Raw genomic sequence first — 72,089 nt, forward strand, 5'->3', positions numbered from 1 at the left:
GTTTAGTGGCTTCTAACAAAGAAAGGAATATATTTTTCTTTTATAATCTCAAATCATACTTTGCAATGAGTTGGAGCTTCTCCAATGTCATGCAAGAGTCTGCACCATCAAAGCACAAGGCAAACAACTTTTCCAACCAAGCCTCTCCAAGACCAGGATCTATACAATTCAACACCTATCCAAAGATGACATGTCAGTCACTTAACTTTAAACTAAGTGCAACAAAGTATAGAAAATTCAATTCACACCTTTCCCATCCTATCAGCAATTCTCTTTTGAATAATGGTATGTTGCTTTCCTTCTGCCTCTCCCCTTTGATCTAAAGGTAGCTTTGTAGATATTTTGTCCATTGCCTTTTTAAGCTTTGTATTGTACTCCACCTACATCCATAAGTTCCAACTAGAGAAAGAAAAGGAGTGATAAAGAAATAAGCGTCAATACAAGTGTGACATTCTACCTGGAAGACAAGCCTTGCTAGATAACCTCTTGTCAATGGAAACCATGGCTTCTTCCCTTTACTCTCTTGAGCCCTCCGATTCTCTATTGATTTGATCTCACTCGAAGACAATGTTCTCATAAACACCAAAGGGTCACACTCACAAATGTTGTGTGCATTTATGAGTATGTCCCTAAGACTGGGTTTGATAATGGCATGTTCATTCATGCTACAAAACAAAGAGCAAAGTACAACCCAATCAATAAATACAAAGTAGTACAAAACACAAATGTCGAGAAGCTTCAAAGAGCACATGTACTTACGAATTCATTCATTGCACCCCTACCAAGAGAGGAATCTCACTAATTTTCCTTGGGTCAATTATTGTGCATACTAATCGGATATGTCTTTTCTTGTTTATAGGAAAGATGTCCTTGATAACACTCATCCATGTAGTGGTCCTATGATTGCCCTCTCAAACAAATAGCATCTTTCGTGACATAAAATGAAAGTCAATGTTAGACATCACATCTTTCTCAAACCCTTTATCCACCTCTCTCCAAGTGGGAGACCAACTCTCCCTCATATCATCTGTCACAACTATCTCCTCTCCATCACTCTAGCAAACAAATATAATGAAAGACCCTTTCTCTGGGAGATGGCCCTCCAGTTGGAATGTACTTTTGATTGAAGATACATCATCACGAAGTCCTCTCACTCTTGCATAGGGTATCAACCTACACAACGGTATGCGAGAACACTGATCTGAATCAAGCATCCTACATTTGCCAATCACATCACCTCCTCCTTCCACCTGAACTTCACTGTCATCCAACTCATCCTCCACTCTTGGACCTTTATCTCTTTGAGTTGATGATGTTTCAACCTCTAGACCCACCATGCTTTCTAGTTCTTCCATTCCACCTACTGATGATTCAACATTGTGATCTTCTTTTGTTCCTCTTGTTGCCTTTGTAGCATGTGCCACTTGAACTTTTCTTCCTTTTTTTCCTGTCATCCTGAAAAGATAAAAAAATGGATGACCTTTGTTCTCAAAATCTTTTCAACAAAAACCAAAACAAAATACGAGAAACAACATTTAACAACAAATAGAATATAATGGATGTTAGATTCAAAGGTCTTCTCAAATCTATCCATAAGCTCTAAAAAACATGAGAGTTTATTCACATATATATATGCTAAAGGTTTTGTTTATGAAAACATATGCAATGTTTTAAAAATGCCCATATCTTTAAAAATATCCATACATATCATGAGGGCAAAGCCTCAAACAAATCATGAAGTGTGTACAAATCATGAAAGAAAAGCCTCAAACAAATATCTCAAATTGTTGACATATATGAATGCAAAGGTGTGTAAACTCACACTTATGAATAAATATCATTTTACATATCTAGAGACAAACACATAAGTAGACAAAAAAACAAATTCATATATCTACCAATGCAATTGATTTCTAGTTTAGGGAACATATATCCACTTATGTGCTAAAAGAAAAGGGTTCATCTCTCATGCACACACATTGAATTGATTGAAATAGAATTAACAGAATAAGGAATCCAATTGTTGATGCCAAGACATTAAGATTGCAATTCAAGTTTCTTGAAGATATTACATGTCCTTGATATAAATTGTTACAAATACACAAATACTTATAGACAAGTGCATTGATAGAAATACATATTATAAAAAAGAATTTCATAAGAAGGATATACCTGAAATTATATTTGCAAGTACATGATTACATGCATTGTCAAGACTGAAGAAACAAGGGGTTAAGATTGAAGACTCAAGACAAAGCAATGCACAGTGTATCAACTTGCAGTCCTATCTGTCCTATCTATACACTTGTATATATGGAATTGCAGTGGTATATATGCATTTCTATGCACTTGTATGCCTACCCCTTACCCTCATGAAAAGACACCCAAAGAGGACAAAAAGGACATCGCGTTAACGCACTGTCCTTTTTTACCCCTCAAGGTGTCTTTTCATGAGGGGTTCAGACTCTAGACACAAAACAAAGCCATGCACTAGTGTACATGCACTTGATCTTAAATGCAACAATTTGTAAGCAAGGAGGGGGCTATTGGACTACCCGAGGGGCTATAGGCAGCACGTTAACGCGCTGTCCTTTTTGACCTCTCAAGGTGTCTTTTCATGAGGGGTTCAGACTCTAGACACAAAACAAAGCCATGCACTAGTGTACATGTACTTGATCTTAAATACAACAATTTGTAAGCAAGGAGGGGGCTATTGGATTGCCCGAGGGGCCAAAATAGACAGCGCGTTAATGCACTGCCTATTTTGGTTCGTGATGCAATCCTAGAGCATAGGCATGAGTGTCTTTGAATTTGACCTTCTTTACCATGGTCGCTACCGGCAGTGGAAGGTAGGTCAGGTGGATATGGAAACAACTATGCAGAATGGAAGGTAGTACTTTCCATGTCTTGCTACCGGCAGTGGAAGGTAGTACTTTGCATGTCATTGTTTCACTACATCTACCCCTATTATCGCTTGCATATCTCGCATGGGGGGGAGGGCACTTGGACTGCTTAGGGCAGCAAAAGAGGCAGGGCGTTAACAAAAGCCATGCAAGGGAGGGACTCTTGGACTGCAACCTCTTTTGCTGCCCGAGGCAGTCCAAGAGTCCCTCCCTTGCATGGCTTTTGTCCAAGAGGCTCTCCCTTGGAGGGGAGAGTGGGGGAGAAGCCGAGGCCTTTGATGAAGAAGGCGTGGGTAAGGTTAGCAGAGGGGGAATTAGCAGCTTCTCGTCGTCTATTTGGTTGAATTCACAGGCACTGCCTCAACAACCAACAATGGGGAGGAAAAACGATGCACAGGAGAAGCGGAAGGACATACTCAAACATTCCTCGGGCGATCAAGTTGACTAGAACGGAGTTGAATGGAAGAGAGTTGAGTGGAAAGGCATGGGCGAAAGGAGTGTCCAAGAGATGTCGTCCGCTTCAAAGACTCGCTTCAAAGATTTCGTTCAAAGATTTCCAAGGATTTTTGTCGTCCACTTCAAAGACTCCCTTGAAAGATTTCTATCGTCCGCTTCAAAGACTCGCTTCAAAGACTCATGGACGCCTGAAGCAAATTTCCACTCATATCTATAATGAATGACACGAAAGCGCATTTCATCTTGAACAAATTCCAGCGGTAAGCTTGGGAACATGGCAGCCGCAGTGCGAGGATTGCGCGCAGAGGCACTAGGCCACACTCTCGTATCTGGATCTGTATCTTTGGGCGATGCCACTCACTCTCCTCACAAGCAAGGGAAAACGCATGCAGGAGACTTGGTCGAGAAAGGTCAAATGAAATGATCTTTACCTTGTTCAATCTGCAGTCTACCTCCAAAGCTGACTCGTTTTGCCTCCGCTCAATCTACAGTCTACCTCCCAAAACCTCCGCTCAATCTACAGCCTCCCCCCAAAAATCTACCGTCTACCTCCACGCTACATAGTCTCCAGCACGCAAAATTCTACTCCGTCTTCTAATAGAGAGGTAGGCACGTTAGAATGTTGGCTCCTCAGCTCCCCGTCTCTGCCATTCACCCTCAAGCTCTTGCTCATCATCATCAGTCTTTGCCTTCCCACCTCTTCTTCTTGTTCTTGTTCTTCTTCTTCTTCTCCCCCTCGCATCTCTGGCTCATCCCTCGCTTACTTCCTCACAACTTACTCCCATGATCCCCTCCTCATCGACATCTTTGAAAAGAATTCTTTCCTCGGTGGTTGCATGGCTCTCGTCGACCTCGCCGTGACACTTCGCTGAGCTTCTCGGGTTGACTCGCCACACCGACGATGACGACAATGACAATTTTGGCATCTGGAATGGGAAGGGGGAAGCCGGGCAATTCTTATGTCTCCCGCAAATTGACGAGTTTTCTCAATTCCCTCACCTTTTTGTGGCGCTACGGAGGGAGTCTCTTCAGAATGAATACTTACGTCACAGTATGCGTTCGATAGCTAAAACCCCAGCTCTTTGGTGGATGCCTTCTGCTTTTTTGAAATGTGTACAGAAGATTTAAGAGAACGTAAGGACGCTGCGTTCTGAATGAGGAAGATTCTAACGTGCCTACCTCTCTATTAGAATTTCATTATCATCACAAGAGGCGAGGACTTCCCCGTTAAAATTCTTCTCATCTCCCCGTCTCTGCCATTCACGCTACCCGTCTCTGCAACTTCCATCTCTGCAAGATGCCATTCACCACCATCTGCCTCATTTCTATACTAAAAACCTTTGGATGCCTTTGGCGGCTTCCCCCATGAGTATCTCTTCGTTCTGGCAGGACGTGACATTGCGTATGCTGAGCCTTCTGAATTGCACTTAGCCGCAAACTAGTTTTCTATAACGGAGGCTTCGGACCATTTGAGCGCTCACATGGGAGGGAGAGTCCCTTGCATGGCTATGGTCATTGAAGTCCAGAAGAGAAAAGACGTGTCCTTACCTCAGAATCTCTTTGCTCCTCAAAGTTTGTTGTAGCTCGTTGCTCGTTCAACCTTCTTCTAGTTGCCCAGCTCTTGGATTATCGGGGTAGGTGGGGGAATAGTAATATTGCTTGTTCATGCAAACGTGAAGTAAACTAACACATTTTAATAGTTTTAAATTTAGATATAGATTTGAGGAGACGCACATTTTGATAGTTTTCAATTTAGGCATAGATTTGAAATACTACTCATTCTGTTGTATTTTTTGTGTTCAACTATTGTTTTGAGTAAAAAATTATCCATTAGTATTAGAAAAAGTGTTATATATTAATATAAAACTGTTATGTATTAGGTCTTGTCTTATAATATGTGTTTCTATTCCACTCTAACTATTGCTAGTAAAATATAATAATTATTAATATTTTATTTTTCAATACCAATATATAAATTTGAAAGTTACTTGTCTCTTTATTCATTTATATTAAATGTACACCCTTACTAAATGAAATGCATGGAGGTGTCGTTCAAGTTACTATCTCCATGCTGGCATCTTGCTCAATGATTACCATTATTCTAAACAAATAAACACATATTATTCAATAAAGACTTACAGTTAAACGACCACCTTGGATGCTAATAGTGGCAGCTCTACCAACTTTTCAGTATAGCAAGCCATTGGCATTTGACACATAGAGAGACAAACTTGTTCTATCTCTTCTCTCCCATAATTCCTTTCAGTGTCTCTTTCAACACTTCTCTTTGCTCCATTCTCTTCTGCTCCATTCTCTTCGGTCTCCAACTCGTCTATTCCATTTCTTCTTTTGCCTCCCTGTCTCTAGAACCTTTGTGTAGCTAGATTTTCTCTTATTCTCTGGTTGGTGTCGCCTAGTGCTACATCTTGGCTTTAGCATTTGAATCATGCCATTTTCAGTTTTCATTCGCTTTGGAGAACATGAATCATTGACCATTCGTTATGACACTCCTTTCCTGGAGGTTTCATTGGTCAAGCTTAAGGAACACTTTCACATTGAGAATGAGGACATTGAGCTGCATCAAGAAATCAGAATAGATGAGCTTGCCATTGTGCTTCCAGTGGTGAAACTTAGAGGATGGTCCGAAAGGGTTCAAGATTAGTGGCAGCCAACAATCAACTTTAAAAGAGTTCATGTTCTTGATAAGAGAGGTACTTATGGTGTCCTGGGGTGAATAGTGTGGTTTCGCTTATAGAGAGGATGCCTTTGAATAGTTCTCTTCATGTTGTGCTCAAATTTGCAATTCGGGTGGAGAAGGTTATTGAGCTTCCTCTAACTTATGATGGATATATTGTCTTCAAACTTCCACCTATGCCTAAGGGTTCACTAATGTCTAGAATGGAACAGAATGCTGATGGCCATGTTTGGACAAAATATTCCACATGTTCGCAAGACTGCTTCAATGGTGTTGTGAGGATGAGTAGATGTTCAAGTTATTTGAGATGTTGTAATTTGGACTGTCCTTTCCTTGAACGAATGAAATTTTTAAATCATACACACTGGAAAGGAAAGCTTAGGAGGCCTCCTCTACCTGGTCCCATTGATCCGTCTTTGGGGTCACTTGTGTGCAAGCATTGTGATGCAATACCAGAGTGTGTTTACCTATGCAGTGCTATTATATATTATTGCTTTCCCCATGAACGAGTGAAGATGACAAGATGTGCAATGCATGTGGGTTTCCATGACCATCCCTCTTCGTCATACATGTGGCAACCCCTTGGATTCATATATTTCAATATTCATCCTTTTTGTAAAAAACATTTGGACCATGAAAAAGATAGTTAGTATTATTCCATTCAAAGAGACGATCATGCAACCACTCATGATGAATCTAAAGCTAGATGATGTGATAGTGAACAAGGGGTTGCCATGGACTCGATGAGACTGGAGTTGCATCATCCACTCTTTGAATTTTGTATACTAATAGTGCTCATGCATCCCCATGTGTAATACGATATTAGTCCTTTATCAAAATACAAAATTCAAAGATCATGCATCCACTCATGACAAATCTAAACGTGGATGATGTAATATCGAACAGGTTTTTGCCATGCACTCAATAAGACTAGAGTTGGTAAGAGTGCTCATGCATCCCCATATGAAATATGATTGTAAGGCCCTTTGTGTGGCCTCAAATCTTTCATTCTGCATTCTACTTTCTATACATAGTTTAACAGTAATGATTTCACAAGCTGCTTCAACCTCTAATCAAGAATAGAGAAGAGATAAGACATGGATTATAGTAACCATTGCATGCATGCATTTATTTGTTGTGTTTGACATGCATGCAATTATTAACAGAGAGCAGATGATGCATGTACTTAATGGAGACCCGCTACAATCCTCACTAATGGCTGCCTCACATCGACTCTTCCTCTCCACTCCACCCCAACTCTCCTTGCCAGCATCACGAATGGCATAGAAGGCTCAATCCATCCCTCCCTCACCATCGCTCCACTCTTTGTTGTTGCCACCTCACCACTCCTCTCCTCCACTCCTTGCCCCTCTCCTCTACTCCACTCCTCATTAAGGGATGCATCTCCATCCCTCCCTTTCCTGCTTACTCCTTTCGGCCGTCTCCACCCTCTTGTTGCCCTTCAAGACTGCCTCTTGCCTCCTCGCCTCCTTGCTTCCTCACCTCCTTGCTTCTTTGCCTTCTCACCTCCTTGCATCTTGCTTGTTGTTTGCTAGCGATTCCAAGACTGTCCCTCCCCTCATTGGCCAGCTCCTCTACTCCTCGCATCGTCCTTCCCCTCATTGGCAGGCTCCTTCAATAGTGCACTCTCCCTCATTGACTAGTTTGAAGGCCATGTACATCTGCAAGGTTCCGATCTTCCCTCATTTTGGTGTCTCTGATGAAAATCTTGGGGGTCTTGTTTTTGGAGGGGGGAAGCATGAAAATGCCAGCATGTTAATGCACTGCCATTTTTTTGCTTTTGCCACCCACAAACAAGACCTGCAAAGCCCTTGCTTAAGCTTGAATGAGCCTCTTGTTTTTGGGGGTGTAATGGTAGAAAATGGTAGCGCGTTAAAATGCGCTACCATTTTCTACCATTACACCCCCAAAAACAAGAGGCTCATTCAAGCTTAAGCAAGGGCATTGCAAGTCCAGTGAATGAAATCAATCAGATTAGGAATTGGCAAACTCGATTTGGGAATGGTTAGAAATACTTTGTCTTTGAATAATGCCTTGGATCATGGGATGGGGTCCCATGAACTTGTTGCCTATGATGATGAATGGTTCTGCCCTCAACTGAAGGTGACATGTGTGTAGCAGTAAAAGGAAAAAAATGTGGATATGATAGCCCTCATGGAATCTCTAAGGGGTCTTGATTTTGGCCATGATTTGCACATTCTAGCACTTGAGGCATATAGTGGCTCTGCCCATGCAACGCTGCCAGCTACAATCCAAGCATCAAGCAATCTCATATTCTGTATCTAGAGACATCATGAGGGGTAGAGCCTCTTTTTTGTAGCCTCACTACTACTAGCAATATGTATTGAAAAAAAAAAAGTATTCAATTATTATATTCTTCCTTGCTATATGAATGCTCTTAATGCATCCAAATTATAGAACTACTTCAATACTATTGCTTAGTTATATTGTATAATAACCTCCATATGTATGCTCGTGAGACAACAAAAAAGAGGCCTGGCAACCCAAATATGGCAGCGCGTTGATGTGCTGCCATTTTTGGGATGCCAGGCTTTCTTTTTGTTGTCTCACAAGCATAAGAACAAGCACTTGTGTTCCTTACCTTTCTCTGCAATGGGGGTCTTGATTTTTGGGGGTGTATGCCAAAAATTGATAAACAACATTATTTGATGCATATAGTTTTATTAAATGGAGAAAATAGGCATGAAAACCATCTAAATTGGCTCTTGCCATTCGATTTGATAGATGATATGACGCTATTCGGATTTGTAAATCTAGAGATACGGGGTCCTACTTTTACGTCTTCAATGCCTGAAATAGGTAGCACATCAACACGCTGACTATTTCATGCATTTAGGCCTCAAAAGTAGGTCCTGCATGGGGTCCTACTTTTGAGGCCTAAATGCATGAAATAGGCAATGCATTGACACGCTGTCTATTTCAGGGATTCATGCCCTAAAAGTAGGATCCCATATCTTTGGACTTATAAATCCAAATGGGGTCATGTCATACATCAAATCGAATGGCAAGAGCCAATTTAGATGGTTTTCATGCCTATTTTCTCCATCTATCAAAATTGTATGCATGAATATATATATACATCAATATAGACATATATGCATCAATATATACATACATACATACCTATATGTATGTATGTATGTATGTATGTACATACATACATACATATATGTATGTATGTATGTATGTACATACATATATACATACATACATACAACAAAAGTAGGACCCCATTGGTTGCCTATTTCATGCATTTTGTTGTCTCATGAGCATAACTTGGGTTCCTTACCTTTCTTTGGAATGGGGTCTTGATTGTGGGGGGGTATGCCAAAAATTGATAAACAACATTATTTCATGAATACAATTTTGGTAGATGGAGAAAATGGACATGAAAACCATCTAAATTGGCTCTTGCCATTACATTTGATAAGCTATGACCCTTTTTTAAGGGAATATTTTCAACTTCATTACTAAATACATACTTACAATGGTGAACTGATTCCCATCTATATGTATATTCAAGTTTTACTATGTGTTAAAAAAAAGCTTTTGCATAAGGTTAAAATTTGAATAGTATTTATATTTGTTTAAGACTACCCATTGAGTTGGCTCCTATCCTTATATTGAACATGATAATGTTCATAAAGATTTTATGAATACAAATAGATAACTTTGGATCCCTTTTTAATGGTTGGGAATGAACCCTAAAAGTATCCTAAAATGACTATGTATTCCCTTATTTGTAGCATGGAAGTGATCATGGTAGAGTGGCATAATCCCTAGTTTCCTTTTTCCACAGGTTCTTTTGCTACTCATGGTTAGCGGATACACCATGACATAGATCCGAATAGATATTTGGTTTTTTGCTTCAACTTCCTTGACTAGGCTTTCCTTGATGATTGTTTGATTGTGCCTGATGAGTGGTCACTAGCTTTATTGATGCATTAAGTGCAATGTTTTCGTTAAAGTCTTTCATACTACTAGATACGAGTTTGCTTATAGGGGTGGAAATAGGAGCTTCTTGATGCCTGGTGTATATTTTCTATTAGATGCAGTAGGATACTAGTTATAGAGTGTCTTTGCCAATTATTTCACTTGAATCATGCTCCTCTTATGCTTGAGTATGTGGTCAAGTATTGAGTTTAACATAATAGTCTATAGGATATTGGATGAGCAATCATCATAGTGGTTTAGATGCATTCATTTCTAGTTCTGATAGAGCTATCATTCAGACATTGGTCATAATAGAAGTATGGAAGGATAAAATCCTTTTTTGGCTCCCTAAGTTTTTCAAAGCATGATATTGTCCAGATTACATAGGTATTTTCACTAAGCAAAATTAATCCTTATGATGAAAATGTGATTTTTTTCTTTTGACATAGTTGGTTTTGCTTCCATGTTTTTGGATCAAATGTATGGATGATCTTCTGCAAGCATGGAAGACATGATATGTATATGTAGCACGTTTACATATTTTCAACCATATATTCTACCTTGTGATCTATCATTATCTTGATGTGTGGATGTTCAATTTGAGTAATGTTTGCTTTTTTTATCGCAAATTTTATGTATTGTTGTGTCTCTACCTCTCCACAATGACCCAAATGTGATAGTATGAGGATGAAAGATAAATTAATTGTGATTTTCAGGCATGCCTTCATTGTTGGAATATGTTTGATTTGCTTATGATCACATCAATTTTTCCAATGATATTGAGAGGAATACGATACTGGATGAGGGGCTCACTTGCTCGAAACCTATTTAATCTTGCTCGCTTATTTGGGGCCGCTCGCTTTTCTCCGCTCACTTTTTGGTAATCCTTGTAAGAAAACAATACGTCTATGCTCAACAGATAACAGGATCTCGTATGCAAGAGAGAAAAGTAGATAGTATGGAGAATCAAAATTTTGATTACTATAAAACTGATACAATAGATGGTGCCACCTCCCAGCCGTGCGCTCCTGTGTGAGAAGCTTCGATGGCATGCTAGAAACAGTAGAGGACGGAGGTGCCAGTGATGAATATGGGCTTCACGGGCTTGCTCTTATATAGCCACCAGTCGTAATCTCGATTAGACCCAATTGGGAGACTGACCCAGTTGGCCCAAAACGGTCAACTAGAGGTAGGTCCCGAAATAGGCCACCAACCACACATTAGAACCGTGGCGCAGAATAGAGCAACTAACCTACAGTTCCCGTTTGGCTCAAAGCCATCCGAGATCTCATCCGAGGCTCCAAACGGGCGCCACAACCCGAGAGTGGGCTGCCCCAAGAAATGCTCCGTCTACCCTCAGTGCAGTCAGTCATGGGATGCCTTCCCACACTTGCATGTAGCCTAGTTGGCAGTGTGCCAACTCTATCTGAAGCCATGCAGCCATCAGGCCACACATGGCCCCCATCTGGTATCCAAACCAGGACCTATCGGATAACTGAGCTACTCAAATGCCTTCTCCTCATATGGGGGGCTTACAAGTAGAGTTAGCTGGTTCCCGCATAGTTACACGAGAGTGGAGCATTGATATCTAATACCCTCCCTCAATGTCCACCCGCCGCAAGTGAACTTACTTTTTCGGCCCAATGCCAAGTCGATGAAGATGTCTCTCCAACAAGTCTCTTCCAAGAGCCTTCGTGAAAATGTCCGCAACATTCTCTGTAGTCGGACAATACACCAAGTCAACCTCTCCATCCATGATGAGCTCATGTACAAAGTGATATTGAATCTCAATGTGTTTTGTGCGAGTGTGGAACATAGGGTTCTTTGCAATTGCCATGCAACTCTGATTGTCACATGATAACTGCATAGGCTTGTTCTGCACTGCACCCATGTCTTCTAAAATCCTCCTTAACCACACTGCCTCACAAGAGGCAAAACATGCTGATTTTTTGTACTCAGCCTCGGTAGAAGAAAGAGCAACTGTGGGATGCTTCTTGCTGACCCATGACACAGCTCCAGATCCAAGTGAGAAACTATAACCTCTCACTGATCTCCTGCTGTCCACATCTCCTGCCCAGCAATCCGAGTCACAAAATCTGGTCAAGGTGTTGCCCTTGGTATAGGTGATGCCATAATCAAGTGTGCCTTTGATGTATTTCAGCACTCGCATCCCTGCCCTCCAATGGTTCTCTCGGGGCTTATTGGAAAACTTGCTTAGTACACCTGTCGCAAAATTGATGTCCAGCCGTGTGTTGCACAAGTAAATCAAACTGCCCACAAGCCTCTGTACTTCGCTTCGTCCACCAGTATTGATGAATCCTCGTTTGAGAGCTTCATGTCAACCTCCATAGGGGTGCCAACTGTCTTACACTCAGCCATGCCAAATGCCTTCAGTATCTCTCCTGCATACTTCAGCTGTGAGATGAAGATCTGTTTTGGCTCTTGCCAAACTTCAATCCCCAAACAGAAATGCATCATTCTGAAGTCTGTCATTTCAAACTCTCTTCCTAGCAACTGCTTTGTCTACGATATCTTTTCTTCATGGTTCCCTGTTTTGACAAGGTCGTCCACATAAAGGACCACAATCACACACCTGCCTCCTTCTCTGTAGATATACAAATTTGCATCAGATGGCTCCTCCTGAACCCGTTTTGCAGAAAATAGGCATCAATCCTCTGGTACCATGCTCGTGGGGCCTGTTTCAGCCCATAAAGTGCCTTCTTTAGTTTACAGACTTTACCTTCTGAATCCGGGATCACAAAACCTGGTGGTTGTTCCACGTATACCTCCTCCTTGAGATCTTTATTCAGAAAGGTGGATTTTACATCCATCTGAAACACAGGCCAAATTTCTTGTGCTGCTAAAGCCAAAACACTGCGAATTGTGGTTAGTCGAGCTGTGGGAGCAAAAGTATCCTGATAATCAAAACCATGTACCTGTGCGAATCCTTTTGCCACGAGCCGCGAGCCTTGTACTTATCCAACGTGCCGTCGGACTTGTACTTGGTCTTGTACACCCACTTGGTGCCGATTACTTTGCATTTTAGTGGTCGATCCACAAGGTCCCAAGTGTTATTCTTCATTATGGAGCCATACTTCGACTACATAGCCTCCATCCACCTATCATCACCATGTGCCTCTTCAAGACACTTGGGTTCTTCAGCACGGATCACCTCTGTCATCAAAGCGTAGTTGACCAAGTGTTCCTGCGCCCTTCTTTGCTTCTCTAATCTCTTGGACCGCCGGTGTTCGGATGGTTCCTCCTCAAATGCTGGAGGTTCTCTACCATCCAAAAGCTACTTTACCCACTTCGGGAATGGCCGTTGCCGTTGTGGTTCTGCAGGCTCTTCTTCCTCTTCTTTATCTTGAATCCTCCCAAGCACCGTTGGGGGAGTTCGGTCTGCTGTTGGTGGTTGTACTGGTTGGATATCCTGGTCTTGGTTGTCTAGGAAGGAAGCATCCTCCTCAAATTGATGCGGCTGTTCTGAGAAGACCACATCACAACTTACTATTACCTTCTTGGTTACAGGATTATAGAGACGGTAACCCTTTGCCTCTTCACTGTAGCCCAAGAAAATACACTTCCGGCTCTTCGGTTCCCATTTGGTCCTGTTAGCATCAGGGACATGCACAAAACAGTCATCCAAAAACTTTGAAATGTGCAACTGAAGGTTTCTTACTAGAAAAGACCTGCAGTGGAGTCATCCCGTTCACAGCCTTCGTGTAGCTACGATTCAGAATGTAAACTGCCGTGTTACATGCTTCAACCCAGAAAGTCTTTGGCAAATCTTTCCCTTTCATCATACTCCTACCCATTTCACAGATGACGCGCATCTTGCGCTCTGCTACTCCATTTTGTTGTGATGTATGTGGCGGGGGTTTTTGCCTCTTGATCCCGTGACTTTTGTAGTAACTTTCGAATTCACTTGATGTGAACTCACCACCTCTGTCTGATCTCAACTTTACCTTCCTCCCTGTTTCTTTCTCGACCATTACATGCCATTCTTTGAACTTACTAAAAGCCTCATCTTTAGTCTTCAGGAATTATATCCATATCCTTCTAATGTAGTCATCGATCGGCGTCATAAAGTAGTAGGAACCACCCAAAGCTTCTGTCTCCATCTTTTCGCAAAGGTTCGTGTGAACGAGCTCTAGAGGAGCCTTTGCCTTGCTGGCCTCTTTAGGAAAGGGCTGCCGATGCTGCTTGCCCATCATGCAAGCTTCACATACATCGTGCAGATCTGTAATTTCTAGTAGGTCTGCAATCATTCCACTTTTATGCATCTCCTTTAAAGAACTAAGGTTTAGATGACCAAACCTCTCATGCCATAGCTTAGTGTTGCTCACATCGGCTCGAGCACTGAAAGCTGAGAGTTCGTAGATGTTGTTGCACCGTGTACCTTTACCAATGACCTTCCCTTGAAGATCCAAAATTTGTGCGCCATTCTTATCGAAGTGAATTTTGAGGTCCCGATCCGTGATCGCAGAAACGGACAACAAGTTCCTCTTGATATCTAGCACGTAAAGAACATCGGACAACTGTTTTACAACTCCATCTGACTTGAGAGCAATCGTACCTTTTCCTTTTGCTGGACATTTTGCATCATTGCCGACTACTACCAGGATGTCATTCCCTACCAGATGTAGAGAGGTATACTAATCCTTCCGACTGTTCATGTGGCGCGATGCACCACTGTCAATAATTTAAGGTTCATTTGCAGGTACATGAACTACCTCCATGCAAATCTCCTCAATTGCTATGAATAGCTCTATTGGTACTGCCTGCACGCTGTTGCTGGACTCTTTCTTTACTCTGTTCTTCTCATCTGCAATCTTCTTCTGGTACTCATTCTACTTGTGCCCTACCTTGTTGCAATAGAAGCACTTGATCTTCTTCTTTCTCTTTTTATCATCAGAAGAAGATGGGTTACGAGAGTCCTTACCCTTTTCTTTGATCTAGCCGAGAAAGCCGAATCTTCTCCAGTCCTCATCTTTTGATGCATCTCCTCCTCCAGAAGCATTACGCTGAAATCCTCAAAGTTGAGGGGTGAACTTCTGTTCTGCATATTCAACGTCGTAACAAGACTGTCGTACTTTGGTGGGAGAATCCGTATGCACCTTTGTGCTAGATTCTCATTGGTGATGGTCATGCCAATCGCAGTCATCTGATCGCACAGATTCTTCACCATGGTGATGAACTTCTCTATCGTTTCAGACTCAGACAGTTTCTTGTTTGCGAGTTGAGTCTCCAAATTCTGAATCCGTGTCTGATTCGTGGTCTCGTACTGATTTTTCAAGACCGTCCATGCCTCCTCCGCTGTGGTGACATGTTGAATTAACGCCATGACAGAATCAGTTATACTACAGACAATAGAACACAGCACATCTGCATTTCTTCTTGTTCACGCGAGAATCTCATTCACAGTTGGTACTATCTATTGTCCTGCATTGGCTGGATTCAGTCTCGTAACTGCCGGCTTCACATCCACCCCAGTAGCAGTATCTCAAAGCTCATATGCGCTTAGGATGATCTTCATCTTGAACTTCCAGAGTGGATAGTTAGTGTCGTCCAACTTTTTGCTTTCGCCGAACGGTGGGATTTGCAGTCTTGCAGACTGGGCCATCTCTCACAATCTGCTCACAAACAGAAACACACTACCAAATCTTCTTGCTAGAGCCCAAGCTCTGATACCATGTAAGAAAACAATACAAGGTCTGTGCTCAATAGATAACAGGATCTCGTATGCAAGAGAGAAAAGCAAATAGTATGGAGAATGAAATTTTGATTACTATAAAACTGATACAATAGATGGCGATGCCTCCCAGCCGTGTGCTCCTGTGTGAGAAGCTTCAATGGCATGCTGGAAACAGTAGAGGACGGAGGTTGGATGCTAAGGAATCAGGGTTGCTGTAGCTAGTGATGAATATGGGCTTCACGGGCTTGCTCTTATATAGCCACCAGTCATAGTCGGTTAGACCCAATTGGGAGACCAACCCAATTGGCCCAAAATGGTCGACTGGAGGTCGGTCCCAAAATAGGCCACCGACCACACGTTAGAATCATGGCGCATCAATCTGGGGCTCCAAACGGGCCCCGCAACTCGAGAGTGGGATGCCCCAAGAAATGCTCCGTCTACCCTCAGTGCGGTCAGTCATGGGATGCCTTCCCGCACTTGCATGTAGCCTAGTTGGCAGTGTGCCAACTCTATCTGAAGCCGTCCAACCATCAGGCCACACATGGCCCCCATCTGGTGTCCAAACCATGATCTATCGGATAACCGAGCTACTCAAATGCCTTCTCCTCATATGGAGGGCTTACAAGTAGAGTAGCTGGTTCCCTCGTAGTTACACGAGAGTGGAGCATTGATATCTAACAATCCTCACAAAGCAACACCTCATGAGCAACGCCAATTTTGAGCCTTTGGATCATCATGTGGATCCAACGATTCCCAAATCGTGTACAATAACACGTGGCATGATGCGGTCCATCACTCAGATTTTTGGTATGCCTCTAGGTAGGCCTTAGTGAAGGTTCCTCTTGGAGATGGGCAAAATTTTGAATTTTTTTAAAGTTTTTATTAGTGAATTTTTTATTGGTCCACTTGCCTGTTTTTGTTTTTTTTTATTGATTGAGGGCAAGTGATCTCCAGCTATTCCTCCCTCTTTCTCTCTCTTTCTATTTTAAGCCAAGGCCCCCCTCCCCCCCTCTCTCTCTCTCTCTCTCTCTCTCTCTCTCTCTCTCTCTCCCTCTTCTCCGTGTTGCACATCCAAGTCATCTCTCTCTCTCTGTCTCTCTCTCTCTCTCTCTCTCTCTCTCTCTCTCTCTCTCTCTCTCTCTTTTCCAAGCTGCGCATTTGAGGCAGGCCTTATGAATGCTTTATGAGCATTCATCTTGTTTCAATCTCGACCATACAATCTTGAATTCATCCAATGGCACATGCTACATCCCAGTTATGCCTAGTCTCATCCATTGGATCAAAGATCAATCCAATGGCCATGAAAGATCGCAATAATGAAATGCCCCAAACCAACGCCACATGCGTCGACACGTGTCCAACATCTGCATCTACACCAACCATCACATGACATGTGTACTTATTCCCCCTCCCCATGCTATTGACGGTTGGGAATCCGGCCCGATCGCCGATCTTAGGAAATTGGCACCAATTTTAGGAAACCAGGGCAACAGGCTTCCGGCCTCCAACCGATTACCAGGTGAGACCCCAGTTTCCTCTCGAGAATTGCCTCCCGGAGCCGATTCCCTACACCTTCACTGCCTCCTTCCTGGCTCTCTGAGAAGCCTGACCAAAGGCAAAACCAAAGCAACAAAGACCAAACTCATGCCTATATTGTTCACTTTCCGAGTCTGCACTACATTAAGCTTCATATAGCACTTTGTTTCCATGGGCACATGCACCTCTATTACCATCGTGCAACAACAGTGCAATGTGCCCACCAATGTAAGGCTCGATTGCCTTCACACTAAGATACGCCATCCCAAAATCTTATTTCTGTGATGAAGGTTGTCAGGTCTCAAGTGAGCACGTTTGTGACTATGAGACTGCACCATGCCACTGTGGTCTTCTATATCTAGCATAACCTTTCAAAACTTGATTGGGTGCCATGTATATCACCTTATCAAACATGTTCATTGGCAACACTATTCTTTCTAATCTCAGAGTTACGGCAGTGAATCTCCTTGGTACTCTCTGGATAAGGGTGTGCCATTTCCCTCATTTGATTATCTATACTAGAGAGGAGTCAAACTATAAGAGCAATATTTGTCACTTATAAGATTCCATCAGCTTCATCAACTAATTTGGGAAAAGTATCGACAAAGAGTTCTTTGGAGAATCTAATGATTCGTGCTATATTGATTGTTGACTTCAAAAGGAAGCTTAAAATCATAGAAAGAAGTAATTGAGAGCTAAGGAATTGAGAAGAGAATTGGGCAAAATTTTGATATAGTGTGTAAGAGTGAAGTATGGAGCTCGCTTTGGCTACTCCTCTTAGGGCCTTTACACACCACCCAAGTCCCCACCCGCCAAGCCTTTGTTACAGAGGTGTGGTGCCACATTGAAAGAGATTATTGGATCCACCAAAAAAGGAGGGTGGACAAAGTTAGGCAGCCAAGACCTCGCCCAAAAGCATGGGTGGGGGTTTTACATAGTTGAAGGCATTTATTGCATCAAGGTTGGTGGGGCTTGAACCTACAATACCTTGCCACATACTTTGTAAGGGCTTGGGCGATGTGTAATGATCCCCACCCGCCAAATGGGAAAAAATGGAGGGTTGGGCGGGCGGGGGCTTGGACTATAAAGACCCTTAACTCCTCCTATTCAGACTGTTAACCTTCATGATTAACTAATAGTGATCCCTTATATCTAGTGAGAAAGTATTGCAAACGTGTCATGTGTTGAGTACTTATTGAGCTAGCTGTGTGCTAGACCCAGTACTTTGTTGTGATGTTCCAGAATCTCTTTCAAGTAGCTTTCTAGCTCTTATCTGGCAGCTCCAACAGATTTTTTAGATCTCTTCTGCCCCATAGCCTTCTCTGATATGTGAGTAGGCTCTACATATCAGGAGTACATGCTGTCCATTTTCTATCTCCCTTGTGGGGCAAATTTTGTAGCTTCTTTCCTCTCTGGGATCCTGGGTCTTCCCCATATACCCCTCTCCACCTCAACCTCTAGTTGCCACACCCGCTCCTGCTGACCCCACAGAGTCTCATTTTCCTCTGCCTCTAAGCTGGACACTCTCGTGTCATCACTTTTTCACCACTAACTTCATACTCACTCATAGATCTGAGCAACTATTACTTCTTCCTCATCATTCTATGGCAAACAAGTTTTTGACCAAGGAAGCTTCATTTACCTTGCCAATTATATTGTTTCGGTTACCAGGATTACAAATTCAAACTCATATTTACACAAGGCAGCCTATAGAAGGTTTTGAATTTCTCGAGCTCCTATGAAGCCACTTGTCAAAATTTGAACCATTGATCTTTATGAAGATCCAATGATGTTTTATTTTATCCTCAAAGCTTGAGTAAAGCATAAAAAGCTAATCTTTTGCTTTTTATTAGGCTATGTAATGAAGCCACTTGGCACCTTCACTTCAAATAAAGCCCAAGGCTCCAAATATGCTTGGAATCTCCAAATTTGGTACCAATATTAAAAATCAAAAAGTGCCTCTTTAAGGCTGCACACCAGCTATGGTGTTTGCCAGAGCTTGCAGTTCTACTGTTGGATTGAAGTGTTGGATTGAAGACGAGTACTAGGTGCAATCATGCATCTCTCCCATCTGGGATATGGCATTGTAACCCAGGCAACTAGATTTGTGGCAGGCAATCTTTCCATCATGGAGCAAGTAACTACTAACTTGAGATTGAAGCTGAATCATACTATTTTTTCAATTGTTTAAGGAAAAAAGAGAATGAGTAAAATAGTGGACATGAGACGTGACACAGGGTCCATTAGGACCCAATCCTCCCTGCAAATGATTATTGATTTTGTGATGTCCATATTTTGGAAGCTAAAGTCCAACAAATACATCAATAAGGCGATACAATAACTGATCTTTATTTGCAGTTTTTACGATATTGTCACATGGACTACAACCATATGAATAAAGGTGTAGTCATCCTTCAATCTTGCATCCATCTTGGATTTCCTTACTCCCTCACATTGATAACATCCATTAAATGAGAGGAATGTTGTAAGAATTCATATTGAAAACAAAAAATTTTGAATGGACTAGTAATTGAAAATATTTATATTATAATATATAATATATTATTATTATAACCACACAGTGTGTGGGTGGGGAGGCAGCATTCTTTCTTCCCCAAAGAGTTATAATCCGAGGCAACGGGCCCCTCCATAGGTGCTAAGATAATGTCGAGAATATAAACGTCGAGAATATTAGTGCCAAGGATAAGTCTCGCAAATGGATAAGAAAGTGGCATATTACCTGAATGTCAATAGTCGTAATCGTAATCGAACAGCGAGAAATAATTTCAAAAAAAATTACCAACGTGACCTTGAGAGGATCTGCGTGTGTCCTTGAGTGGGATGATTCCAACATTCTCCGATCGTTTAGTAAACTCTAGATAGCACAAAAAGAAAACTATCATTAGAGGAAGTCTGAAGTAGAGCACGTAACATTCTCACTCTCCACTTAACCAGCATTATGTGCCTCTCTAACCTCGGGAAAATGGTAGTTTGATCACTATATTAAGTCGAGCTCTTAGGCTTGTGAGAGTAGAGCATAAGGTCATCGCGAGGCTCTCCAAAGCTTCACATGCCAAATAAGCCCAAACTTGCAAATCAAGTAGACCATCTCTTCAAATCGAATAGGTTTGAAATGTTTATATAGTCTTTTTATTGTGAAAAGCACCTATATGCTTTTAGTGCTTTAGTCAAAGGCTTAGCTTTTACATCAAACAAAATCAAGGGAGATCAAGGGCTTAGATTCATGACACCTGGCTCAAGGGGGTGTGAGAAAACCCAAACATCTCCCTAGGCTGCCTGCCGTAAAGAGAGAGACAAAGAGCTGGAATTAAAGCATGCAAGTTCTGCGTTCTAGCTATTATGGTGGTGCTTGCGCCTACCTATTGAAATCTACAACAATTTTGATTGTTTCCCCTTCTATTCCCAACTTGGATTCACTGCACTATACCTATCTAACTTGCTTTGTCTCCTCTTGAGTCCCTGGTTTGGTGCATCCTAATTGCGATGCACTTCAAGTCAGTATCCTTGTCTCGTTTTTTGGGTTTTCGGTAGTGGCGCACTTGAATCCAACACTTGCACATCCACAACTACGCGAACTTCATGCTTCCTTTGTTGAAATTGTGCCAAGGCTCTTGGTTTCCTTCAAACTCATCTAGGCTGGCGAAAATTAATGCTGCTCGCACTTTCAAATCTAAACTTTGCACATCCTACCAAGACTTCGTGTGCCTTTGGTTGTGTTGCTCAAATTGTGTGCAGGCTCTATGCTGGGCTTTGTTAATCTATTTCTGTTGTTGAACACCATCGACGTGTGTGCTTCGTTTCTTCCATTCCCGAGCTCTCCTCCAGAAGATGGTCGAAGCTTGTGCATGATTTCCACCCTCTTAACATCCATGGGCCTAGAAAATCTATCTTTGTGAATCTGCTGCTACCCTGAGCAGCCCACTGTACTCCCGTCCTTTAAGAAGCTCGCTGTCACTTGTAGTTGCTGCATGAGACTCGATATACCACCGCATAGGCAACACTACAAAATTTGAAAGGGGTCAAGAAAGAGCTTTTTGAGAGACTAGAAGGAGCAATTTGGAAGGAGGAACAATCAGGAACTCGTCATGGTGACCCTGGAATTTACGGAGAAATCCAATGGGTATCTCCAGAAGGAATGTGTGATAATGTTGATTCTAAAGGGGAAGGTGAGGAGTTCAATAGAGTGATAGATGGAGTCTCCTTTCCTGATGTTGATAGTGTGTAGGAGATTCAAGGCGATGCAATGGCATTGGATTCTCAAGACTTGGCAGGATCGATACACGAGATGTCCTCCCATGCCACCGAATTGGATCCGCACTCGAGAACATGAAACCAGAGAATAGTTGTGAATCATGATCATGTAATTAGTGGAAATGTTAGCATTGCCTCAGATGTAGAAGGGCATGAAAAGTCAATCTTGACTGATGTGGCCGGTTCTAACACAGGCATATGTGGCACCAGAAGAGATTGCCATCCTTGTCCCAACACACATGCTATGGTCGAACTGGCTGATGCAATTCTTGCCAAACTCAATTTTTTGCGAATATTTCTATTTAATTAGCACTGCAATTTCTAAAATATGAGGCACTACCATGCCTGTCTTTGAGAGCATTGCAAATTTCTCCCATGGGAATAGCAACAACACTCAAGAGCAGTCCATACATATCCATATATTGCCGTACAAATGTTAAGGGAAGATGCATTGCCAAGATAGAAAATGCAATTGTAAGGAAATGCAGAGTTCACCTTCAAAGTACTTGGCATCAATGCGCATGGGTGTCCAATAGCCTAGACGGAGCTCCCATTGAAAGCAACAGAGAAATGGGTGCTCGACTGACAAGAAGAGACAGGTAATTAGATGGGTATATTCCTAGGTATTAGCTATTCTTTATTATCCTACTGAGAGAGGACTTTGTCGAAGCCACATCTTTTGATCTGGGGAGCGAAGCTGTAAATGCCTAGGAAGCTTGCTGGTACCACTAAGAATACATATGTGGAGATCATTGGCCCTGTCTCACAACATTTTGTCATGCACTCTTGCCGCCTGACAAACCTTCGAGAAGGTAATCTTCTTTTATGAACTATTACATTATTCAAAACCACTGGACCAAAACCGATGGACCGATGGATCATTAGCACGAGGGAAGGGCCCATTCCTAGTTTTTATAGCTCTTGGAGAGGAAGGGCATCGCCTCTCCAACCACACACTATGTGGCTATATTGACTTTATTTATATTTATATTTATATTACTTGCAAAATGAAAAGGTATATTTTCTAAATCAATTAAATTTCTATATTGACGGTTCTTCTCTTTTGATGCATGTTCTCAATGCGAGTGAACGCTCGACGTCAGCAAAGAAGATAACCAAGTTGGATGCAAGATCAAAGGATGATGACAACATTATATAGACTGTATAGAAATGATAAATTATGAGCTCTTGTGAGCATATCCTTACTCATGTATTCAATGCCCAAAAGACACACACACAAAATCAATAGTAAAACATCATCCCTGAGTTTTGCACGGAGGAACGGGTCCTAATGGACCCTATGTCATTTCTCATTTCCATAATTTTACTTATTCTTTAAAAATTCATAAAATCGTGGATGAACGAAGAATACAAAAACCTTCAAGCGAACCCGGGGTCATCGAATGATACATAAATGTGCACCTTAATATAGATGAAACATAAACACTACTCAATCATTTTTTGTTGTGGATACAAAAAAAGGGTCTTCTCCTATCACCTAATTTTGCAATTACATAAATGTGAACCTTGATATAGATAATACATAAACAAAATTGCATCATTTTTTTTTTTTGAGAGCATTAAAAAGGTATTGTTTTATCAGAGAATTTTACAATTGCATGAATGTGAACAACTAATTAAAACGGGTCTCAAGTACTAATTAAAACGGACGCGAAGTACCTTGCTCTAGCTCGATGCCACCAACTAGTTTGAACCACGCCTTGTGCGATACTAGTTTTGGACCACCATGTATTCATTTAGTTCCATTTTCATAGATTCGATGAATCTTACACTATGGAATCTAGTTTGAAAGATGCTTTTGAGCCATCAAACCATTTTCAACAATCTAACTGAAGGCTTACCTAGTACCCTTGTTCTTTTAAATAGAAATGGGAAAGTATTTAAGGTACAATGACCGTTGTACAAGAATCTACCAAACTCTTGCTTCTTATATGATCTCTCAAATCACATAGTAAAGAATTGACATTAAATAAAAAACAAGCCAAAACCTTCTCATAAACCATTAGCTCCATCTTATAATTTAGGCAAAAGCTTTAGCAACAATCCATAATAAAAGAAGATTATTAAGTTTTGAGGCTACTCAACCAGCTGGTGCCCAAGACAAAGAAAGGAATGACCAAGAATGGTAAGTATACCTATATTTTATATTTTCATTTTGAGCAAGGATTCTTTCCTTACCCTTAATGTTTGTGGTGTTACGGTCCTTCAAGGGGGTATGAACTATCCTATTGGTTGAGAGCTAAGTCTCTCTCCCCGAATTTCCTTGCTCTCTTAGAAGTAAATGCTATAGACAAGACATTAGCTCAAAGAAAAAGAGTGGGCTTTAACCAACCATGAAGAAGGCAAAGGAGGCACTACCCTAGGTATTATAACCCACTATCAAGGTGGTTGTACTAGGTCTTAGAGTGATGTTGATGAGAGATGGGTGGCCATGTAGTGCTATACTAAGGATACACATTTCACCATAGCCTTAGTTTAGGCTCCTTTAGGATCATAAAGTAGATTACAAACTTGGAAGGCTATCTCAAATCTAGGAGGTAATGTCATTTTTTTGTGTGACTTTGATATGCTGCTAGATAAAGCTAACATATGGGTGGATAAAGGATCAACTACCGAAGGGAAGGATATTCAAGCCTAGGAAAACTTAAAGGAAGCTCATCATGTAGTACATGTTGGCACACCTAGGATTTCTACTTAGTGTAACAAACAATTAGGGGAGTATAGAAGGGGGGGTAGACTTGACGGACTATATTTATCCCAAGAAATTTTCTCCAAAGCAATCAGTATCTCCACTCAAACTTCTCTTCCCTCCCCCTCTCAGATCATAAACCTCTCCTAACCACGTATGATTTCGGGTTGGGAAAAATATCTCCTTCTTGGTTTAACCCTAATCCCAACTTCATTTAGGTGAAGAATATTCAAGAGTAGGTCACTGGGGTGTGGATATCAACCTTTATTGAGTACGGACCTATGACAAAGGGAAAGAAATAGCTGAGAACACTCAAAATTTTCTTAAGAGAGCAAGGCAAAATAGAGCCAAAAATAAGAGAAAAAGGAATGGATTCCATAAGAATTCAAATTGAAGGTTTAGAATCAACAGACAAACAAGGTGATATCCTAGCTTTTGATCAGTTCATAATGCTAAGACAGAGGTGAGGATCCACGAACAATTTAGGATGAATGAGATCAAGTTCTATTTCACATAATGGTGGGTAGGAAAGATTGATAGACTAACGAAAGTGACCTTCAAACTAATAGAAAGAAAAGGGTCAATGAGGACATCCCCTTACTCAAGAGAAGTGATGCAACCCTTGCCTCCTCCTCTAAACAAAATAAACAAACAATTTTGCAACATTTTAAGAATCTTCTATCTACTTTTGTGGAGACCAATGCTGATGTGAGGAGAAGAGCCAAAGGAACATGCTAACAAGCAAAAGCAAGAATTGTTCTAAACGAGTTCTAAACATTGATAACTTTTACATTGAAACCCATTTAAATCTAAAAGAGTTAAAAGAGGTAGTAGGTTTCAATGCTAATGGTGAGATACCTTGGGAGGATGGGCTCCCTATTCAGTTTTATAAGGTATTTTGGGAGCTAGTAGGCACCTACTATTTGACCATTTGGTAGGATAGTCTTTGAGTAATAGTTGCCTTGTCATATAAATGGTGGCATTATTAAGCTAATCCCCAAAGAAGGCAATAAAGAGGAGCTCAAAATTTGCAGACCTCTCACTATGGTCAATTGTAGCTGTAAAATTTTTGCAAGAGCACTAGCTTTAAGGATTCAGAAAAGAATGGATACGTGAATCCTATAGGGACAAAAGGATTTGTTAAAGGCATACATCTTCTAGAAGCCATTATTAGCATTTGGGAACAATTTGAGTATGCAAAAGAAACACATCCTGACACATGTTTCCTCAATGTTGTGTCTACTATGAAAGCTTGTTGCTTTTGTGTGTTGTTAGTTTGGTTGATGAGTGTTGTGTGAGCTTTTCTTGTGTTTTGCAAGAGAGGCCTGTGTATTGTCTTTATCGCATTTATTGCCAAGTGGTTAGTTGTGTCTATTTGTTTCATCGAACTTTGTTAGGTTGTAGCATGGGGCATTTTTTGTGGTGTCTTTCTTGTCAACATTGATTAAGTTGGACCCTCCATCAAGTCTGGGTCGTCATGGGTAGGCTTTGTTACTTCTATTAGAGCATGAGTGTTTTTGTCTATGAGGACTCTGCATGTTAATGCACCTGGTTCCATGCTGTACTCCTGAATTATTTGCTTGCTCTAAGTTTTAGCTAGTTTGCGTTTGTCACACAAATGTGCATGCTTATTAGCATGTTGAGTGTCCTATGTTTTGTACTGTGTGAGATTGTATTGTTTGTTAGATTGTTACTTTGTTGGGTCTTTTGCTGTTACTTTGGTTGTGTTCGCATCATAGGTTGTAGTTTCTTGCTTTGAATCGTCTTTAATCTATTCAACTTTGGTTACAATCATTAAGAACAAAAGCTCTCGTGACAACATATGTTTATGATAATACTGGGGCAAAAGACTTTGATCCATGGTAAGGTCTTTAAAATAAAACTCAAGACAAACTATGAAAGTACGACGTGTAGGTGTTCTTAATGATTGTAACCTGTGTTGGTGTAACAATCCTTGATTAACTAACTTTTCTAGCTGATCAAACAATTGTGAATATCACATGACAACCAAAATAATAATAATTCATCTGACACTAGGTCAAATCCTACTTGTGAGACTTAGTATTTCTCATCGAAAAGTGACACCTTGTTCTAAATTACAAGGCATCCACGACACCAAACAAAGGACCTATTCTCTATGCTTAATAAAATTTGGGAGGACGCACCCCACCTCTCTATCCACACTATGTGCATGCATAGGCATGTGCCCTCGTTTGAATAATTAAAAGTATAAATTCATATAAGATGATAAGAAATAGCCGACCTTTTTTTTTAACACATAGTCTTGACCAAAAGGGAGCATTAGCGACAACCACGAGCCCAAAGGAAGGAAGATGTGCTCTTAAAGGAGAGGAATAAGTTACGGGGAGAACATTCTAAATTAGAGAAGGGGAAGGAGGGAGGAGTGGAGGAAGAGAAGGGCAAATGGCTTGAGCTACTTGATAGTCCTACAAGGAAGGGTTCTCAAGTGGCAGATAAAAGTTAGGCGTTTGTAGATCATATGATTGAGACTCTTGGATTAGAAGAGGCATGGTAAGGAATATTGGTTAGCTTAATAAGTGTTGCTTTCCATACACAACTAATAATGGACAGCATGTAAAATGTTGATTGTTTATAAAAAGAAAAAATGGGGGGATATACGCGTATTAGTTTGCATTTCAAGTTCGAGAATACATGGGTTACCAAAAAAGACTATAAAATCTTGACTAATCAAACATGGATGTCTCATGTGAATCCATCAGATACAAGCTATTTGCATGTATGCTCCCTGTCACATAGGCTTCCTGGTTCCCTTCGTATACCAAAGAAAAAGCGTCCCTTCTCCTCATGAAAAAGCTTGGTGAATCTCCCGCTCGCAGACGATGCCCTCTCAAAATTTTGCATAAAGATTATTTATTCCCACTGCAGTGAAAAGACTAATCTACATTTGAGGCACTTTAGCATTTGCTTTATTCAATGAAGGGTGTGTGCTGGCAGTGGCATTTTTTTCAAAAGACTGTAATCTACATATGAGGCACTTTAGCATTTGCTTTATTGAATGAAGGGTGTGTGCTGGCAGTGGTACTTGTTTCAAATGTAGATTTTTCCAAGGCCTCAAAAAATGAAGCCCAAAAGATGGGCTGATCATGAGATATGCACAATCAAAAGATGTTTTATGTACACATTGCAACAAAGCCCAACTTCCAGTAGGGGCTCTTCAATAATTCAATAATAATGATCAAATAGACCTCCTTATCTTGACCAGATATATTTGAAGTCCACCAATTCTTTTGGTTTATAGTTATAGTACAAACAGGAAAAGATAATCAGCACAGATAGGGAATTCCTCCGATCATGTGTCAGACCCACTCTTACTTTAGGAAACTGCCTTTTGAGTGGGTGCAAAAGAATTTTATGAACATACCCTGCACACAACCAACAAACATTAAACACCTGCATTAAGAGCTGTTTTTATCTGAGTAAAACGCTTTGTTTAGATACACCCATTACCTAAGGTGTTTAAGAGGCATTTCCGATTTCCAACTCCTCGATAATTGTGCTATGAGTGACTGCCACCTTCATTGTGCAGATATCTAATGTCCTCATCCTTATGACCCGATGACTGGTAATACAAATCACCAAATGGAAGATCAAACCCAGAGACTTTGTCTTCAAAGATACTACTCGTGTATGCTTTTCGGGAACGCAGTGAGTCCCAAGGTCTTTCCTGATCGTCTTCGCTATCAAGAGAGGAATCATAACTGCTTCCAGCAAAGTGCCCAGCCCCAAACACAGGAGGTTCTAGAAAGCTTCCATGAGACAAGGAGGATGGCTGCCCTGGCTGCACCCACCACTGACTTCCCTCATCCTGCTTTGAAGGAATGCAGAGAGAGGTCTGCCCTGCAATGTTTCTGTCATCCCTGAACAATTGATCACAAACCGCATGGTCTGATGCTTCAATGTTACTGTCTACACACTCGCGGCTGTTTCCTGCACAAATACTACTCAAGCCAACAGTATGTGATGACCCAGCATGGTAAGAGGGAGTATACTCCATATTTTGACTTCCAAGTGTGTGTTTTTCAAGATCATTGGCATTTCTACTGCCATTTTGAGAAACTCTAGAGGTATAAAACCGATCCACAAGCCAGTATAGCTGATCTTGTACAAGCTTACTTCCCCATGGTGACACTTTGTCCCTGTTTTGAACAGATTGACCTGAAAGGTCCACCTCTTGAACACTAGTAGTGTAGGGTACTGGCCACCGGAAACCAGGTTGCATGAACACCGAGTACAAGCTGTTCTCTAGCCTCGACGCCAATGGTCTGGCATACTGAAACGATCGAGAAATATCTGTCATTTGGGGATCGATGCTATCGAATTGGAAGTCTGCCAAGATGGAGAGAACTTGCTTTCCATTCAAATCTGGTTCCCAATTGGGATAGCTGCTTTGGAAGCTGCCATCAAAAGCAATACCTATAATATTAACAACAATTAAAATACCAATAAACCAATTCCATATTTGTCCATGGTAGACCCCAAGAAACAAAGCCCTTCACACATTACCTTAAAAATGACTTCTCCATTTTTCCCTGGCAACTTCTCCTCTCTTTACTTGTATGAAAAGGTGATCCATACTTGCTATTTCCATGGTGTTCAAAGTCAAATACGCTGAGGCTACATAGGAGAACAGAAAACTATAAGTGATCTTTGTCCACAAGACAAAAATTAGTCCTAAATACTAAGACAAAGTAGGACAAACCACAACAACCTGGCTCTTACCTGAAATGTAATATTGCTCAGTGGGAATCCAATAAAAAAGAAAGCACAATATAGCCAAAACACCTGAAATTATTAAATCTTAGATACCTGCAAACATCACCGACTCCTTCAATGTGTACAGTGAAGTCCCTTACAAACTGCAGCACATCCTTGACATACTGCATGCACCATGGAAGCTCATTTGAGACCCTACAGTCCTTAACATCTTTACCATATCATGAGCATTTCAAAAGACTTATATATTCCATCTTATAAATTGAGGAAATGAAGGTAGGAAAGAGAAAAAGATAAAGAAGGGGAGGGGAGTATGGTTTTTTCCGCACCGATTCCAGGGGGTAAACAATTCTAGGGAAGGCCAAAAAAGCCTATGAGACAGAAGAACACTGGAATCAACATGAGCCCCGTGGGGGGAAGTAGAGGTGTCTATCACACCTTCAAGAAAACTACTAATGAACTCAGATGCTGACCAACATGAACCAAAGAAGAAACTCCATGTCTTGGGAGTATCTCTATCATGTCTCCTGTCATGCATTGGTCGTAGTAGTCTAAGCTTCACATGGGTCATTTGACCAAGACCTCTGGTGTCTCTAGAGTAAGTCCAAAATCTGCTGCTGGTGTCCTTGTCGAGATGCCGCAAGGTGGTTCCATGTATCTAGTCTACTACTGACCTAGCGTGCCGGGCAGTCAAAGTCTCGCCTTGACGTCTTCCAACTGCTGCTTCTTTGTGAAGAAATGTGTAATCTCCTACTGCCTAGAGCCATGTCCCCTCGTGGGTCTCGCGAGTCGAGTCCAGAACTGTTATTTGGAACTCATTTTGAAAGGTGCCTGAACATAAGCAAAAAAGGACTGTATCCAAAAGCAAAATACTAATGCCTGCAATGTATATATATCTAGATGAATCCAGGAACATGCCCAAACTCATCCTCTAAAAACATAACATAGTGCGGTTTCAATCTCAGCAGGGACTAGCTACTATGACATCCCCACTGTTTCTCACACATACAAATCCACACACCCACAAATACTTGAGCATTCATTTATAACTGAGTTTCTGTCAACGCTCCGGAGGTGAAGGGCAGACTCAGCCATGACGAAGGCTAGCGATGTATGCTTAAACGCATGCAGTGAGCTTATGGTCCACCATGGGCCATTGAAGGGCTGCCATGTTGGTAGTGCCCTGTGGGTAGGCAACAGCAGAAGGAGAACCCAGAAAAGTCACATCTCAGCCAAAAATTTGTGGTATGAATAAATGGTGAGAGATTTTTTCTTGCACTCTCAGTTAAATAAATCCGTGCATAGCGGTGGACCTTTGTTGAGGAAGTTACTCAGATAGTAGGCATTTCAAGGGAGCCTACCAAGTCCTCATCAAGACGAACAGCTCCAGAGGAGGAAGCCAGGTTGGGGGCAGGGAGGAAGGGGAAGCGCGTGGGTGGGGGGGGGGGGGGTTGGTTTGTTGAGGTCACTGCAACCAGCACCACAAAAGTGCATACCAGAGGCACTAGTGGAGGCAGATCATTTGCAACAGCAAGGCACTCGATTGCATATGGCTAGTTGTCCTTCCCCTCCAGCCCTCAGAAGTGCAGCAAGGCAATAGAGAAGGTGGAGGCTGCCTCAGCAGCAGTGCAGCAGAGGCACCAGCAGCAGACCCCAGTACTTGTGAAGAGATCAGGTGATGAGCAGAACATAACAGTGCAGAAGGGAAGTTGATGGAGAGCGTAGGGCTCTGCTGCCCCTCCCATAGCCACGGAAGACCTCGCTGAGAGGTGCACAGAAGTAGAGAGAGCATAAGTGTGGGCAACTCTACGTCAGCACTATTTGTGCCTGTTTTGGGTCCAATCCGTTGGACATGTTTTGATATACAGTTATAGGTTGCCATCTCTCTCTGTCTACTCCAGATCTGAGCATGGTTTACATTTACATGCTTGTGTGAGCAGGATCTAGGGTCTAAATTGTATCTCGTGGATAATTCATTTTTTCCACTGCGTATTTACAAGTTAGGACTTGAGCTAGAAGTACATGTTCAGATATGTTCCAACAAAATAGACCAACATAATCAGATCAATGTACAAAAATATAAAGAATAAAGCACATAATTACCTTTGGAAGCAGGACAAAGAGTGTGTATGGAGTCACAATAATAGATGTCAACTCCTCTAGCAATGTCATGCCCGTGTACTGCAGCATACAAGAGAACATGAGGATCACCTCAGAAGCTGAAATCCATCATTGGGTGATTCACTAATACTACATGAAACCGCAATGGATTTAGTTAATTTTAAACCACTCACATCTACATATTTTGTTAGAAAGACCAGGCTTTGCAATCATAACAAGGAAACACGTGTATTAATGACTTGATGAGAGCCAAAGAAGGTTGAACAAAAAACTCATCAAGCATACTGTAGACACAGAAGCACATCAGAACACACGCACACACACTTTTTTTTTTTGGGGTAAAATCCAGTGCATTGTATTTATATTCTCATAACTTTACAAGATGGGAAGTCTCCAAAATGGAGAGTATCCCAAAGATCAGAAGCATGAAAAGAAAAGCTCTATGCAAGAAGCATGTATATCACCCTCATGGCAAGCATCATATAAAGATTGCTGCAATGAGGCTCTGAAAGATTCATATGACTTGTGAATCTGGCGGCCCAAGTATGCCAAATTATGCTCATTCCAGATTGTCCAAAGAGCCCAATATCTCACCCATGAGAGAAATAGTGAGTATTGAGATAAAGACCTCATAAAACCAAAAATGTTTCCCAAAATCTATGACTCGGGAAACGGAGGCGAAGATGATCTGAAATTCTCCCAAGGAGGTTCCGAGAAGACGAGCAGTGCCAAAGCAAATGAGGGACAGTCTCTGAAGGAGCCTGACACCGTAAACATGTGGATGGTGCAATGTGACGTTTGGCAAGTGTGATTCCCACTGACAATGTGCCGGTCATGCATCTCCAAAGAAAAAGTCTTTGTTTCAAAGGCATTTTACACCTCCATAATATTCGGAGATTCTTCCGCCACCATGAGAGGGGCTACCTGATATGCCACAGAGTATTAGCATATTAATGAATCCATGGGGCAGGCTGAAGAAGCTTGTAGGCTTTGATGGAGGTCAAAGCAGGCAGAGGAATAGGATGAGGGCATGTAGCAGAGGGGTGCAATTGCCAATCCATAAGCCTGTCTGTATCAGCCACAGGAGGAATAGGTAGAAAAGGATGTAAGAGATCAGCAATTTTCTTCCATATCAACCTATGATGCATTCCCAATGCATAGGAGGCAGTGGCCTGAGGAAAAGATAAGACATAGCCCTGATCATCTACCACATCATTGATGTATCTAATTCCCAATTTCATGAGATTATATGCCCGAACAGGTTCCTGTAAAGCAAGTGGAATGTCAAAGATGGCACTCCAATGAATACTTTCTTTCCTCATTGAGTTTGTCCACGAGCGATTATCAAGAGCCCATTTGACCTTGGAAAGTACTTGTTTCCAGTCAAGTATCAGAGCAGTAGAGAAAGGGCAGCCACGAATCTTCCCTACAAATCTCCCAATGACAACCTCCCAATGATCAGTAGTCCAATGGCTATAAGCAGATGTCCTCATGTTGACACACATGGATGCTATCATACAAGTCCATGGCTGTTGTTGACGGAAAAAAGTATGGAGCATAGTCGCCTTCCTTGCAAGTATATGATATCTGATATTGAGAACATTAAGTCCCCCATGCATCGTAGGAGAGCACACCATTTCCATCTTCAGCAGTCTCAATGCTTTCACAGCAGCTTTTGTCCTCCATAACAGCTCCATAGCTTGAGACATAAAGGCTGAAATATCTCTAGAGGACCAATGTAGCAAAGGCAAAAAGGACTGAACATAAGACATTACAATAGACTGTACTATTCTGAGCCTGACATGAAGTGGCCAAGTGGAAATTTTCCAATATTCCAATTTATGTTGAAGTCTTTGGAAGATCCATTTTAGATGCTGCTTCCTGGTGATATGCCATCCTATAGGATATCCCAAGTGCCTGACTACATCTTTGGAATGCACTACCTGACCTGGCCAGAGAATAGAATGCCACTCACATTGTTTCAGGGGAAGCAATTTGGATTTGTCAAAGTTGACATGCAATCCCGCTGCTAATCCATACAATAATAATGTGGTCATAAGCATGCGGACTTCCCGGGGAGAGTTCTGCGGCATAAAGAAGGAATCATCAGCATATGCCTGTGCCAAAAAAGATGCAGCCCCAGGGATTTTAAGACCAGTCATCTGTCCTGTGTTTGTAAGATGATCAAGATACATCAAGAGGGGATGGGCCGCAATGACATAGAAGAGAGCACTAAGAGGGCAGCCCTGTCTGACTGATCTACCCAATGTCCATGACCGAGATAGATGACTCCCAAGAATGCACTGAGAGGTAGAGCCAAAATAAAGCCAATAAATTGCATTTGCTATCTTGGGACCAAAGCCCAACTTTGTCATGGTTTGAGAGATAAAATCCCATTGAACAGTGTCAAATGCCTTAGTGATATCTACCTGCAATATGAGCACATCTTGATGCGAGTACTTAGCATATTCAATTGCAATCAATGCATTGGAGATATTGTCATGGATTTGTCTTCGCCGCACAAACCCATACTGATGAGGATGAAGGCCCGCATTCAGTATCCCATGAAGCCTATACACAATCATTTTGGCAATGAGTTTGTAAACTACAGGCATCAAAGTAATAGGCCTCCAATCTGACATATGATCACACAGATTTTTTTTGGGCACAAGTTTGATTATGCCATGCTTCCAAAGGTGCGGCAAGTGATTTTCTTGCCAGGCAACATTGATCATTTGTAAGAGAACATCTTTCAAATCATCCCAAAAGGAAATATAAAATTCCACCGTAAGACCATCCCAGCTAGGGGACTTGTATTTGCCGAGGTGGGACAATGCATTATCAAGTTCTGTGTCAGTAAAAGGTCTCTCGAATGTAAGAGCATCATCCATTTCCACTATCTCAGAAACATATTGAAGAAATTCAGTCCTCGCATCAGTCATTTGATTTGATAAGGAGCCAGGGGTAGAGAACAATTTCTGGAAGTAATTTTGGCATTCATCTTGGAGATCAGAGAAAGAGTACGTCCAAGAGCCATCTAGCTTCCTTACCCTTAGACATGAGTTTTTCTTTCGAGTAGCATGCAGGCCCTGGAAGAAGGCTTTTGATGAGCAGCCCTTATCCATGAGGGGCTTCATTCTTGCTCTAATCTGCCATTTGTGCAATTTCCTCTGATCATTATCAATCAGTTTGATCCGGGCTTGTGAAAGGGAATCATTTTCTGATTCAGAGAGAGGCCTTAAATGTGAAAATTCAGTCAATTGTTGTGCTGTCCTTTTTGCCCATTTGACCTCATTCCTCCATGTAGCCATGTGCCAATTTCCATACTCCTTAATGACATTATGTATACGAGAGACAAAACTGTCCCAAGCATAATTCATGTCCTCTTGGGCATGCAAAGGCAAGGGATGAATTGCAAGTCTGATCATTTGCTGGAAATATTGATGTCGGAGATAAGCTTGATTAACATGCAGTAATCTGCTGGAAAGAGTCGGCAAATCATCCAGTGGCATACCAAATTGCAGATTTATCCATAATGGGGCATGATCTGACAAGCCCAATGAGAAATCTATGAGGAGATGAAGGCTAAAATCTGCATATTGTTGTGGATAAAACAAATACCATCTGTCAAGCCTTGCCCAGTATGTAGTAAATGCATTATGATGAAAAGTATATCCAAGCACTGACCCTTGTAGAAGCAGCCATAAATCTTCAGCCTACACAGAAAAAGGCATGTTATCCCATTTCTATCTTTCCGATGATAGCATATGAGATCTTGAAGTGGTGTTATTTCTCGGCAGAGGGAAATTATTAAAATCTCCACAGATAAATGCATTGGATCTCCATGGATATTTGCTTAAAGAATCCCATAAAAAAGCCCTCATGGCAGAGGTCTGGGAGGCATAGACTGATGCAAACTCAAGAATGTCACCATTGACATTACATTGTATGACTATCCATCGGCCACTGCTGTCATTGAATGCTAACTGAGGCTCCAGCTCACGTCTAACCATTATGCATACACCTGAGTAGGTAGTGGTACCAGCATAATATATATCATAGCCGCCAAAGTGATCATGATGATCAGCCTTAGAGTGTTGATTATTCTCTTGCAAACAAACAATATCTGGCTGCATTTTATGTACATAATTCCAGAAAAGCCTCCACTTTGAGACATTGCAGAGGCTCTGTACATTGTATGTAAAGCACTTAAGTGTTTGATGCACGAAAGAGATATATACAGAAAAGTATAAGTATGAAACAAGATATCAGAGAGGCAAAGCCTCTGCCTGCATGGGCTGCATGCCTTCATGATCCACGAAAGATATAGCATTCTCCCCTTCTTCAGAATCACATATGGGGGTGCCCCTTTCAATCTCATCACACGCACACACACACATGCACGCACGCACGCGAACACACTCACTCACGAGTCACTATATAGTTCAGTGCATAGTTTAAATTTTAAATCAAGGATTCAACTCACACTCACGCGCACGCATGCACACCTACACGTGCGCACGCACACACACAGACAGAGGCTATAGTGCACATACATAGGCTATATACAGAATGCACACATGCACATACACACAGACTATAGTGCACAATGCACACACACATGATAAACAAACCCAAAACAAATACACACAAAAAATACACATACAAGAAACAACCCCCCCCCCCCAAAAAAAAAAAAAAGCAGCCAAATTTTTTTTGTCCCAAAAAAATAACATTTTCCCCACTTTTTTAAACAATGTTTCGTTTGGAAGTGCCACGTTTTGTAGAAACGTTTCATCAAGTCTCCATCTGACAAAACGTGTTTTATGGTGACGATGTTCCAAAGGCATTACATAGCACATGACAAGCATCGACAGTGTCATAGTGCATCACCTGTACCTCTATTCAGAGTGTGCCATAAGGATGATCATTATTCTCTATGTCAATGATTTGATCAACATTGGTGTCATCAAGAGAAGATACAACAGATCAAAGGTCTCCTTATGAAGGCGTTCAGGATGATGGATTTGGGCAGCAATTGGTGGGTAGCTTGCTCTACTTTACCTGAGCTTAGCTTTGCATTGCAGTGCTATGCTAGTTCTTATCCAAGCCGGGGGGATGAACTAGAAATCTTCCATGATGATGATGGTATTACTTATCAAATAGACAAGGCTGTTGTCTATGGGTCAAACCACGGTTGCTCCGTCCTCAAACCTATGAGTCCACATGGTGTATAAATCCTGGAGGACATGGATGCACACAGGTGTATGGCAAAATAATACATTTACAGCAAATGATGCGCTTTGGAGACACGAGGTTGGTAGGTGCTGTGCAAACTGCTTCATGCAAGTTACCAAGAGAGATGAGGAGTTCAAGTCTGCTCATAGACTGAAGGACAACATCCAATGTACTAAGTTGATGTACAAAGTGTCAAACAACAACTACCATGAGGTTAAATGCAGATGCTTAGGTGCCTTCTACAGAGTTGCATATGCATGATGGTCAGCATTATGGCCTATTTATTAGAGAAGAAACAGAGCTTAGCCTGGCGCATGTAGTTCCATTCTACAGTATAATTTGATTCTAGGACAACCCTAAGATCAAGGTTGCATAGCTATCACCAGGAGTAAAATCAACATCATCTTTACCTGAAAAAGGGACTCAAACTCAGCCCGAACACTATCCTTGTTTTCAGCTCCCCGCCAATGTTTCGGCATGTAATGCGTAAAGCAGGCCACTAGCGTCAGCGATTTTCCTGGTTCGAAAACCTGGAATTCTTCCATTATAGCTGACCGACTTATTGCCGTTATGGTCCCAAATACGGCTGCAAACCAAAAGAGATTGCGGCCAAAGAGCTGCAGACACAAATACTCACAAATCAGAAGACATAAACAGAACTATATGCATCACACCAGCCTTTAAGGGTCAGATCCCAATCCTCCTTTCAGAATTTATATTTCAAGTCACCCTAAAACCCCCTCCCTGAGAAACTGTCACACAAGGGGGTAAGATCATACATGTGCCTCAAGGAGAGACTCATCAAGGAACGCAATCATAATCAAAATGGCTGCAAACCCTCCTGCCACAAAAGATATAAACTTTGCAACAAGTGACAATATCACAGAGGGGAACTGCTTCATATACTCCACTGCATGCTTGTAGCTACAATTAAGCCTTTGATTGAACATGTGATCCAGCTGAACCGCATCACCAACAAAGAAAGAACATGTAAGCCCAATGTTAGTTGAATCCACCAAAACTAAATCAACACAAAAGAAGCGGACATAGAGAAGTAACCTCTATCTTTATACTCCTTCCTTAGGACTGCAATTCCTCCTCTTCCCAAAATGAAGTTAAGGAAACTCATCTACAATTTCAATTAGAAAAGTTGCAGTAATGAAGACAATGTACCAATGAAGAAAAATACCTCATTGAACTCTCTGAAAATCCATTTTGCCACATTTGACCATCTGCGTGAGGCAGCTGTACTTGGATGATGGTAAAACTGTTCAGCATGTCGCAAGAAGAAATACACGAACATGAATATTATGAGAAAAGGAGATAACAACAACATGGCTAGCCCCACTCCCATCAATCTTCTCCTCAACCAGGTTGGATTGTTTAGGAAGTCCTCGCGAATTACAAAATTTCTGAAATCACATAACCAAGCGTCAGATCCAGGCCCCCCCCCTTTCTTACAGCACTGTATATCAATGATGCAATTCCAATCTTGAAGACCATGTGGTAGACAACATTTTAAACTGCCAGAAAAAGTTATAGGGAAAGCTAAAAAAGTTTCTGAAAAAATAGCCCGTTGTGCATAAAAAAGACCTAATTTTGATGCTCATTTATGAAAGGTATGGAGCACTGATGGAACAACAGCAAGAGATCAACAAATGAAGCAAAGAGAGTTGTTTATTCAAGAGAGGAGAGGCCCTTATAAGGGCAACTGATACAATGCATGTGTCCCAAAGGAGAGCATCTCCAGATTCACAAATCACTCCACTGATCTCTCAATCAAGCCCATGAATCTCTCAATCACACCTAATAGAACTTTCTATCACCTAACCTGGTCACACTAACCACCATGTGGTGACACACAAACTCACACAAACCTTGTACCCCTTGGTACACCCCATTACATCAATTTGTCCATACCTCCCACAAATTAATGACCTCATCCCTCAACAGTAGTACATGGGATGCTCCATGGCTTGCCCACCATCATGTGGCAACACACATAGCCCCAACCTGTGACTCACTCCTAGGACTCTTGGTTTACAACTGGAGGATTGGACAATGACTATGTAAGGAAATACCCATGGATCCAACAAGGTAAAACCTCAAACAAAGGACTAATAATCATTTAAGGATGGACTATCCATGGCAGAGAACCATTATTGACCACACACACAAACAACTTAGAAAACATATGGGTCATCACCCTTGTCAAGTTTGACTTGGGTGGTGAAAGCAGTGAGAGCTTTAACATCCTCTAGTTTTTCTTCTTCTTCTTGCTCTGCTTCTTCCACAAGGTTTGCTGAACATTTCTTTCTTTGCATAGCACTCTTTCTCAAAATGTCCAGGTTTTCCACAAAAGTTGTACTTCATCTTGTTCTTGCTGGTGGATCCCTTGAAGTTGTTTTTGGTCAAATATGCCCCATATTCTTTGTAGTCATTCCTCTATTTGATTTTCCTTTCCTCTTCCAAGAGGGATGCCTCAATTTCTACCAAACTAATCTCTGGTATATTGGTGAGAGTAGTGACAATAGTACCATATTTCTCAGTTAAGCTTTTGAGTAAGATAGCAATTACAATGTCATCATCAAGATTAAACTTGATGCTAGCTAACTGAGTCAGTATGCTCTTCATGGAGTTTAAATGTGAAGAGATGGTTTCTCCTCTATCCAATTTCAGATCAAAGAATTTAATGAGCAAGCTAAACTTGGAACACTTCCCATGTGCTCCAAAGACAAGCTCAAGATAACTCAATGCAGCATGAGCAGTCTCACAGCCATCAATGTGGTGGATAAAAGAATCACTCAATCCACGAGCAATTATGGCTAGTGCCTTTTCATCCTTAGGGAGCCATAAAGCTTCTCCTTTCCTAGTGGTTGGTTTCTTTTCTTTTCCATTAGCCACAGTCCAAATCCCCTTTTTCATGAGAATAAATTTCAATTTCGTCTGCCAAGTATGAAAACCCTCTTCCTCAGACTTATCTTGGTTTTGGAGGCCATAGGGAAGGTCTTACCACTTATGTGGCAGTATCTAGTCCCTTGCAAAGATAGCATTCAATTCAAAACTGTCAAACTGCAGGATAGGACCTCAAAGATGGCATAAAATGTTGCTCAAAACTTCTTCAAATGCTCAACAAAGAAAAAGACCAAGGAATACTGACATATAACTGAAAAAATTGAGCACTAGAACATTGCCAATGGAGATAATCTATGCCAGATATAGCAGTTACCCCCGATTTAAGAAGATTGAAGCTGGAGGGCAAAATTCAAACTGTTTACAGCAGCAATGAGGGGGCTTTTGCAGTGAAATGAAAGGTCTTTTACTAGAAAGGAGGCCCTAGGAAGGAATGGCGCAATGTTACGTCAGGTCGCCTGAGAGAGACTCGCCATTTCCGATTGGTTTTTCTACCTTTTCTCCTATCTACTGGACCATTGTTGCTCATACTTCATCAGCAAGCTCCTTGTAGTGTTGCCCAACTGCAGCTAGAGCCATCTTGTGAATGGTAGCTCCTACGTGGAGAATTGCACAAAACTTCGGCGATTGGAAAGCATGTCGGCACGGGCAAATGACGCAAGCATTTGTCAATTCCTCCTAGCCAAGGATTCGCCCCATCACAAGGAAGCTTGGGCTCAGGGGGAGCGGGAAATATCTCAGAGATGGAGGAGAACAAGCCTAAGCAAAATATGTGGGAAGAGAATGAAGAAAAGCGTCATTTGGAAAAGATGATGACATGGCACTCAAAGGAGGGCTCAAGAAGGGTGGACGTGGCTCTGATACCACATGATGGAATCAACAAATGAAGCAAAGAGAGTTGTTTATTCAAGAGAGGAGAGGCCCTTATAAGGGCAACTGATATAATGCATGTGCCCCAAAGGAGAGCATCTCCAGATCCACAAATCACTCCACTGATCTCTCAATCAAGCCCATGAATCTCTCAATCACACCTAATAGAACCTTCTATCACCTAACCTGGTCACACTAACCACATGTGGTGACACACAAACTCACACAAACCTTGTACCCCTTGGTACACCCCATTACATCAATTTGTCCTTCAAGCACATATGTAGATATAAAAGTGCACTCCGGTAGTGTGCACATCCTACTCTCACAGCCGAGTTCAGTGTTCTTACATGTGCTGCAAGGCTGGAGCAGAGCCAACACCACCGCAAAGGAAGGCCTGAACTTCATAATTTTGCCTCGTCTGTTTCCCTATAGAGGCCAAGTGACAGGTATGACTGGCTTAAAGCTTCTTTTACGCTATGATGCATGCTTGGTCACCCTGTCTGGTAGGCCTGTCAGCCTTTTCAACCAAACTGCTGTTGGAAAACATAAGGTAGTTGCTTGCTATCGGCGCCAACTCCCTCACAACGGAAGTTTTATCAAGAAATCACAAGCCACTTAACCTCAACTCTGTGTGCTTATCTGAAAGAGAACTCGATTGCACAGCCAAAACAGAATACATATAACGGTACAAAAACTGCCGACAGATCTATGAATGCCTTCAGTACCACCGAGGTAAGGTACCTAATCTGGCCCTTCTGAAGTGGACAACAACTCTTCTGTCATGTGCCTCTATGTAGGCTTCAGTAACTGCTCAAAGGTAAAGCACTCCTGCAAAGTTCTGCTCTTGAGTTCACTCGTCCAGTGCACCTTCTTATGGTCTCCTACAGGCTGTAGGTATGCACCTAGGCGTGCTCTGGAATGCTGTGCAAGAACCTTTTACTTTACTGAACTGCCCCCAAAATGGGGGCTATTTATAAGGCTGTATGCCCACCCCCAAAACCTGGCCGACTGGCCAGCCTATAGGCCTCACAAACCAGGGTCAGTCTGTTGTCAGCTGACTAACAGCCAGGTCAGCCAACCTGCTGCTTCAGCTCCTTGGCTTATATAATGCCCTTCCTCCAGGCCTATGGCTGGCTGTTTGCGCAGCCCATCTGCCCTCTCCAGACCAGAGGTTCCTGCTGACCCTTCCTGCTGTACCTACCAGCTAGTCCTTCTGTTCTGCCGACTTGTACCTTCTGTACAGTCCTGCTTCGCTGTACCATGGTGCTGCCCTGCCCTCAGCCCTTCGACTCTGTCCATGAGCTCTTGGCTGGGCTACATGTAGCCCCATGTGGTGCCCGCAGCCTTACATGATGCCACTTGGTTTTCTATCTCAGCCAACGTTGCTGTCAAGGGTGGCTGCCCTAAACCTAATCCAACAAGGAGATATGTCTTGCCGATGTGGCAACCAATCTGGTGACCATATCAAGACCTAATCCACCCCTTTTCTCCCATCCTATATTGTATTCCATCCTCCCCATATGGGGGCTTGACCTCATCGTGCAAGTCAAACTCATACCCTACCCTAGTCTACCAACCAACCTCGTCACCTAGGCTATAACGCTAACCAATCACCTTTACCACCGACATATTCTTGCAAACTTGTCTCCTACCTAATGACCACTTTGAGCTATGTCAGTTCCTCACTGACCTCATTTTCATACCAACCCTAAATAAGTTAATGCAACCTTAACTTCTGATTCACTTGTGGCAAAGGGAATTTAATCCATCACATAGACTCCAAGGAACATGCTAAAGATACATGGGATGAATCGAATACTATGTTCGGAGCTAAAGCAAAGAATCAAGAAATACATCTCAAAATAGAGTCAATGTGCTTCAAATGAACTTCAATGAGTCCTCGGCATAGTTTGTAAAAAAAATAAAAAGCATCATAACTCAACTAGAAGAGAGACGCAAAGGTAGGAGAAAATGATGCACTTGCAATTCTTCTAAAGAGTATGCTTAAAGAATACAATGCATTGACAACAACTTTAAAGAATCTTCATGATCCAACATTTGAGGAATGTGTATTCTCTACTTGAGAAAGGAAGGGAGATGAAGGCAACTAAAACTGCAAATAGCAATTATGAAGAACAATCACTCTTCAACAAAGTAATTAAGAAGTGTTACGACTGTGCATGCAAGGATGGATCAATCTCAAAGTGATGCAAATTGAAGAACAAGCCAAAGTGTAAGAAGCTCAAAGATTGCAGATTCAAGAACCAAAAAGCCAACTACATAGAGACTTCATCGAGCAAAGAGAAGAACAAGAACGGCAGAATGTCCTAAGAGCTACAAAAACAAACTGCACCACCTTAGCCTATAAAGGTCACCAAATGAGTAGCCTAAATTTGTTATCTTAAGTCATCTTACCACCTAAGTAGCTATGTTGCACTAAGGGGAGATTATGACATATTATAATACCACTCTCTACACCTAAAATAGCATGTGGGGGAGCGATGGCCCTTTTGTCACTTCGGATTCATCCACCTTAGATTAGTTTAGGCACATCATAGGTAAAAGGTACTCATATTTCACCACCAACATCTTGGAAAGGGCAGCCAAATCCATTGTTAAAGTAACTCTTGTAAGACCAAAAACCCCAACCAATTGAGAACTCCATCTATTGCTCATTTTTAATATCACCAATATATGAGCTTGCAACTCAATAGTACCTGAAACCTGCTCTTCTTGTAGATGAAAATTCAATAAGAAAGATTTCAAGGAGAAACATGATTCACATACATATATCACTGATCACTGCGCACCATTTATATACCTTTGTAGACTAGAATAAGTCCAATCATACAAATTTAGATTTTTTGTTGTTCTAAAGACCAAAAATCTACACAGAAAATAAAAGCGAAAATGAAAGACAAGAAAAAGAGGCAAACACACACCATTGGCCATAATCGCTGGTCACACCAACCAAGGCTTTCTAGCATCCAAGCTCAATCTTCACAACCAGGCCAAACTGGTAATTTGGCCCTGAATAGGGCAGCAAATCCCATGAGCTGATACAGATTCAATTCAAGAGAACCCTGGACTGCCGTATAGCCCACAGGGCTGACAATTGCACTATCATACAATCATACGCAAAACCTGACACACGTCTTGCCATACAGCCTGCAAACACTGCTGTTGACTCTGCTGTACAGCTTACTAGTCTTTGCCGTACCATCAAAATATTTGCTGTACAAACTGCCAAAATCTATCGCTCTGCCTACTAAACAATTGCCAGCTTCTCGACCAAGACTCTACATACCAAAGTACGCAGCGGAAGATAGCATGGGAGAGAGAAATGCAGAAAAAAATTCCAAAGAGAGAGAACACCATTTAGCGAGAGAAAGAACTGCACAGCAAACTGCAATGGACTGCAAGGCACAAGTGCTGGAAAAACCTCTGCTCCTTACTGCTGAGTCACACCACAACTGGAAAACCATACCAAGGCTGAAATATGCACCCAAACAACAAGCTCAACTGTGTATGAGAGTGCGAAGCGGAAGATAGCGTGGGAGAGAGAAATTCAGAAAAAACATCTAAAGAGAGAAAACTCTGTTTAGAGAGAGAGAGAGAACTGCATAGCAAACTGCAATGGACTGCACGGCACAAGTGCTGGAAAAACATCTTCTCCTACTGCTGAAATAAACCACAACTGGAAGACCATACCAGGGCCGAAATATGCACCCTGTAACACTCCAACAACAGGCTCAACTGCGCCTGAGAATCTTAAGTACAATGGCACAATTGCCAATTTATAGGGGGGGAGGACCTGGCCGACTTGATGTGACCTAGTCTGGTTGGATTAACCTTAACCCTGGTCAGGGGGTTGGCTGACCTGTCTGGCCCCAACATGGCTGTTGTTTTTGGCCCAACTGTTGCCCTTAACCGGCCCTCTGCCAGGCCCATTTAGCCCCATCCCCCTTTCAGCCCTTCCCTCATCCCTCTGTAAGCTCTCAATGTTAAGCTTGGTCTTGTCCGCTGGGGCCCTCTTACCCCAGTTCGCTACTATTCTCTTCCTCCCTCACTACCCAGCAGGCTGTCATCTTCTACTCTGTCACCAGCCTTCGGATTGCCCTCGTCAAGGCCTAGGCATGCACCTGTTCCAGTTTCTCCTCTCAGTCTCAGCTGTCCTTTGGGCAGGGTGTGTACAACCAGTAATACAACCCGTATTCAACGAAGGGTGATACAACATCTAGGGCTTATACAATCCTAACTGACGAAACAGCTTTGACTGTATTTCCACGACTGAAATTAACTCTCCAAAAGCTCTCCCTCTCTCTCTCTCTCTGAACATACACTAGGGCCCAGGACAAATTGTCGGGCTGGACCCCCCCGAAGGTCTTTATTACTTTCAGAAAAACTGTTACAAAAGTTCAGCTTCAAGCTGTCTCGTAAGTCTCTCTTCCCATACGTGAAAAGAAATCCTTCTTTACAAGGGCTTCAAACCCCATTCAAATTGGCAACATGCCACTTGTCTACAATCTAGACTAACTCTTATTACAAGCCACATAGGGCCATTCTGGAGTCTTCAAAGCTCTCGGTCACACGAACCGCTTCCTAGGTGCTTGTCAGGCTCCCATTTCGCTTAGGAAAAATAATCCTTCCAGTACCTGCAACAATTAATTAAAGCGCACCACCATGGTACCCATTAATTGTTAGCGCTTTGCATGCAAATAACACACTGTGGACTAATCCTAGTCACGGTGGGCGTCCCCACTGAACACGTGTGCACATCTAAACAAATATATATATACATAAATATATATATATATTTTCTCTGGTTGACCGAGGTCAACACTCTTGATTATAATTAAAGAGCTTTGACCAAAAGTCAAGGCGCCTTAATTATAGCCAAGTCTCTCCAACCGAGGTTGGCACATCTTGGTTAACCGAGGTTAACCCCTCTTGGCGCGTGCCAAGTCTTGTTGACCGAAGTCAACATTCTCTGACCGCAATCAGGTTTACTTGACTGGAGTCAAGTATCTTTGATCGTAGTCAATCCTTTGACCATTAAAATGACTCTTTGACCGTAATTAACACATATAGAACTCTTTAATTAAGATCAAATAAATGGTCAACTGTACTTTGACTTAGGATATTTACATTGTGGTGACATCCCCTCGGCTTCTATTCAGTTGACCTCAGCTGAAAAGCTTCCTTGTAAACATCCAAAAGCTGTGGATGATCGGATAACATGTCTTCGTCCATCCACTTGGCATCTAATGCCGTATAATTCTTGAATTTTACAAGATACCTGTAAAATTCCTTACCCTGAGGGCCTTTACGTACAGTATGGTACACAATTTGCTCTGGCTGAAGGACTTCCTCCAGTTCATCCACTTCTGGTGGATCCTCTGATACTGGTTCTGTAGGCTCTGGGCCTTGAAATTTCTTTAGAAGACTCACATGGAATGCATTGTGAATCCTCCAATGCTCTGGCAATGCTAATCTGTATGCAACCTGATTTATTCTTTCTGTAACTCTGAAAGGGCCATAGTATCTGGGAGATAACTTTGCATACACTTTCTGTTTGCCTTTAAACTTGCGGAGCCTAGCTTTTTCAAACTTTAAAAGTACCCAGTCCCCTTCCTTGAGATCCAACTGTCTCCTATGTTTATCTGCAGCCCTTTTATGTTTCTCTTGAGACCTTTCAATTGCTGTCCGAACTTGGCTGTAAGCTGTCTGGAGGTCTCTTACAAACTGATCAGCTGCAAATATTTCATCTTTAGTCCTCAATATAGGTGGCAAAATCACCTTCCCATATATGACTTCAAAAGGGGCTTTCCCTGTAGAGCTATGTACTGTATTATTGTAAGCAAACTCTACTAACGGTAGGTACTTTTCCCAGTCTGAACTTTGGTCACCCACGTAGCATTTCAGCATATCCAAAATGGTAGAATTTGCTACTTCACTTTGACCATCTGTCTGGGGATGGAAAGAAGAAGAAAAATTCAGATTCGTCCCCATGTTATCAAATAAAGCTCTCCAGAATAGACTGGTCATTCTGGGATCTCGATCACTAACAATGGACTTAGGCATACCATGATGTTTAAAGATCTGTGCCATGAACAGCTTAGCCATATGATCTGCCTTTATGGTTTTGCGAACCGGAATGAAATGAGCTTGCTTGCTGAATCTATCAATGATAGTCCAAATCCCATCATTCCCTGACTTTGATCTCGGCAAATCAAAAATAAAGTCCATTGTAATATTTTCCCATGGTGCCTGAGGCACGGGAAGAGGCATAAGTAGGCCAGGTGCCTTCTGTCTATCATACTTCATTTTCTGACACGTAAGGCATTCAGTAACAAACTGATGTATATCTTTCCGCATTCCTGGCCAAAAGAAATACCTCTCTAGTGCTAGAGTTGTTGCTGTAATTCCTCTGTGTCCAGCATAGGGAGGTGCATGGCATTCCTCCAAAATCTTTTTCCTCATCTCCTGGGTGATGCATAGGCAATCATCTTTCATTAAATACCCATCTTTCAGGGAATAGTGACTGGTGGATTGCCCTTCTTGCATCTGCTGTAAAATTTCACCAAAATCAGAATCATGAACATATTGTTCCCTCATGCCTTCCAGGTCCTGATGATAAGCAATAGTTACATTATTGACCTGGGGTCTTCGGGACAAGGCATCTGCCACTCTGTTCCGAATTCCTGGAGTATGGACAATCTGAAAATGATACATTGACAGCATGTTTGCCCATTTCATATGCTTCTCTGAAAGCTTGGTCTGAGTCAAAAAGTATTTCAGACTTTGGTGATCTGTTTTGACAGTAAAATCTGCACCCAAAAGATAGTGTTTCCAAGTATGGATGGCATGAATTACAGCCAATAACTCTTTCTCATAGATTCCTAAATATCTTTCCGCATCCCGAAGTCGTCTGCTTTCATAGGCTACTACATGACCATTCTGATGCAATGCAGCCCCAACACATTCTCCACAAGCATCACAATCCACATCAAAAGACTGATACAGATCCGGAACTACCAGAATAGGCTCTGTAGTCAACTTTTCCTTGAGTGTATTGAATGCTTTCTTCTGTGATAATCCCCATGTGAAGGCTGCATTTTTCTTAGTGAGGTCATGTAATGGAGCTGCGATATCAGCAAAATGTCTGATAAACCTTCTGTAGTAAGAACACAAGCCTAAAAAGCTTCGAACTTCATGCACAGTTTTCAGCTCTGGCCATTCCTGAATGGCACGGATCTTCACTGGATCCATTTGTATCCCGTTCTTGGATATTATATGCCCCAGATAGTGGATTTCTTCCAGGAAGAATTCACTTTTCTTGCTGTTTGCATAGAGCTGATGATTTCTCAGCTCTTGAAACACTATAGCAAGATGTTCTCTGTGGTCTTCCTCTGTCTTAGAAAAAACTAAGATATCGTCAAAGAAAGTACCCGTAAAATGCCTGTACTTCCGGAAGATGCGATCCATCATTCTATTGAATGTGGCTGGAGCATTTGTCAACCCAAAAGGCATCACTAAGTATTCATACAACCCAAATGTTGTGCGGAATGCTGTCTTATGCACATCCTGAGGCTGTATCCTCACTTGGTGGTAGCCACTCTTTAAGTCTATCCTGCTGAAAACTGAAGCTCCATTTAGCTGATCCAAGACATCATCAATACGCGGAATAGGGAATCTATTCTTGATGGTCATTTTGTTCAGTGCGCGATAATCAACACACATACGGAATGAACCATCTTTCTTCTGTACTAACAGTACAGGGGAACAAAAAGGAGACGAGCTGGGCTGAATCAAGCCTTTGGACAGCAAGTCCTGTACTTGAGCCATAATCTCCTCTCTCTGAGTCGCACTGACTCTATAAGGGGGTCTGTTTGGTGGCTCACTACCAGGCATTAACTCTATCTGATGATCTTCTGGTCTTTCTGGGGGTAACTCCCCTGGCAAAACATCAGAAAAGCAATCTTTAAAGTTTACCAAAAACTGAAACTTATCTTTGTCTGCATCATTCATTTCAGCATGCATATCAGTCTCTTTTTCTTTTACAAAAACCATGTACGCAGAAATTGCAGACTTTATTGCTTTACCGCATGAAACATTAGATACAATGGGGATAGTGTCCCCTTTATTCCTGGCAATTACACGCTGATTTTTCCCCCTATGTACAAATTCCAGCACTCTTTCAGGAAGAGTCAACTTCACTGCCTTGCGATGAAACCAAGGCATCCCCAAAACTACATCATAATGTTTCAGTGGAGAAATGAAGAAGTCTTCCTGATCCACATAACTCTGAATATGAAGACGGAGCTTCCCTATCAAGGGAGTAACTGGCACAGGATTCCCACAAAACATTTGATCGGCATCCAAAGCCCTGCCTAGCTCTTCCGTCTTTATTCCCAGCCTCAGGGCTAGATCCTCTGATATGAAATTATCAGTAGCCCCTGGATCAAATAAAATCAGCGCTTGCTGGTCTCTAACTTTGCCCCATGATAGCAGCAATTCTCGTTCTTCTGGGTTCAAAGCATGACCCAGTATATCAGGAATACCCCCCGCCATTGGCTTTTGCGGTCCTCGTGGCTTCTCTGCCTCTTTTCCCTTCGATGATGAAGGCTTTTCTGGGCACTGGGCAGCCACATGCCCCTCTTTACCGCACCTGAAGCATTTCCCATCTCTACGGAATTCCGCTATCTGTTCAGGGGTAAAATTAGATTTGCCTTTATAGGTCTTTGAGAACTGAGTACCCCTCGGCTTCTGAGACTGAAACCCTTTCTTTTCAGCCTTAGGGGACTCTTTCTTTTCTGATTTTTGAAAATCAGATTTCTTTTTATCAGCACGTCCTGCATGCAAGGATGGCACTGTAGATGGATCTTGTAGCGGTACAAGACTCGCTACTGAGGCTGAATGCATAAGATCTTGAATATTCTTTGCCCCCAAAGCATTCACTACTGCCTGAATTCTTGGAGTGAGACCTGCTCTGTACTTCCTCATCTGGGTACCTTTGGAGATCTTTTTGAACGGTGCAACCTGCAAATAAGCATCCCAGAACTTTTGGTTGTACCCATCCACTGTATCTCCTGCATCCATGTGCAAGCTGTCCCAGTCTTGAAGAACATGGTCTCTGAACTGTTTAGGCATGAACTGCTGGTAGAAGGCTTTCTTGAAGCCCTTCCACTTTCTTGGGGCTGACCCATCTGTAGTCAGTGCACTCCACCATGCACTAGCCGTTGCTGTTAAGTGTAAGCTGACCATTCTTAATTTGGAGGATTCTGAAAATTTCTCTGTACCAAATGCAGCATCAAACTGTCTGATAAACTGCAATGCTTTGTCTGTATGACCATACTGTCCATTGTAGGTCATAAACTTGACAGATTTTCCTCCCTCTTTAAATTCCCTGGTCGCTTTGGAAGACTTTCTCTTCCCAGACTTCTCGTGTTTCCTTCTTTTCCTGGATGGTTTATCTGATAAGGAAGAAGAAGACACAGAAGTCGAACTCGAGGTAGACGGTGATGGACTAGGAGATCGGTGACGATGCCTCGATCTCTTTTTACTATGGGACCGTCTCCTATGAGATCTATGAGATCTCTCTCTCTCAGACTGTACACGGGAGTGTGCCTCTGGCATTGGCACGTCATATATTGGATTAGGCATAGCCTCTGCTGGAAACAAATGCTGAGCCCTGGGATCCCTTTTAAAATTTTCCAGCTCTTGTATACGAGTGCGTACCATTTGTTCAAATTCCTGTTGAGTTTGTGGCACATTCCTCTGTCTTGGATGCACATCCCTATCTTGAAAATCCCACTGGATAGGTGATTGATCCATATTCTGAGATCTGCAGATTTTTCTCACACTGTGCAAGTAATTAATGCACACTACCTTTGCTTTTCCAACAGAAAAGGTACCTCAACAAGAGGTGTTTTGCATTCACAATCTATGCCAGTACGGGCTGTCAGTTCAAAGCATGTACCCACACAGTTGCCAAAGCATCATCAACTATGTTGCCCTTTTCTGGCTGCTGCAGATGGCTTCAAAAGGCATCTGTTTTTCCCTCTTTTTACTGCTCAAAGGCATGCATTCTCCTTTTTCTGCAAATCTCTGTTTTCTCTGCTTTTCCCTGGTTTTCTGCTACTTTTCTGACAGTAAAGACCTGACAGGCAAGAGAAAATTGATAGCCAAAACTGTCTCTGCAACTGTCTCTTTTTTTTTTTTTTTTTTTTTTGTGAAAACAGTAACCAGATGAGTAACTACTGGTTACTTTAACCGACTGTCTGGTTCTGGTCTGGTTAGTCTGCAACTAGACTAACTGGACTGGTTACACCAACCAAACTGGTCTGGTTAGGCCAGCTTAACTGAACCAAAGTTGAACTAACTGGATACTGGTTCAACTAACCAGAGTTAACTGACTGCAGTTGACTTAACCAGGATTTCACTAACCACGGGTCAACCAACCAGGGTTTAACTGTACCAGGGTTAACTTAACCACTGGTCTGCCAGGCTGGCTGCCACGTGTCAGTGCCATGTCAGCATCTGAGCTGTCTGCCACCTGTGCTGCGCCACGTCAGAAATGCATACGTCTGCCACGTCACCTGCCACGTGTCAGATTACACACGTGCCACATCAGCACCTTGCAAGACCTCTGCCACGTGTGCTGCGCCACGTGTCCCGCGCCACGTCAGCGCCACGTCAGCGCCTGCCCAACCTTGGTCGTGGGCTGATCATCGTCGGGCGTCGCGGTTTTTTTTGTGTCTCTGGAGAGGCGTTGATCGTCCGTCAGCGGGCGAACCAGCTAACCGATGCGTGAAGGTATCGCTGTCCCACCCGAGGCGTCACGCAATTGTTTGGATAAAATATCTCTCCAAGGAATGACTGAAGCCCACGCCCCCGACTCCTCGTTTAGCTTACCAACTGAAGGACCGTATGAACCTTCATACTTTGCCTGGTCACCGTCCTACGTATAGCCTTCGTCGGTGCATCCAAGGGTAGGTGGTCAGCAATCATTTGTAAACTAAAACTTGAGAGCCAGAATCTCGTTGTCCACTGTTTGAACGGAATTTTGCAACAGGCAAAATAGAACATTTAAAGGTCCGATAATCTTCTGATCACCCAACCAAGCACCCTTCAGCCTTTCTTGGATCGTCACCACCTGAAAAGATGGTGAATTCCATTGCTCTGATACCACTACAACCAGTAATACAACCCGTATTCGACGAAGGGTGATACAACATCTAGGGCTTATACAATCCTAACTGACGAAACAGCTTTGACTGTATTTCCACGACTGAAATTAACTCTCCAAAAGCTCTCCCTCTCTCTCTCTCTCTCTGAACATACACTAGGGCCCAGGACAAATTGTCGGGCTGGACCCCCCCGAAGGTCTTTATTACTTTCAGAAAAACTGTTACAAAAGTTCAGCTTCAAGCTGTCTCGTAAGTCTCTCTTCCCATACGTGAAAAGAAATCCTTCTTTACAAGGGCTTCAAACCCCATTCAAATTGGCAACATGCCACTTGTCTACAATCTAGACTAACTCTTATTACAAGCCACATAGGGCCATTCTGGAGTCTTCAAAGCTCTCGGTCACACGAACCGCTTCCTAGGTGCTTGTCAGGCTCCCATTTCGCTTAGGAAAAATAATCCTTCCAGTACCTGCAACAATTAATTAAAGCGCACCACCATGGTACCCATTAATTGTTAGCGCTTTGCATGCAAATAACACACTATGGACTAATCCTAGTCACGGTGGGCGTCCCCACTGAACACGTGTGCACATCTAAACAAATATATATATAAATAAATATATATATATATTTTCTCTGGTTGACCGAGGTCAACACTCTTGATTATAATTAAAGAGCTTTGACCAAAAGTCAAGGCGCCTTAATTATAGCCAAGTCTCTCCAACCGAGGTTGGCACATCTTGGTTAACCGAGGTTAACCCCTCTTGGCGCGTGCCAAGTCTTGTTGACCGAAGTCAACATTCTCTGACCGCAATCAGGTTTACTTGACTGGAGTCAAGTATCTTTGATCGTAGTCAATCCTTTGACCATTAAAATGACTCTTTGACCGTAATTAACACATATAGAACTCTTTAATTAAGATCAAATAAATGGTCAACTGTACTTTGACTTAGGATATTTACATTGTGGTGACAGTGTGGGACCCTTCTCCTTTGACTCTCCTCCATAATTCCTCCTCCTCCCAATCCATTTCTCTATCTCCCACTTCTCTTCCTTGGTCTCACTTTCTTTTCCTGACCCCTTTTCAGTCCCTCCTTTTTCCACTCTTTCACTTTTGCATTCTTCTCAAGAACCTACTCCTAGGGTGACCTCCCTCCTTTCTTCCACCCTTTACACATTCATTCTTACAATGGCTGGATTTCAAGGGGACTTTGACTCTCAAGAAGCCCAGGCACTCTTATGGTAACATCCTCAAGACCTTCAGGCATCTAGATAGCCTTTGCACCGAGGAAGAGAAATTGCAGGTTCAGCAGGCATTTCAAGCACTTCAGGTCAAAGCAATGGTGGGTCGCATAGTTAGTCCCACACCTACAAGACGACGAGTTCGAGACCGAAACCTCCCTTTGGTAGGAGACCACATCCAACACGTCACTATTTATGGGCGGGGAATAGTTTTGCTTCAGCTCACCACGGCAAAGACCTGCTCAGCTCCTTCTTGAGGGACCCTATGTATATAGAATCCCACCTGGTCTTTGCAATTCTGTGCTACCATGAATTCATTGTGAAGACCAAGCACACTTTCTTATCACCCTGAGTGGCTGAGCTTTTCCTTTGGGCAGTGCAAATATGATAGCCTCCTCAAAAGATTGGTTCAATTCTGCATTCAGGACTACGCCATAAAGAGAGCGGCTCCATGAGGATCCTGGCCAATGTAACAATGTCAAATCATTCCCCCATACTACATAGTCCTCTGCTTGAAGTAGCCACAACAGAGGCTACCACAACAAATAGTAAGGATTGAGTACTATTCTTATAGAACCAGGTGGGTACACAAAGGAGATTGGATGATCAGCGATCATTGAACCTAGATATGCAAGAACACAGCTGTAATGTCTTCCCAACAAGAACAATCATTTTCAATTGGTGATGCTCGAGACAGCTTTCTACAACCAGTTCTTCAAGTCCACCCCTCAAGTGGAGGCTGTACATGAAGAGATATTGGTCCAAGTCCTTGACACTGATCTCGAAGTCAAGGATGAGCAAGCTGAAGGCTCAGTTTACAAACAGCAAGATGCTGGAGGCCTTAGAGGCCCAACTGGTGCAGAATGCCCGGGACAAAATGGCCTTTCTTTGGACAAGTCTAGGTTTTGATTGACACCCCTCTGCGACATGCTTTCTGAGGGATCTTTGATTCTAGACTAATGGCCACCTTCTCTCTCATGCATGAGGCCTACCAATCAACCTTCTAGATACAACTTTTTGCACCTGATTCTAAGGGATACATCCCCTTGGCCCAAAGTAACACATTCTTCAAAGGCAGTGATTCAGCAACACAAAACACTTCTTCCTTCTATTTCTTGTATATTGCAATGGTTCACTCTGTTCATCAGGTAATTGCTTCATTGATTCCACATTCAAAGGGAAAGTTTGTTGATACAAGCTAAACTTATCCCACTAGCCCTCCTTGCACCTTTACACATGGAAATGGCAAAAGTTGTTTAAGTCGAAAGGAAATAGCCACAGGTCATGAGTTACAGGAACATTCTGTTTTTTAATCCATTGAATGTCAACATAACTGTTTAGGAGAGACAACTCTGATGAGTCTTGGCATTGACCTTAACCTCGAAGTATGTTCTGGTCTGTCACAGAACAACTTAGTGCTTAAGAACTCACATAGGATGAAGCAGGATGACTTCCCTACCCTGAGCCAGTTTTTACATGTTGCAACAATAATGCACGTTATCACAACCTATCAGGGGACAAGCTCAGCATCCGAAATAACAATATGGAAAACTTATTATTGACCAGAAAACGCCGTACAGTCTTCATTTCACACTTGGAACCTACAGCAGAATGAAGACATACCTATCAAACATATGCTGCAGAACACACCAATTCAGACTCCACTCCAAAGTCTTGGTTAACAGAAGTCGTCTTTCCGTGCCATCGTTATCACGACGTGCAACAGGACCTGATCCAGGTACCCAAGAAGGTAGTGGGACAGCAAGAACACCCTTGTTCACCATTCCAATCAAGTAATTTTCCTTGCGCATGATGCGCATTACCACATCATGCACAGATAGCTTGCGTACAAGACAAAGTCTCTGGTGCCCTTGAAACTGAACTATCTTGTCTAGAAGGGCTGGCCACGATGTTGTCTGCAACTCTCGATCGCTGACTCCCAAACTGCAGTGTTCAGAACCCATATCTTTAGACTAACTGAACATCTCTGCCTATATTGCTTGGTAACTAATTTAAAAATCATTGTTAGTAGTATAGCTATGAACATAAAACTCACCGAATACGATAAAAGCGCCGAATGTCAAGTATCTCCTTTAGTTGCGTGAAGAAACGCAGAAAGCAAAAGATCCAATAGAGGGAAAACAGTGCCAAGTAGGTCACCACAATACCCTTGAAGAATGTAAATGGATTGAGTGGGTGTTTCTTCACAGCCTCCCTTACAAGATCACATGGTTCAATGGCATTGATACCACATGTATGCAGCACCTGCCAATCCACGATGAGCAGAAAGAAGCCAGAGAAGCAAATGGTGAATCCAAGGCTGAGTAGTTCAAGCACCCACTGAGTGACAATACACCATAGACCCTTCTCACAGTAGTAATTATATAACCTCTCAAAGAATCTATCCAGGTCTGTGACCGCTTCAGATTTTGCAGTCTCTCCTTGAAGAAGATCCCTCGGACTCAAATTCTCACCACCTGGTAGCCTTTGATAGTCAGAGAGCTCAACCTCCTCAACCTGTGATCGACCTGGCCCTGCAGAGACTTTCTGCAATATAAACCAAGGCCATTTTCCTGTCCCACCTTCTTTATTTCTTCTCCAACGCCACTCACAGAACATTTTTTTTATCCAATGCCCCCACATTGATTCCAATAATCCATCACGTCTTCTAATTGGTCGCCTCTCTACCTCATAGTATAGTCATGAAAGGCCTTCCAATTCCTGCATGTGGTACATTAAAGGATGAATCTAGCAACACAGCTCAACTACGCTGAAAACAGAACAAAGAGATGACTTTGGAAATATAAGATAGGAGAATACATACCAACCTACAGCCAGTGCACTGTCGTCCGTCATTATGTGTTTACTCTCATGTCTCCTGTTAAAAACCACCGGCAAATATTAGAGCCACAATTCTTCTTCAGACATACGTATATCTCAAAATGATTTCTAGGCCTTGACCTAGAGAGACAAGAATTCGACCCACTTGGTCTGCTCAACATTTGTAACAAGGACTGCGGGTCACATATGCTTCGTGGAAATCACAAGCGCAGGCATAATACGACTAAGCGATAAACTTTGTCAGCATTAAAAGGAGAGGTCTAGAAAGCAAGAAGAACCCTTGCATTGAGCCCATAAATTCATAATTGGACATAAAAACTGCAAAGTAAGATAGCAAAAAGGCACCTCTCAGCCAATGAGCACATATGATACTCGCACACCGAGAAACAGCGCACGATCCTGCTGCCAGGTTCGGAAAACAACCGCTGCGAGCGCCAAGGGGATCGCCCAAATGGAGCGAGAGGTCAAAGTGCCGAGGAGACCAATCAGGGTGCCCAAAAAGAAGGCTTGAGAGTTGTGAATTGGCACTAAGGAGAACAAGGGAAGAGCACATTAATCGAGGGCGGCGTAAATGGAAAACGATTGGAAAGGAGCGATGGGCGGGGAGGGGGGGATAAGGCGAGGGGAAGGAAGGGGGAGGCTGAGAGGGGGAGGAAGGGAGGAGGGCAGCGATCGGAAGGGGGCAGGGCGGCTGTGGAAGCAAGCAAAGCATACGAAGAAGAAGAAGAAGAAGAAGAAGACGAAGAAGAGAGAGAATAGAATAGCTTGCTTGTGCAAGAAGAGCAATAAAAAAAGCGTTTTCAGAATTTCGGGGGAAAAATATAAAAAATTTCAGTGTCCCGTCCTATTTATACCCCCAGTATCGACGTGTCATTCCACCGGCTTTTGCCCGCTCCCTCCCTCCCTCCCACCGCCTGTGGCCGGTTACCAAACATTTATTATACGTCTCTTTTCTAGCTTTACAAAATTTTCATTCAAAACCCCTCTCTCTCTCTCTCTCTCTCTCTCTCTCCCCCCCTCCCTCTGCTTTTCTAGCAGATTTTGCTCTACAAAATTTTCATTCAAAACCCTCTCTCCCTCTCTCTCTCTCTCTCTCCCCCCCTCTCTTTGCTTTCTTATAAACTCCTCTCTCTCTCTCTCTCTCTCTCTCTCTCTCTTTGCTTTTCTAGCCGATTTTGCTCTTTATGCTTTCTTATAAACTCCTCTCTCTCTCTCTCTCTCTCTCTCTCTCTCCACATAAAATTACCTTACTTTTTCCCTTAGCTTTTCAAATTTTCATGTTATTAAAACATGGATTTTCATTTACAACCCTATAAAGTTGAAATCGTGCGTTTTTGTATAAGCGCACGTGTACGTTCTACTTCGCATTCAAACGTAAAAGTACAATTCTTTTCCATTTAAGGAACCCATTATTATTTTATAAATAATGGTATGAGCTTCAACACATACAAATATGTGTCACACACTCACATGATGTTCTTGTCATGGATCAACTTTACATTGTGTCAAATGTAGCTCTATTTTGTTCTATTAACTTGCCACAGATTGGGCATTTGTTCTAGAACTACTCAATGAGCAAAGAGGTATGCAGGCACGCGAAGGCAGCCATCTGCAACTCTGGACTAATGGTGAAATTCCAACTTGGCTCACAATGGAGAGTTTAGCTCTTGGAGGATGGCTGGGCCCTTATCCAAGCCTCAGCTATTTCTAATGTGTGTAACGAGCTTGCATTCCAACATATGATCCACATAGGACTAACAGAATCGTCAATTTTGGGTGACCCCGTACGACATTTCTTTTATTTTTCAAAAACATTAAAGTTCAAAAAATTGCCTCTATTTCGGCAATTCTATGTACTATCACAAATTTACCTCTAGAAGATCCAATAATTTTTTGTTATAGGTCAACATCAAAGCGTGTCGAATCTAGCTTTAATTAATAAATAATGGACTTAGCTTCCTAGCATTGGATTGAGATCCTCCACAATCTTGGTGATTCTAGTTATTGTGAGAATGCCCTTGTATAGCAACCATTATAGCATGTTTCCCTAGTTGCTATGAAAACTCTGCATAGATTTTCCTAGCAATCCATTGCTTTGCTATCTTTGTAGCATCCTTACTTCTATCATGTCTTCTCCTCCACTTATTTGGCTAATCATATACTCATGCAACCTCCATGGAAAGGAGTTGGGTTAAAGTCGATGCATGGGAATGCCTCTGTTAATTTTTGGCATAGATGATTGTTTTCCTCTACATTGGTTTGCTTCACATTCTAACGCTAGGCATGCAAGTATCCCCTAATGTATGTAAACTAAGTCCCTCAATTTTAAAATGCCCCTTCCTTTAACTAAGGTGCTATGCTTTTTTAAATTTAATATTGAGGCATTATGTTACATGTTTATAAGATGACGCGCTTGGCATTAAAACATGGGACTCTCGAGGGATACTATAGTCAAATTTCAACATGTATGGACAATGTCATTCATTGCACAATAGGCAATGCATTGGCCCACTTCTTATGGAATGCTTCTTCTTTTGCACTACACATATGATGGGGAAGTTTTGCCACCACTTGCAATGTTTGATAGCTAATTCTATGCCTACCATGAGAAGGACATCAAGCAAGTGATTTTGGTCCCAAATACATGGAAGTGGTGACCCTCATTTTCTTAAATGTTTTATTGAGCTCGAGTAGCCAAGTTGCCATTGATATATTGAAAATCATGATAACTAAAGCATGGGCCCCTAAAAAGTAAGACCCAATGAAAACAAACTAGCATATATCATAGCCTAGTGTGACATTCAACCAAAAGGCTCCATCTTTCACAAGTCATTTGATTGATTATAAATGAAACTATTTCCAAATAGCATTTCATAGTGCTTACCACCGTTCATAAAAATGTCCTTTTTAATTAAAATGGCTAGCATAACCCCACAATACTCACATGCAAAGGGCCCTCCTACAACACCCATCATTGACAGTGTGCAAGTTGAGCACAACATACATTCCCTTGTTGAACCCAACCAGGACCAATTGCATAAATGCTTCATGGCAAGGCTAAATGACTCCTCGCTTTTAACTCTCAATATCTGAGTTGTGAATCCTAGGCTATTGCCCAATTGCCCAAGCTCTCAATTTACCTTGGCATGTTCAGAAAATGTTTATTGGAAAACAAGCTCTATATGTATTTTTCCATCAATCAATGATTGTTAGGAAAGATACACCTCATTACAAGCCATTGTACTTCTTTTAGCCATCTCTCTCTCTCTCTCTCTCTCTCTCTCTCTCTCTCTCTCTCTCTCTCTCTCTCTCCCTCGCTCCCTCCCTCCCCCCCTCCCTCTCTCTCTCTCTCTCTCTCTCTCTTAATTTATGAATTCTTTTTCATGAATATGTCCATAGATTTAACCAAATCCAAAAGACTACTTATCTTGCAAGAAGCAATTTATACCATCATTAAGGCTTACTTAGACAACACACCTATCATGAGGAAGCATTCATCATGGGTCACATTTTGGATTCTATCATGTATTCTTGCCTCCTTAATGGGACTTTGTTCACATAGAAAGGAAAATCTCCCAAGGGGTGACAACCATGCTGTGTATCCTGCTTCTGTATATATCTTATACACATCTCATACACATTTCTTGTGGAGGCAATGCAAGCATAAAGGTAAGGGGACAAGAAATTATAGAAGGGTGAAGGATAAAGTGCAAGATTTAGACTCTTCACCCAAATTATAACACAAACTCCAAACCATTAAATGTAGAATGGTACATTACATTGATGCCAAAAAAAAGCTCAAGATCCCTCTCACCACGCAAGCCCTCTAGTTTGGTGATACAACACCAACCCATAGGGAGACGCCACCCTAAGGGGACATTATTCAGTTGCCAATGATACATCTAGTTAGAGTTCTTGATAAACAATCAAGGAACCATTTATTCTTATCATCTCTAGCAAGATCCTAATGAATCCTTTATGAACTTGCATGATTTCTCATTCCATCATCATATTCCAAGCTTCCTACAACCCAAGGAATAACCACACGAAGGGAAAGAACTTCCACAATGTCTTTAAGAGTTTACCTTAGTCATTCTACCTCTAAAAAGAGAGAAAAAGAGTTTAGTGTAGCATTAAATAAGTGTTCGATCCTTTGGCTAGGATTTGGCTTGATAGCCTTCATCTAGCATATGGCACTTTAAATTAAATCACTGACCTTACTAGGAAAATGGCCATTACCTACCTTTCCAAAGGACATGCATGCATATCCTAACCTTACTTATGTAATATACCCGTCTTCTATATGTATTAAGAGCATATGTGGGATATATCCAACCAATATGCCTCTAATATGCTATTAAACTACCATTACAGCTTCCTCAAGCTTCCTCAAGGGATGGGCCATATATGGGGTATATCCAATACACCCCTTAGCCTACCAATTCGTCCTCCTCATGGGTTGTGCCTTCTCACTCTATATATATGTTTAGAGTGTATATGGAGTATATCCAATACCTTAGCCTACCATTACAGCTTCCACATGGGCTATGACCATCATCAAATACTGATCATGGAGCTTCATAGAACATTTTCATCACACATATAGATGCCCATGCTAGTTGCATATGGTCGTATCATACCAGCAACTCAATGGATTAAAGATGCCCATACTAGTTGTATATGGTTGTATCATACCAGCAACATTCCTGTCTATATGCCCATACTAGTTGCATATGGTCGTATCATACCAGCAACATTCGTGTCGCACATATAGATGCCCATACTAGTTGCATATGGTCATATCATACCAATAACTCAATGGATTAGAGATGCCTTTTTCCAATTGCATTATAGTACCCATGATCCGTGGTCAATATTTGCATATGAATTCCATGTGTAGGGATAGTAACTTTAACTCTTACAAGGAGGTAAAGGTATGGTTATGAAACCATACACATAACATTCCCTCCCACTTCTTAACTAGTTGACCCAAACTGCCAGGTCACTTTAGCGCAGTAGATAATTGATATGCAATTATCATCCTCAACACCTTGGTAAGTCATTGTGGACATCGTTTTTATTAACACTGCCATGCTAATCATTGATTCTTGCCACCTTTTCATCATCATCCTTCTTGGGTTTTCTTATCTAGCATTTGCTAGATTTTAGGATTACCATCCCTAATCATATCTCAAAGGCTCTCATATGAGCCTAATAGCTCATCTTAGGTCTATTGGCCTCTCACATTTCTCTATGTGATTCATATATTAGTAATTGGCTAGTTAATCTTGATGGCTAAGTGGGCATTGTCCTCTACCATTAGCTAGGATTTAGCAACTTTTTTTTTTGCTTCTTAGGGAGCTCATATAAGTATCCCTTACTCAACATCCCACTGAAGCTTGGCTTAATAGCCATTTTAAGCTTTATGGCTATTATGTGATCATAAGAACTCCATCAAGTGCAACAACCCTATAGTACACCACATTTGAATAAAGAGCCCAATAATCATATACTATCTCAACATCCCTAGGATGCTTGAGCATTGGTTATTTCATGCACTGATCAAGCTTTGGGAACTTATTGATAGAGATCTTAATACACACAAACATTCACATTATTCACTAGTCACATGTATAAACCTTGAAGAGGTTTTCTTTCATTGAATGAAAAGGGTTTCTCCCAATCTATCAGTGTGGGATTAAACAATAAGACCTATGACTCCTTCACCATATTTATATGCAACATCATAAGTGGTTCTCTCTAGTTTCCTTTAGTATTCATATAATGAGCTTGCTCTTACCTATGATATTTATATAGCGTGTTGCTTTTTTGACAGCTAGGTATGATATCAACTAGTTGCATTTGTCATCCCATATAACCATCCAATCTAAGTCATCATGGACACCCTTATGCTTGCTAGGCATTATCACAGGTATCCCTTATGATCATAGCTTAAGTTCCATCAAGGATGACTATGGGGTTCAATTGAAGCTAAATGCTTGGCAATATATCAACCATTGGTATATTATTAAATTGCTTCTAACAATTGGTATATCACAGGTATCCCTTATGATCGTAGCTTAAGTTCCATCAAGGATGACTATGGGGTTCAATTGAAGCTAAATGCTTGGCAATATATCAACCATTGGTATATTATTAAATTGCTTCTAACAATGACACAAATGTGTTATGTATAAGTGCAAGCACTCAAAATACACGGATTTTTCAGCTACAATTCAAACACTCAGTAACATTTGACACTAGCACATTACAAGGTGGCTCTCAAACATTTCATAAAATTTCACGTCTATATGTTCGCTTGGCGTTTTGTCAAATTTAGCTCTATTTTGGCATTCATATACATGTACAAAAAATTTGCATCGAAAGGACCCATTATTTAAGAAATATTGGTATTCTCTTCAGCACATACAACACAAGTGTCACCCACTCACATGATGTTTTTTCATAAATCAACTTTGCATTATGTAAAATATGGCTCTATTTTGGCACGTATAATGTACAATCACAAAGTTTACATCTAGAAAACCAGTAATCAATTAATGCTTTTGTTATAGATTAGCTTCAAAGTGTGTTGAATCTAGATCTATCTTTGCATTCCTATGTACAATCACAAAGTTTTGCATCTAGAACACCCATTAATTAATAAATAATGGACCTATCTTCCTAGCACTGGATTTAGATCCTCCACAACCTTTAAACCCCTATATAGCACAAGAGTCACAATCTTGGTGATTCTAGTTATCGTGGGAATGCCCTTGCATAGCAATCATTGTAGCATGTTTACCCAATTGCTTTGGGTATATCTTTAAGCATTCCTTATTTGTATCATGTCTTGTATCAACTTTTGGACATTTTCCTCCACATTGTTTGCCTCATATTCTAACCCTAGGCATGGCAAGTTATTACGAAATTTAAAATTATACATGATCACAAATTCATAATTTACCAAAACCATAGAAACCAAGAACATGGAAACAAGTGGGGGAGAGAAGAGAAAGAGAGAGCGACACTACATGGGGTCCAATCTGCCCCCCTAGATGGTGGTTCTTGCTTCCCATCTAGAGTATTTATAATTGTAATTCCAAAAAGCAAAGAGCCAATAATAGTACATCTAAAAGAATTCCTTGTCCACAATTAGAGGAACTGCTCAACATAGCTCCACGAGCTCAAAATATCACAAGGCTTAATATGCCCTCATCCACAATTAATAAAATAAATTAGCCCATGGCTTAATATTCATTACTTTACAATATGGCCCATGGCCTTTGGCAACCATTCGATACTATGATCAGTCCAAATCACGTTCTCCATCTCCGTTCCTTATTATCCAACTCATCATTTATACTCAAGCTACCAATTGTGTTAGTTGTTACAATTAATTGATGAATCATCACACCAACTAATCTCAACACAATTGTACGCTTGATATACAGACATTATTATTAACATGGAATCACCCACAATACTAGCATCTAGCCTGGCAAACACAAGTAGTCAGGTGTTAACTAAACCCCACAAAGGATCCACTAGGATCCCCAATACAAGTAGTTAGGCGTCCCCAACTAAACCCCACAAAGGATTCACTAGGACCCCCGCTGCGTCTAGTGCGCTCCTATGGAATATTTTGCCATAGTCACACTTGCCTAAAATTAAATAATTTCCATATTAGCAAGAACTATCAGAAAGATGATTCCATAACATCCCTAGTGCTTGGATTGTAACAAACCTCAGTTGTGTATTTGACTTTCCGAATCGACGACAGTAGAGATGTGAAGAGTACTCTCATGGATTATCATTAAGTATCATCATGGTCAAAAAATTTCTTCAAGAGATTTGAAGCTCTCATTTACGAAGAGATAATGAATTTAGCCAATTCAAAACTTATGAAATATTATTTTTATTCTTATTTTATACCAAGAGAAAGTACTCTACCACATCCATTCATTGCTCATGTTATTTTGGTATAGGTCCAAGCATTATATTTGTCATATTCTGCAATATCTATACCATCCCGTACCAGTATGATATTGAGAAATAATAACAAATACAAAGCATAATTCTTTTTCCTTTTGATGCAAGCAGTAATAAGTGATAGATACTATTCTGTGATAACAGAAGGGTATATGTACGTCATTGTCTAATCACACATCAAAGTTTCTGATTTAACTTGGTAGCTAGAAATGATCCAATATATATTTTCTTCAGCTGCTAGAAAATACATAGAAGAGATTATCTAACATATCACTTGTTTTTCATTATCTATAAAAGCAATTTTGTAAAGAAATTACCAGAGCAAAAAACTTGACAGCAAACAATCATTCCTTCCTGCTTGCTTAGCAAAAATGTCATATGCTTTTTCTTCTCTTTAATTTTCTTCAAATTCAGTTCACTTTAGCAGAACACTTTATCGAAGCATACCATATGTATCACACAATAATAATTTTATTATCTACAATCAAGCTAGGATTGGCACCTACTCGAGCAAGCTATGAGGATACAAGCCCGCTAAACAATTGTATTTTTTTTCATACATACCACATGATATATGTCTTCTCATCTTTATTAATGCACATAATCATGCTTATTTAATCATAAAAAAATCTTAGCTCACCTAGATTATCCTAAATCCTATATAGGCTATCATATTTTATTCTCCTTTTCATGATATCTTAATATGATTTATCACTCTTCTTTAGATTCAATTATATTTCTACATTTTCTAACTTTTTTTATATCTCCATGCTAATTAATAGGATGCTTTGTCTTTTGCGTCAGGCAAAATTTTGGGAATTCCCTTCTGTCGCCACACCATTCTTTTTTGTCTCTATATGAGTACTTCTATGAGAGTAAGAAAAATGAAAATATGGAAAAACAAAAATATGAGAATAGATACATATCTCCTTTGTCCTTCCAAATCTTTGCTTGCTTGGTTGAGCCCCTCCCGTTCAATCGTCGGTCTGATAATTTTGTGGTTCAAAAGAGATTCCTTGCAAAGCCTCTCTTTCATAGTGACCTCATCATATGCAACTTAAGAAAAGAAATTAAGTAAAAATAAAGAAAATGGATACAAGATGTATCTAGAGATGCCTTGGTCGTCTCGTCACAATACTTGTATACTTGATTGTGTCTACTAAAGTGACAAGATAAATTGCCGATTGTAGTAATAACATGAATATAATGCATCTATTTGTCCTTGTTTCATCTGCAGCTCTTGATTCTTGATTTTCTTTCTTCCAAATTAAATAGTTGTGGTCTTTCATTTAGGAGAGCGGCATCCCTGTTGCGATTTTCGTACGACTTTCATTCTTGAAATCACATGATGCTGCTATTACTCCAAATATCATTAATTCTATAAGAATATGAATCTTCCCTGCTCTCATGCCCTAAGATTAAGTCATCTCTAGTCATGGTTGTTCATCTTCCTATCCAAAGACTGCTTCTACCAATTCATTGACAGTAGGCAAGGAAAAGAAACAACCATATATTTCTTACGTCAAGTCAAAATATATTGATCTAGCCACTCAAAAAAACTAGAGCATACCCTTTGAACAAGCTAGCACAAGCTATTTTTGGCAATCACAATTGTAGAGTTAATTAATCATCTTTGATAACGTTTGCATACAAACTCAAAACCTAAATGATCAGGAAGAACATTGTGAGGACAAATGTGTCATTAGATTGGTTAAATCATGTTGCTTGCCTCCCACAGTCAGGCTAGAGCATAGCCAGGCTCTGATACCATTGTTACAAAAATTAAAATTAAACATGATAACAAATTCATGATTTACCAAAACCATGGAAACCAAGAACATGGAAACAAATGGGTGAGAGGAGAGTGACACTGCATGGGGCCCAATCTACCCCCCTAGATGGTGGCTCTTTTTTTCAAAGACCTAGATGGTGGCTCTTGCTTCCCATCTAGAGTATTTATAATTGTAATTCCAAAAATCAAAGACTCAATAATAGTACATCCAAAAGCATCCCTTGTCCACAATTAGAGGGATTGCTCAACATAGCTCCACAAGCTCAAAATATCACAAGGCTTAATATGCCCTCATCCATAATTAATAAAATAAATTAGCCCACGACTTAATATCCATTACTTTACAATATGGCCCATGGCCTTTGGCAACCATTTGATACTTTGATCAATCCAAATCACGTTCACCATCTCCGTTCCTCGTTATCCAACTCATCATCTGTACTCAAGCCGCAAATTGTGTTAGTTGTTACAATTAATTGATGAATCATCACACCGACTAATCCCAACACAATTGTACGCTTGATATACACACATCAAAATGCATACCTTGCAACAACCAATTGCAATAACACCAATAACACTAGCAACATTAGTATTAACATGGTATCACCCACAATACTAACCATCTAGCATGGCAAAACACAGGTAGTTAGGCGTCAACTAAACCCCATAAAGCATCCACTAGGACCCCTGCCGCATCCGGTGTGCTCCTATGGAATAATTTGCCATAGTCACACTTAACTAAAATAAAATAATTTCCATAGTAAGAAATATAAGAAATAAAATTTCGTAATACAAGTATCCCTAAAGTATGTAAACTAAGTCCCTAAAGTTAAAAACCCCTCTTCTATTAACTAAGGTGCTATGCTTTTTTAATTTTAATACTGAGGCATTACATTCAATGTTTATAACATGACTTCCTTGGCATCAAAAGATGGGCTCTCCAGGGCTCCAATTAAGTAAAAATTCAACTAGCTCTTTCCCAAGAGGGATGGGAAGAGTGATGATGGGGGTAGAGAGAGGGGATGATGGATTCACTGCAGCATAACGGATGGACTCGATAGGCTAGGAGTCTGAACATGGGCGAGGCTAGACTCCATGGGGCCAAAGGAGTGGTACATAGCAAAGAGATCACTAAGAGAGTTGTCAAAACTGATGTAGAACTCATGTGAAAGCTGAGAGCTGGGGATGCTAGAAAGCAGGTTGGATGGCTTGAAAGGCAAATTTGACGGTTGAGGAATACTTGGAAAGATTTTGGTAGAGTTCTGTTAAAAACATTAACGCAGCAGATTTTTGCCCAGTAGGTCTTTTTTAATAGAAAATTAACCCAGCATACGCTATGTTAGGTAACTCAAAGTGTGGTGTTAGGTAACCTAACGTATGATGTGTAACCAAGTCAGCATGTGCCGCATTAGTCAGTATCCCATCATGCACCACCTTAACAAGACGACGTGTGCCACCTTAACAACCTGGCATGCGCCACCTTAACAAGCTAGCATGTGCACCTTAACAACCTAGCATGTGCTGCATTATTATCCCAAGGGCCGTTCTGGCTTAAACTTAAAGAAACGTTTTTTCTTGGTTGGCCATTCTTGGGTTCTTCCTAGATTTTTGGACATTTCTTGATATTTTTAGAAGTGTGTGAGGGACAGATCAGTGAGGGGGGTGTTTATTTGGGGACCCCCTGATAGTGTGGAGGATGAGGTCTGAAGCGGGAAGACCTCTATTCACCTGACACTTCATGAGTGTGGACTCTTGGAGGTGCATGTGGTGCTACCCTTACTTAGGGCATGCCACTCCATGAAAAGGACTCCTATTTTCACCTATGTGGTAGGCCTCCTACTTTCACCTAGACCCAAGGAATATGAATGGAATCAATTTTGTGGGGAACTTAGCGTACCTGGTGCCTTTCCAAGTTGCATATTTGTTGAGTATGACGGTGAAGAGGGTGGAGAGCTGCACCTTAGAGTTATGAATAATTGGCATCAATCGACTCATCTTTGTCAAGTTGCATGGTTTGGGCACTAGCAAATATTGGAAGCAATATGGCTTGAAGGTCCTGATGATAAACTTGAGGATCTGTGGCACTTGTGGATATGTTGGTGCCCAAAGCTAGTACCTAGCCTGCAGGAGCAACGGTAGGTTTTTGTGGTGCTTCTCCTTTTTTAGGAGCAGGTTTTGGTGCTTCTCCCTTTTTAGGAGCAGGTTCTTGTGTCTCCATCGTGCCAATGATTGATGTGGAAGTAGAAGTAGAAGCCATACTCGGTGAATTCTCTTGGGCGATTGTTGTGATTCTGCCCCCATTTTAGGGGCAAGTTCTTGTGGTACTGCTGCTGCCTTACCAATGGATGGACTTGTAGACTTGGTATGAATGGGTGTTCCAAGGGTGGCTGAGGTGGTGGGTCTTAGGCACCTAGATATACTCGTTCCCTTGGGATTGGATTTCATGCATCCGTTCAAACCCACAGTTGCCGCAAGGACCAAGAACTGCTATGTACTGGTTGCAACGGACTATTGTACCAAATGGATTGAAGCATGGGCTTTGTGGGACAATACTGCAAGATCAAGAACCAAGTGCCTTTACAAAGATATTTTCTGTCAGTTTGGCTACCTGCCCCATTGAGTTGGTTAGTGCTCTTCATGGGAAGCATTTTGTGGCCAAATTAGTCAAGGAGATGACTTTATTCTACATGGTAATTTATAAGAAGTCTTCCTCTTACTATGTGCAAGCTAATGAGTAGGTAGAGTCATAAAATAAGCAATTCAGGTGGGTAACAACTTTGCTGGTGAACAATCACCGCACAGCTAGGATGAGAAGTTGTTGTCCACACTGTGGGCTTACTGCACGCCTTTCAAGGTAGCTATAGGTTTAATGCCATTGAAGCTAGTATTCAAAATGGAGGCAATCACTATGCTAGAATATGTAGTGCCTAGGTTCCCGGGCGAGCATCTTTATGAACTCTGTAATGTGCATAATAATTGGTTGTGGTAATTTTATTTTGTCTTCTACATCATACCCCATGTGCTTCTTTGTTTTCTTTGACCTTGATTTCCAGGATACTATGACTGTCTCTGTGGAAAGTCTTGAAATTGCTTCATGGTTTGGGACCCATTCCTTTTTCAGACAACTACTATACAATGTACTGTTATCTTGGTTCTCCTTCCTACCCCTTGGCTCATACCATACCGCTGTAAATGTTGTAGCTCTCCCCTGGTCATCCATGCTCACGTCAACTACTTTCGCAACCCAAAACTTCACGTTCTCATGTTCATCATCCGATGGTCGAACTGCAACAAAACAATGGACATTTATGTCTATTTATGGCATAAACTCTCTCTTCTTGGGTCCATAATATGGACGTGGGAGCAACGATTCAAACTCATTTTCAAAGAGACCACATGCTGGACGCAAGTCATTACCAACATTTGGCCAAAATAAAGGCCGTTCTACCTTAATATCATCTTCTCGCATTTTTGTAAGGTCCTTTATCAATTGGTAGGTCTTGCTAATTATAATAGTAGTGTGTTCCTTCCAAGAGGGCTTCCAATCAGGAAATCTCCGGAGCATTTCCTCTTTGTATGTAATAAAAGCTTTTAAGCCTTCTATTTCACCTTTGGATTTCTCACTGAATTCTTTTATAGGAGCCCATGTTGGATGCATTTCTTTGCTTAGGATTGAAGTTAAGAGAGAGTAAGGTTCTTCGGGTTCCCATTTTGTATCAAGAGAATAGTGTTGCCATTGCATCACTGGTTTTTCTACTTTATTAATGATTTAAAAATCTAGATCTTGTTTAAAAATTTAATCAAACCCTAAACCCTAAACCCTAAATCCTAACCCCCAAACCCTAAACCCTAATTCAACCCTTGAAACCATAAACCCTAATTTCTAAACCCTAAACCCTAACCCCTAATTTCTAAACCCTAAACCCTAACCCCTAATTTCTAAACCCTAAATTCTATACCCTAATCCTTAATTCCTAAACCCTTAAACCCTAAGCCTTAGATCCTAAACCCTAATTCCTAAACCTAAATCCTAAACCCCTAAATCCTAATCCGTAAACCCTAACCCCTAATCCCTAATCCCAAAATCCTACCAAAACTCTAATTCCTAAACCCTAGCCCTTAAACCCTAAACCCTAATACCTAAACCTAAACTCATAAACCTTAATCCCTAAACCCTAACTCATAATCCCTAATCCCTAAACAGTAAATGTTAATCTTGTCTCTCTAAACCCTCAACCCTAACCAATAAAAACCCTAAACCCTAAACCCTAACTCCAAAACCCTAAACCCTAAACCCTTAACCCTAACCTCCAAACCCTAAACCCTAAACCCTAAATCCTAAACCCTAACCCCCAAACCCTAAATCCTAAACCCTAAACCCTAACTCCCAAACCCAACCCTAAACCCTAACCCCCAAAAACCCTAAACCCTAAACCCTAAATCCTAAACCCTAACCCCCAAACCCTAAACCCTAAACCCTACCCCCTAAACCCTAAACCCAAACCACCAAACCCTAAACCCTAACCCCCAAACCCTAAACCCTAACCCTCAAACCTTGAACCCTAAATCCTAACTCCTAAACCTTAAACCCTAAACCCTACCCCCAAACCCTAAATCCAAACCACCAAACCCTAAATCCTAAACCCTAACCCTAACTCACAAACCCTAATTTCTAACTCACAAACCCTAAACCCTAACTCACCAAACCCCAAACCCTAAACCCAAACCACCAAATCCTAAACCTTAAATCCTATGAGTGTTTTCAGTAATATCATTTTTTTACGTAATAGTTTTAATTAGAATTCATAAGTAGTAGTGGAATTGATAGTAGGAATGTGGGAATGGGAGTGGGAGTTAAGAGGGTGGTAGTGGGAGAAAGGGAGAGTGGGAAAGTGGAGAAAGAGAGTGTGGGAGGGTGGTAGTGGGAGAAAGGGAGAGTGGGAGAGGGAGTGGGAATGGGGGCGGTGGGGGTGGGGGTGGGAGGATGGGAGTGGGAGTGGGAATGGGGGAGGTGGGGGTGGGGGTGGGAGAATGGGAGTGGGAGTGGGAGAGGGAGTGGGAATGGGGGAGGTGGGGGTGGGGTGAGGGTGGGAGGATGGGAGTGGGAGTGGGAGGGGTGGGGAGTGGGAGTGGGAGGATGGGAGTGGGAGAGGGAGTGGGAATGGGGGAGGTGGGGGTGGGAGTGGGAAGGGTGAGGTGGGAGGATGGGAGTGGGAGAGGGAGTGGGAATGGGGGACGTGGGGGTGGAAGTGGGAGGGGTGGGGTGGGAGGATGCGAGAGGGAGTGGGAATGGGGGAGGTGGGGGGGTGGGAAAATGGGCATGGGAGTGGGAGAGGGAGTGGGAGGATGGGAGTGGGAGGGGTGAGGTGGGAGGATAGGGGTGGGAGAATGGGAGTGGGAGTGGGAATGGGGGGGGGAGGGGTGGGGGTGGGGGTGGGAGGATGGGAGTGGGAGTGAGAGGTGGTGGGAGGATGGGAGTGGGTGGGAGAATGGGAGTGGGAGTAGGAGTGGGAGAGGGAGTGGGAATGGGGGAGGTGGGGGTGGGGTGAGGGTGGGAGGATGGGAGTGGGAGTGGGAGGGGTGGGGTGGGAGGATGGGAGTGGGAGAGGGAATGGGAATGGGGAAGGTGGAAGAATGGGCGTGGGTGTGGGAGTGGGAGTGGGAGAGGTAGTGGGAATGGGGGAGGTGGGGTGGGAGGATGGGGGTGGGAGTGGGAGTGGGAATGGGGTGGGTCATTCTTTAAGAAAAAGCGAAAATAGTGTGGAGCGCTATGACCTATCAGGGCATCACCACCTTTTTGTATGAAAGGTAGAATAAAGCTCTTCCAATCATACATCCTCTCAACCATTGAGCATATTTTTCTTTCCTTACGGCCACTAACTTGCCTCCCACATTTTCTTATCAAGTCATCCATCGTCTCCATGTCCTTGTGTTTTAGTTCTCTTGAAACTGTGCTAAATACCTGATCGATATCCTCATGTGTGTGCCCAACCAACAAAAACCCAACTTCAATCTCATTGAAGATTCTATGAGAGCGATTAGCATTGAGCAAAATGCAAAGAAGAGTATATTCTTATTCTGTCATCCACAATTGTCTGCTTGTACTCTCAAAGTTGCTGGTAGGCGACCTTTTTCTGCATGTACATTGTGAATTACCTTCATAACGGATGTTACAACTTGATTGCTATCATGTAGATGCAAGGAATCAATCCATATGTCTGCAAAAAACTTAAATCCGTGCACTAACACTCCACATAGATGTGTCTTTAAAAAGTATTTGCCTTGTAGCTTAGGTGGAGTGTTAACGAATCGAGGTAATGTTGTTGTATTTTGATCCATACCATCTACAATAACGCACATGTACTCATTTGGGTGAGAAATAGCTTGCTCCTTCCAAAATGCATATTTTATTCTAGAATGTTGAACAAGTCCATGATGAAATTCTCTCTTTTTTTTGTAAGCTTCTTTTTGTTTTGGAGATGTTGCACTCTCAAGTGCTCGCTTTAGATCATCACAGTCGTTGCACTTTGACATTTTTTGCCTCTTTGGGATTTTAACATGTCCAAAGCTTTTTTTCCAAAGAGTATACAAAGTATGAAAAGATGCCGGTGCATGCCCTCTTTGCCTCTGTGTTTCTCCAATAGAGTTAAATACTTCTTTTTTGGTCAAACCTATCGGAAGATGCATTTCTGATAGGTGGGGTTGCGGTAAAGCATTTTCATAAATATAATCTTTCAAAATTGCTGTTGCCACAACCGTTGAGGCTCTTGTTTTGGGCCTTCCTATGTTTCCATGAATGTTAAATTTAACTCCATACTTTGCTTTATTAGCCAAATTCCAATATGTGCCATGTGATAATCCTGTAATAATGCGATATGCATTATTA

The 72,089-nt window shown here is 41.7% G+C and overlaps 1 protein-coding gene and 1 long non-coding RNA gene across 3 annotated transcripts in view; both read right to left on the reverse strand.

Annotated features, from left to right (window-relative positions):
• The window catches only part of LOC147885989 (uncharacterized), an 872-nt gene extending 228 nt beyond the window's left edge, over positions 1–644 (reverse strand). The window contains exons 1-3 of one of the 2 annotated variants that reach the window (XR_015543401.1): positions 484–498; positions 249–380; positions 106–159 (exon numbers count right to left, since the gene is read on the reverse strand). This is a non-coding gene — a long non-coding RNA (uncharacterized LOC147885989). Of the gene's footprint in view, positions 1–105; positions 160–248; positions 381–457 lie in introns of those variants that run through there. The other variant, XR_015543402.1, reaches the window with a different exon arrangement.
• A 26,538-nt stretch (positions 645–27,182) lies between these two features.
• Positions 27,183–56,214, reverse strand: APG9 (autophagy 9 (APG9)). Its single transcript, XM_087396570.1, has 12 exons — positions 55,762–56,214; positions 55,400–55,453; positions 54,632–55,296; positions 54,199–54,519; positions 37,546–37,768; positions 37,136–37,315; positions 36,767–36,973; positions 31,101–31,178; positions 29,091–29,161; positions 28,788–28,898; positions 27,732–28,678; positions 27,183–27,646 (listed from the first exon to the last, which is right to left on the reverse strand). Exons 3-11 carry the CDS (start codon positions 55,216–55,218, stop codon positions 27,781–27,783), a joined length of 2,676 nt encoding a protein of 891 aa, XP_087252696.1. The 5' UTR covers positions 55,219–55,296; positions 55,400–55,453; positions 55,762–56,214; the 3' UTR covers positions 27,183–27,646; positions 27,732–27,780.
• Positions 56,215–72,089: the final 15,875 nt, after the last annotated feature.

The sequence above is a fragment of the Dipteris shenzhenensis genome, chromosome 25 (assembly GCF_047967505.1).
Source record: "Dipteris shenzhenensis isolate YYH24624 ecotype China chromosome 25, Dip_SZ_1.0, whole genome shotgun sequence".
Classification (NCBI taxonomy): domain Eukaryota; kingdom Viridiplantae; phylum Streptophyta; class Polypodiopsida; order Gleicheniales; family Dipteridaceae; genus Dipteris; species Dipteris shenzhenensis.

Excerpts from the sequence above, each read along its gene's own strand:
- APG9 (XM_087396570.1), bottom strand. The coding sequence starts at position 55,218 with ATGTGGGGGCATTGGATAAAAAAAATGTTCTGTGAGTGGCGTTGGAGA. Across the intron at positions 31,179-36,766 it reads AGTTTGAGTCCCTTTTTCAG|TACACGGGCATGACATTGCT; the intron begins GTAAAGATGATG and ends TGTATGCTGCAG. Across the intron at positions 28,899-29,090 it reads GGAGTCGGTGATGTTTGCAG|CCTCAGCGTATTTGACTTTG; the intron begins GTATCTAAGATT and ends TCTCCTATGTAG.